General features: G+C 34.7%; 1 non-coding gene across 1 annotated transcript; it reads right to left on the bottom strand.

Moving 5' to 3' along the window:
• Positions 1 to 2,085: 2,085 nt before the first annotated feature.
• On the bottom strand, positions 2,086 to 2,192 carry LOC131169844 (small nucleolar RNA R71). Its single transcript, XR_009140773.1, has one exon. It is a non-coding gene; the product is annotated as a small nucleolar RNA R71 (small nucleolar RNA).
• Between the last annotated feature and the right edge of the window lie 69,897 nt (positions 2,193 to 72,089).

The raw sequence follows: 72,089 nt of genomic DNA, 5'->3' as shown, positions 1-72,089 counted from the left end.
AAAGATAAGACTACATCGTTTTAGTGGTTAAAAATGGCAATGAAGTCAAATTTATGAGCTGGATACTCTGTTAGAACCAGTTTCAATTTTTGGCCCATAACTTAGGTTATAGACCTCCGATTTTGGCAAATGAGTACTCGTTAGAAAGATAAGAAGTAGGGCTATAACTTTCTAGAAGAAGTCAAAGACAGAATCGGAAGGAAAGTGGCTAAAATTTGGCCACGATTGCAGGTAGAGAATCTGTCTTTTTGAATTTAAAATATTTTCCAAGTTTGGTTCTTATCTGTGGATTAGGTTTTTTATTATAAAGCTCATCTTTGGTAGCAGCGGAGAGACACTCTTTAATACCTTCAACACCTTCATTCTCCATTCACATTCATAGTTTTAGATTTCTTCATTATTTTTTTTCTTTTGTAAGCCATGAATATGAGCGGCTAAGTTTCTAAATTTAGTTCAAGGGATTCTAGTTCTTATGCATGATTTGTGAGATCAGGTTCTTAATTTAAATTATGCCATTTTGAATATCTATTGTTTCTCGATTTCATTGTTTTTCATCTATTGAATGATTTGCTAAAAAGGCCTATTAGTTAATTGTTTGATGTGATTAATTGCTAGTTCATCTTCATAACCTGTAATTATTGTGTAAGATTGAATGTGAGTAGCCATTAAGTTTTATTGATTATGATCTAAGTTTTCAATAATAACCTAAAGAAACAATAGGGTGAATTAAATGATTTATGCTTTATAAATCGTTGTTCAAGCTTAACTATTTCCTGTTCTTAAAGCAGTTATTAAATTGATGAGATTGCTTAATACCAATTCAGTTAATAATTAAAGTCAACAAGAGTGCCGGGCTCGAATTGACGAGTATAGGGAAGTTAGGGGTTTTACCTCGCTGTTTGATAAATCTACGTCAAGTATTCAATAAGAGATAATTGTATTTCTTTTGTCTATGATCGAATCATGCATTGGAATACAAATTACCTTGGACTGAAGTTTATTTAAACTAAGAGTTTTATACCCAAATTTAGTTCTTTAATTTCTGAACTTGATTTCTTCTTATTTAGTGTTAAAACAACCCCCCTCCCCCACCTTTGTTTCTTTTTCTATTACACACTTGCACGAAATTTAGCAACTCAGTCTCTAGGGTTCAACCTAGATTACTACTTATTGCATTCACTCAGAAAATATTTCATTACTAGTAATTTAAGTTAATATTTGGTAGAATCGGCAATCAACAAAATTTTGGTGCTGTTGCCGGGGACTAAAAGTTTATTGGATTTCGTGTTTTTAGTGTTAGGATATTCTGTTATTACCTCTGTTTGTGAAGTGTTGTTGTTTTTAGGTTTTCGGCGAAAATTACGATGTTACTATTCATCATCAGAATTTTGGTTGAACTAAGAGGGCGTTCTATATATGTTTTGGAGGAATCGACATTCTGAACAAAACCAATAAATCTAAAGGATTTTTTTGCCCCATCCTATTGAGGCCACATTCCATCGTTTTCTAGGGTTTTGAGGCATTTTTCTGTTTTTTTAGTTTGATTTTTTTATTTATGATAAGAACTTCTTAATCTGGTGAGTTGCTCTTTGATCTAGAAGTAGAAAAAATAGCTAAACAGTTGAGAAAATTGGCTAAGTAAGCTAAGCAGATTCTTGTACATCTGAAGGAGTCCAATCTCCAAGGGAATTAAGTTCGGATTCAGAATCTAAAAATGAAACCATAGCTGCTAGGACTTTGAAAGAGTTGGATGCTCCTGATCTAAACCAACAGCTTTTGTGTATTCAATTCCCTGCTTTAAATGTTACTTTTGAGTTAAAGTCTGGACTAATCCATTTGTTGCCTAAGTTTCATGGTCTTTCAGGTGAGGATCCACATAAGCATTTAAAGGAATTTCATATTGTGTGTTCCAGCATGAAACCTCAAGGAGTTTCAGAGGACCAGATTAAGCTTCGAGCTTTCCCTTTCTCACTGGAAGGCACAGCTAAGGATTGGTTGTATTACCTTCCTTCTGGATCTGTCAACTCATGGAATGAAATGAAGCTGATATTTTTGGAGAAGTATTTTCCTGCTTCCAATGCTGCTAACATAAGAAAAGAAATTTGTAGCACCCGGCAGTACAATAGAGAGAGTTTGTATGAGTATTGGGAGCGATTTAAGAAGCTGTGTGCAAGTTGTCCCCATCATCAAATAAGTAAGCAGCTTTTAATTTAGTATTTCTATGAGGGACTTCTACCAATGGACCGCAGTATGATAGATGCATCTAGTGGAGGAGCTTTGGTTGATAAGACAACAAAAGAAGCAAGGAGGCTGATTACTAACATGGCAGCAAACTCTCAATAGTTTGGAATGAGAATGGATCACACACCTAAGAAGGTTAATGAGGTAAGTACATCTAACCTTGAGAAACAGATTTCTGATTTAACTTTTTTGGTGAGGCAATTGGCTATAGGGAACATGCAAACAGTTAAGGTATGTGGAATTTATTCAGGTTTGGGTCATGCTACTGACATGTGTCCTACATTACAAGAGGAATCAATGCAACGTGCTAATGCAGTAGGAAATTATGGACAACCACAATGCACGTATGACCTCTTTTCTATTACTTATAATATGGGATGGCGAGATCATCCCAATTTGAGTTACAGGAATCAACTAGTACAAAACTGATATCAGCAGCAAAGACCACAAGTGAATCAACCACCTCCACCTCCCTCAAATCAAAGTATGTCACTTGATGAAATTGTTAAGGCTTTGGCTAGCAATACATAATAGTTTCAACAGGAGATCAGAAATAGCATTCAAAACATAGAGAAGCAAATTGGTCAGTTAGCTTCGTCTGTGAGTAAGCTTGAAGCTCAAGGTTCTGGAAAGCTTCCATCATAAACAATTATGAATCCTAGAGAAAATGCAAGTGCTATAGTGTTGCGGAGTGGGAAAGAAGTTGATAATTAGACTCCACATGAGTCAATGAAAAAGAAGAAGCAAGGAGCAAAAGAGTTTGAAGTTCCTGAAGTTGAGGTAAATATTGAACTTGAACTGAATAAGGCTAATAATTCTGTTCTCCCTCCATTCCCTAGCAGGTTGGCCAAGACTAAGAGAGAAGAACAAAAGAAAGAGATTTTAGAGACTTTCAGAAAGGTAGAGGTTAGTATACCTTTACTTGATGCAATCAAACAAGTCCCCAGGCATGCTAAATTCCTTAAGGAATTATGCACTATAAGGCGCAAGTTGAGGAATAATAAGAAGATCAGTGTTGGAGAAAATATGTCAGCATTAATTCAGCAGAAATTACCTCCTAAGTGTAAGGATCCAAGTTCCCTGCAAAATAGGTGATTTTAGCTTTGAACGTGCAATGGCAGATTTAGGAGCATCTATTAATATTATGTCATATTCAGTTTTTCAAACTTTAAATTTGGGTCCATTGAAAGAAACCAGTGTCATTATTCAGTTAGCTGATTGTTCTAATGCTTACCCATTGGGAGTAGTTGAGGATGTTTTGGTGTAAGTTGGAGAGTTTATTTTTCCTGCAAATTTCTACATTTTGGATATGGAAGATAGTGCTCCCTCATCAAACTCAGCTTTGATTTTGTTCGGAAGACTTTTCCTAAAAACTACTAGGACAAAAATTAATGTGGATGATGGTATCTTAACTATGGAGTTTGATGGAGAGACTGTCAAATTTAATATCTTTGATGCCATGAAGTATCCTGCTGATGATCATTTTGTCTTTTCTATTGATGTTGTTGATACATTTGTGCAGGTTGTTTTTTAGTTAAGTATGGAGGATGAGTTAGAAAGAAAATTACAATTGCATGAATTAGAAGAAATTCGACTTGAGGCTTATGAGAATTCTAGGATCTATAAAGAAAATACCAAGGCATTCCATGACAAACTAATTCCAAGGAAGCAGTTTGTGATTGGGTAAAAAGTTTTATTGCATAATTCCATATTGAAGCTGATGCCAGGTAAGTTGCGTTCTCGTTAGATTGGCCCCTTTATTGTTACTAATGTGTTTCCTTATGGTGCAGTTGAAATTCAAAGTTTAGGAACTAACAAGGTATTCAAGGTCAACGGTCATAGACTCAAGCTATTTTATGAGGGGTTTCAGGAGCATTCATTGGAGGAGCTCAAATTGAGTAACCCAATTTATTTGGATTAAGGAGCTTTGCCATGTCGAGCTAATGACGTTAAACAAAGGCGCTACTTGGGAGGCAACCCATGGGTGGTTTGTTAGCTACAATCAGATTTGTTTTCTTTCCCTTATCTTATTTTATTTTCTAGGATTTTTTTTTTCTTTTGCATTTGGGCTTTACATTGGGGACAATGTAAGTTTTAAGTGTGGGGGAAGGTTTTGAAAGGTTTTCATATTTTCAATGGTTTACAGAGTTCTTATACTATAAAAAAAATTAATGAAGTTTGAGAGATACATAACATGATTGAATCAATGAACTTGCATATTCAGGCTTGTAATTAACTTGAGTTTTGATTTTGATTAGTTGATAAGCTAAAATTGGTGGATGATGAAATACTTCTTGTGTGAGTTTTTTTTAGCCTTGATTTAAATTAACTTCTTATATGTCAATCTTAATTTTTTTGTGAGTGATTTGTTACTCTAGAACTTACTTTTAATCCAATTGAGGTCACATGATTATATGCACATGTAAAAATGATAAAGGCAAATTAGCATTTAATCATTTTTACTTTAAAAAGCCAACCTTATGTATTGACTTTAGTGAGCCCCTTTGAGCTTAAATTATACCTTTTCTTTATTAAAACTTGGAATATGAACCTAAACCTTATTCTTTTTATCTTTTTTATAACCTGAGAACTAATAAAGTATTTGAAATGCAATAAATTGGGTTTTGACAATATTGTATGGGGTGAAATATGTGAGTTGTTATTGGTTTTTTGAAAAAAAAAAAATTTTTGGGATTCTTTGGACTTTATTGACATATATGTGAAGGGAAAGAATAGAAGACATAAAGATTGTTTCAATATTCTATTATTTCTTTCTTTAGCTTCATTTATCCTTATTTCTAGACCTTTACCTTAGCCCCATTACAACCATATTTAAAGACCTTTTGATTTATGTTATGCATATGAAATAAGTGACGGAGATTGGATGAATAAGCAAGCATATGGTAGTTTCATTCCATGAATTGAATTTTAGTGCATGTTTTAAACCCTCCGAAACACTTGAGTGATTTGAGTGTCATGTGAGTGCACCATTTTTAGTGAGCTACTTTTTGAAAGATAATTTTTGTTAATTTCAGCTTGAGTTTGTTAAGATACTTTCGATTCATGATATGTTATGCATCTTGATTTCTTATCATTTGTTTTATAGAGTATAAATTCTGTGTTTCATTGGAATTTTTAGATTAGTTTAGCTTGGTGTTGCTCGAGGACGTGCAAAAATCTAAGTATGGGAGAATTTTGATAAGTGCATAATTAATATTTTTACTCCCATCACATTTAGTGTTTCTAGTGTATTTTTATGCCTAATTCAGTTGATTAAAGTATAATTATCAATTAGGCATATTTTTAAAAAGTTATTGGAATAATTCTATTAAATTGAGAATTTTCAGCATTTGCATTAATTTGATATTTGCTATATTTTTTAAGTATTTCTAAAGTTGTGGATCTCCAAATCTAATGTTGTTTAATTCATTGAAAAGCTAAGTCAGAATACTACAAATGACAAAGAGGGACCAAAGCCCAAATCAGTCTCCAAGGTTGTCAAAATTAGCTATGAGTCTATTACAAAAGCCCACACTTGGCGTGTTATGACCAGTTTTGGGATTTATTTTATATCTGGAGATCTACATGTCCAAATGAAGCAAACCTAGGCGCAATTGAACCTTAAGAACCACCTCTACAATTTCTATGAAGGGTTAAAGACAAGACTACATCGTTTTGGTGGTTAAAAACGGCAGTGAAGTCAAATTTATGGGCTGGATACTCTGTCAGAATTAGTTTCGGTTTTTGGCTCATAACTTGGGCTGTAGACCTCCGATTTGGGAAAATGAGTACTCGTTGGAAAGCTAAGAAGTAGGACTACAACTTTCCCGAAGAAGTTAGAGACAGAATCGAAAGGAAAGTGGCTGAAAGTTGGCCATGATTGCAAAATAGAGAATCTATCTTTTTGAATTTCAAAAATTTTCCAAGTTTGGTTCATATCTGTGGATTAGGTTTTTTATTATAAAGCTCATCTTTGACAGCAGTGGAGAGACACCCTTCAATACCTTCGACACCTTCAACACCTTCATTCTCCATTCACGTTCATAGTTTTAGATTTCTTCATTATTTTTTTTTTTTTGTAAGCCATGAACATGAGCGGCTAAGTTTCTAAATTCAGTTCAAGGGATTCTAGCTTTTATGCATGATTTGTGAGACTAGGTTCTTAATTTAAATTATGCTTTTTTGAATATCTATTGTTTCTCGATTTCATTGTTTTTTATCTATTGAATGATTTGCTAAAAAGGCCTATTAGTTAATTATTTGATGTGATTAATTGCTAGTTCATATTCATAACCCATAATTGTTGTATAAGATTGAATGTGAGTAACCATTAGGTTTTATTGATTATGATCCAAGTTTTTGATAATAACCTAAGGAAACAATAGGGTGAATTAAATAATTTATGCCTTATAAATCGTTGTTCAAGCTTAACTACTTTCTGTTCTTAAAGCAGTTATTAAATTGATGAGGATTGCTTAATACCAATTCAGGTAATAATTAGAGTCAATAAGAGTGCTGGGCTCGAATTAATGAGTATAGGGAAGTTAGGAGTTTTACCTCATTATTTGGTAAATCTATGTTAAGTATTCAATAAGAGATAATTGTATTTCTTTTGTCTATGATCGAGTCATAAATTAGAATGTGAATTACCTTAAACTGAAGTTTGTTTAAATTGAGAGTTTTATACCTAAATTTAGTTCTTTAATTTCTGAACTTGATTGCTTTTGATTTAGTGTTACAACCCCTGCCCCCACCTTTATTTCTTTTTCTGTTACACACTTGCATGAAATTTAGTAACTTAGTCTCTAGGGTTCGACCTGGATTACCACTTATTACATTCATTCAGAAAATATTTCATTACTGGCAATTTCAGTTAATTTTTGGTGGAATCGGCAACCATCACTGATCCAGTTTTCCAATAGCACTAAATTACTCCCGGAACTTTGATTCAATTATTTGAGCTGGTTCTCTATTCTTTGCTATGATTTTCATATTACCGTTAGCTTCGCAATAATCCTTAGGCTTGGGGTGTTATAAGGTCCAACACGAAATCAGGGTAGCAACTAAGTTCACAGTCACTTCTCAGTTCAGTCGCCCATCACTGTGGCTTCGGCTCATTTAACCCATTATACTTTATTTTCTTCAGTTTCATTTCACCTTCATATAGTTGCTCTTAATTTTTGTCTATGGCTTTTCTAGATAACTTAATTATGGTTCTAAACCCCATGACTATCCGGACCGATACTAGTCACCGAAATAGTAAAATGTACGGAACTCATGAATATAAGGGTGTTACAAGTGACAGTTGGGGGTGAGAGAATAGATTTTCTCTCTAATTTCATATCAGCCATTACAGCAAGGAAATTGATAAGGAAGGGTTGTGAATCTTACTTAGCTAGTGTGGTTAATACTAAGAAGGCAGGGCCTAGTATTTGTGACATACCCACATTGTGTGACTTTTCGAATGGATTTCCTGAGGAATTGCCTAGTTTGCCACTAGAGAGAGAGGTGGAATTCACCATTGATGTGATGCTTGGTACAGCACCAATATCCATTGCTTTTTATGTAACACCCCGTTTGCATAGCTTGGTAGATTTTACTATTCCGGTGACCGGTGTCGGTCCGGACAATTAAGGAGATTAGATTCACATTTAAGACAACTTGAGAATCCATAAACACAAATAATTAGTAATGTTTAATTAGTTAACTATAAATAAGAAAAACAGAACATAAGAAGTTAAACGAGCCGAGAGTCACAGCGATGAGTGACCTTCTCGGGAACGACTGCGAAGTCGTTTTAAACTCAAATTTCGAACCGTAAAAAGTGACGCTGCGGTCCTTAGGACCCTTATGGACACAGTGGAAAAGAGAAAATCACAAAAAAGAACTGTTAAGCTAGTCAAATAATTAGGTCAGGGAGCCGGAAGAAATATTGGATTATTTGCAAACCGGGATGAACCGGCGAGGGGCAATTTGGTCAATTGACCCCGAGAGCTGACTCCTGACCTAACTGTCAAATAAAATCGGAGAAAAGAAAATTTCGGAATCGAGAATTAAATTAAAGAAATAATAGAAAAAAATAATAATAAATAGAAAAAAAAAAGAAAAGGAAAGAGGTTGGAAAAGTCAAAGGGATGACATCATGTATGATGTCATAAAGATTTAATTTAATTATTTTATTAATTAGGGAAATTTGGTCTTCAAAAAGGGATAAGACTAAGGAAAATAAAACAAAAAAAAAAATTAGATTTGCCTTCTTCTTCCTTCCAAGTTGCTGCCCACTTTCTTCCCTCTCATCTCCCATGAAAGCTCTTCCTTTAAGCTTACACTTAAGCTTAATTTGCTCCACTTAATCTTCATAAATCCCATAAAAACCTTGTTAGACCTTGCAAACTCAACCTAGGCACAAGAAAGAAAGAAGAAAGAAGGAGAGAAATTGGAGAATTGGCAAAATAGTTGAGGTTAGTATGCTAACTTACTATTTTTCCATTCAAATGCATGTTTAGGTAATTAAGTGAGCTAAGAACTTGATTTAAATGAAACAAATATGGGGGAAGAATTAAACTAAAATTTCGGGCAGCTTGAGAGGAGTGTGGTTTGCATGAATATGATGCAATTGAGTGAGTTTAGAAACCTTACTTAGTTAAATGATTAACATTAAAATCATTAGAAGTAGTTAAATGCAAGAGTTAGTGAGATTAGGGTTTCAATGCTAGGGTTTATGAACCAAAATTTAGAGAAATGCATAAATGGCATGTTTAACCTATTGTGAAATGAAATAATGGTCAATTATGACCAAATAAGTTGTGTGGGAATGGTAGGAAATTAAACCAAATTCGTAGGTCAATGCCAGCAGCATGACCAAACCCACTTTGAAGGACCAAACTCAAATTTTACAAGTCCAATTGATATGCCACAAATTGGGGATGAAAATAGACATAAAAGAGCACAATTTTCATTAAGGAACCCTGCCCAAAAACTGACCAAAACTGGGTGAACAAATTGACCAAAGTGAAATGAGAGCAGGCTGCCACTGCACTAAACTGACCAAATGAACAGTAACTGTTCATTTGGTCATAACTCGAGTTAGGAAGGTCAAATTGACCTGAAATTTTACCAAAAATTAGATAAGGTATAGATCTAAAACTGTTATGAAGAACACCACCCCAAATTATGCCACTAACCCATTCAAATTATTGAGCAAAGTTGAGTTACCAAACCTGCAACTCTGTAGAATTTATATTGAGCAGTAATGTTTGAAGGGTTATAACTCTCTCTACAAAACTCGGATTTAGGTGATTCTTGAACCGATGGAAACATAAGACATAGTAGAACATTTCATATGAAGAAAGTTAGACCAAATTATGGACTTAACTTGATCAAATTACTGAACAAAATTGGATCAAAATCTGCCAGAACCCAAAATCTCAGCATGAACAGTGCACGTGAACAGTAATCTTATTTTGGCTATAACTTGAGCTACAAAACTCCAATTGGGGTGATCCAAAAATGAGAATACACTTAAGACAATAAGGAACATTTTCTATGAAGGAAGTTTTGCCAAATTCCAACAGTAGATTGACCAATGGAATAGTGCAACTTAGAACTCCAAAACCGAAAATTGGCAATTTTGCCAAAATGACCTAAGCTTTGAGAAAACGACCAAAACCAACAAGTTTAATGACCAAAATGTGGTATGTGGGTGAAGTTGGAGTTCCCATACCTATTAAGCCTTAGAAAGTCAACTATTTGACTTGAATAGTACAGTGAATAGTAACCCGAAACACAAAGTTTCAAGAACGTCGAATTTAGCACGTTAGAACTAGGTAAAAGCGAAGTTAAATTTATTTTTGGATTTATGTTAAATTATGGTACTGAAACACTATAAAATTGTGTGTTTCAGTGGAAAAGAATACCGGGACAGAACCTGAGGAGTCGAGTCAAGGCAAATAGGCGACTCATTTGAGGTCTGTGCACAACACTACTATGCCTTAAAATTTATTGATAAAGTGAATGAAATATGCATTTTTACTCTTGCTTTGAATTGTTGAAAGTTTATTGTGATCTTATTCAGGATGTTTGATTTAAATTGTGAAAGTTATTGTGTATATTTAAAATGGCAATGTTTAGCAAATTATTAAGATAAGTTTTGAAACCACAGTGTCATGACCATATATTTGAACACCTCACTAGCACGACTAGTGGGGGTAATTAGTTTCGAATTTTGATTCCTTCTCTGAAGAAGTGTTGAGGTGTGCCAGTAGAAGAGGATGTGAATGGATATCCATATATTTGAGCTAGCTAGCCTTGTGATGTGATTTCTCTTTAGCCTTTGGCTATCGAGATTCATGTGATTTCTCTTTAGCCTCTGGCTATTGAGATTCTATTTGTTTCGAATGGCATGATCTAACTGTGGGTTTTATGAAATGTGTTTTGATACTTTGAAATGAACTTGGTTCGTATTAAAATCTCATGATTTATGTTTTGTGTTTAATGCGCATGTTTAGCCAAAATTTTGAATAAATGTGATTTAAGTTTTGCATAAAGATTATTTCAGTATGTTGTGTACCACTGAGTCCTAGTACTCAGCGATAGCTTCTATTGCTGTCGCAGATACAGAGCATAGAGGAGCAGCAGACTGAGCTGTTGAGGTGTGAGGAACCATCGGCTTGAAGTCTTCGGGTATAATTTATACCCTAACTGTAAATATTCCTTTGATGTATATACTGCACTTAAATGTATGGACATGTGAAGATGGGTTTTGAACAGCTTGTACAAAATCTATGTAAAATTTGTAATAAATTTTAGTTTGGATTTTCTTAATGTAAATTTTTGTATGATGAATGTATAAAATTGATTGACTATACATTGAGGACTATTGAATTTTGACTTGAGAAATTTATTGAAATGATTGTGAAATTGATTGAGTTTGATTGTGAAACCGAAGTAGTGGTTGAGAAAAACTTTTAGAAGTGCTTTTTACAGGTATTTAAAGAACGGTTTTCTCAAAATACAGAGGAAACTCTGTCAAAAGTTTTATAGAATTTGCGGAAAACTAAAATGGACCAAATATATATTAACTAGTTTTAATTTTAACTAAATGTTTTAAATGCCTTTAGATAATGCTCACCACTTAACAAAAGTAAGAAAATTAATTTAAAATCCTTTGTAGGGCACTTAATGAGTTATCGGTAGGTGAAGTTCGGTAATTCATTAGGTATTCTACGGGATCATGTTATGCCTTACAGAGGGGTAAGGTGTGACATTTTATAGGATGGCACCCACTGAGTTGAAGGAGTTGAAAATACAGTTGCAGGAGTTGCTTGATAAAGGGTTTATATGCCCTAATTTGTTACCCCGGGGAGCACCGGTGTTATTTATGAAGAAGAAGGATGGGATACTCAGATTATGTATTAATTATAGACAAATAAATAAGGTGACTATGAAGAATAAATATCCCTTACCCAGGATAGATGATTTGTTTGATTGGCTGAAGGGAGCAAGCATCTTTTCTAAGATTGATCTTAGATCTAAGTATTATCAGGTGAAAGTAAAGGAGTTTATGTGCCTATGATAGCCTTCAGAATCCACTATGGGCATTATGAGTTCCTAGGGATGCCATTTGGGCTAACTAATACACCAGCGGCTTTTATGGATCTTATGAACCGCATCTTCCATTCTTACTTGGATCGATTTGTAGTGGTCTTCATTGATGACATTTTGGTGTATTCTAAGAACCGGGAGGATCATGATGAACATCTAAGGATTGTACTGCAGACATTGAGGGAGAAAAAGCTATATGCCAAGTTGTCCAAGTGTGAGTTCTGGTTGAATGAGATCCCTTTCCTTAGGCATATAGTGTCAACTGATGGGATTAGGGTTAATCCCAAAAAGATAAAAAGCCATCATGGAGTGGAAGCTACCTAAGAATGCGATAGAAGTTAAAAGCTTCTTAGGGTTGGCAAGTTACTACAGGAGATTTGTGAAGGGGTTCTCACTCATTGCAACTCCATTGACCAGATTATTATATAAGAATGTCAAGTTTGAATGGAATGATAAATGTTAAGCAAGCTTTAAGAAGTTAAAGGTAATGCTTATAGAAGCACCCATTCTTACACAACTAGTTTCGAGAAAAGACTTTGTGATTTATAGTGATGCCTCATACAATGGACTAGGGTGTGTGCTAATGTAAGAAGGAAAAGTAGTTACTTATGCTTTCAGGTAACTTAAGCAACATGAAAAAAATTACCCAACTCACGATTTAGAACTTGCAGCAATTGTGTTTGCATTAAAGATATGGAGGCATTATCTATATGGGGAAAAGTGTTCTATACATATCACAAAAGTCTCAAATACTTACCAACTCAGAAGGACCTCAATTTGAGGCAACGAAGATGGATTGAATTCTTGAAAGATTATGATTGCATAATTAATTACTACCCTGGGAAGGCAAATCTAATAATTGATGCTTTAAACAAGAAATCTCTGGCAGCTTTGAGAGCCATGAATGCTCGCCTGACTTTAGCACCAGATGGAACTGTTGCAGCTAAGTTGAAAGTAAAGCCAAGTTTATTGCAACAAATTGAAGAAGCTCAAAAGCTGGATGAGAAATTAGTAACTATTGTTAGGCAAACCCAAGAAGGGAAGGAGAGTGAGTATGAGATCAGAAGAGATGGTCACTTATATTATAAAGGGAGGATATATGTTCCAAATGATGAAGAACTTAAGAGGAGCATTCTTAAAGAGGCACATAGAAGCTTTTATGCCATACATCCAGGAAGCACCAGGATATACATAGACTTGAAGACTCATTATTGGTGGCTTGGTATAAAGAAAGATATTGCCAATTATGTGACAAAATGCCTGACATGTCAATAAGTCAAGGCCGAATATCAAGTTCTATCGGGTTTGTTATAACCAATCACAATAGACTTTATCATTGGTCTACCTCTTACACGGAAGAAGCGTGATGTAGTGTGAGTGATAGTTGACAAGTTAACCAAGTCTGCTTACTTTTTACCTATCAGAACTTACTACTCATTAGAGAAGTTAGTAGGGCTATACATAAATGAGATAGTTCGATTACATGGAGTGCCTGCATCCATTATATCTGATAAAGACCTGAGGTTCACATCGAGGTTTCGAAAAAAGTTACATGAAGCCTTAAATACCAAGTTGAATTTTAGCACAGCTTTCGACTCGCAAATGGGTGGTCAGCCAGAAAGAGTGATCCAAGTAATTGAGGATATGTTTAAAAGTTGCATTATTGATTTTGGAGGGAGCTGGGATAGGTACCTCCCATTGATGGAATTTGCATACAATAATAGTTACCAATCAAGCATAAAGATGGCACCATATGAGGCTTTGTATGAAAGAAAATGTAGAATGCCTCTATGTTGGATTGAGCTTAGTGAAGATAAGTTAATAGGACCAGACTTAGTAAGACAAACTGAGAAAGTAAAGGTCATCAAGGATAATTTAAAAGCCACCTTAGATAGATAAAAGTCTTTTTCAGATTTAAAGAGGAAAGATATTAACTACGAGGTTAGCAATAAAGTCTTCTTGAAGGTGTCACTGTAACGCCCTCACTTTAGGTAGTTCGTACATTCTACTGTTCCGACGACTAACATCAGTTCGGACAGTCAGGATGTTTGGAACTACACTCAAACTAGAGTGAGGAGGCATAAATTGACTGAATAAAGACTAAGAAAAATTAAAGAAAAATAAAAGAAATGAAATACAATTAGGTTAAATGAGCCGGAATCGCAGCGATGGGTGATCGTACGGGGAAGTAACGGCAAAGGCAGTTACCAACCCCAGACCCATGAAGAATCCCGAGAGATAATTTTCAGTACTTAATTTAAGGGTGACTAAGGTAAAAATGACATTAAAAATGTCAAAGAATATTCAGGGGAATTTATTTATCGATGCAAACCAAAAATGACCGATAAGCACAACGGAGGGTATTTTGGTCATTTTAACCCTATAGTTAAAATTTGACCTAAATGTCAATTTAAAATAAAATAGATTAAAAATACCAAAAATAAATTTAAATGATAAATTTTGAAAAAAAAAAAAGAAAATCATAAAAGAAAAGAAAAGAGATAAAAAAAATTATTACTTTATATTTATGATGTCATATGACATCATTTAAAATTTGTAGCCAATGGAAATTCAACAAACAAACAAGAGGAGATAATTATGTATTTAAAAAGACTTAAAATGAAATAAAAATAACGCTTCTTCGTCTTCTACACTCCATGGCCATAGCTTCCTTAACCAAATCCACCATTTTTCTTTTCTTTTAAGCTTATTTTCTTAAGCTTTTCTCACCTTAAAACCCTAATTGGCCTTCACTAAAATTTCTCTCCAAATCATAAGGAAGTCATTGATAGTAAAAAGAAGGGGTAGAAGTGAAGTTGTCAAGTCACTAAGTGAGGTTAGTGCACTAATCCATATCTCTCCCTTTATTAAACATAAAAAGCATATTTAGCTAAGTATAAATTTCATGAAGTTAAAAAGAAAACCTTGAGGAAGGAAACCCTTGAATTTTAGCAGCCCTAGATGAAGTATGAAATAAATGGTTTTGTTGGTTTTAAATTGGTTAGGGAAGTGGATTAACAATGTTAAAAGTGTTAGAATCTATTTACATAAGTGTATGTGTGATTTGGGAAATTTTGAAATTAGGTTTTGATCTTGAATTGGGGGTTTTGTGATTTAGCTTGTAATTGATGTTGTTGAGACTATTGTTGCCTAATTGAAGTACTATGAATGACAAATTGTAGTTTGGGAGTAAGGAGGAATGAATATAAGGAGTGCATGTTCTTTGTAGGAAATTCAGACCTATGAGTCTAGTGTCTTGTTTGAGCTATAACTGAAATTGTGTAACTCCAATTGGTATGAGGCCAATTGAAGGTGAAATTAGACTCAAAATACCCCATTTTTTCTGAAGAAACCATGTCTAAATTCTATCCAAATCTTGACCAATTTACTGTCCAAATCCGGATATCTATACACTGAACTTAGAAAAATGACCAAATAAATAGTACATGTTCATTTGGCCATAACTCCCTCTAGATAGGTCCAAATAACCTGAATTTTATATCGTTGGAAAGCTTAAACATAGAACTACGACTTTCATTGAAGACACCCAGCCCAAAAATGCTCCTAACCAAATGAAATTGCTGGCCCAAGTGAGGTCACCAAACTGACCAGAACCATTCTACCTAGAATTTTCTGGACTAAAGCTCACCCGACCAATTTTAGCAAAATGGCCATAACTTGGCCTATAAAAATCCAAATCCAAATACAATGAAACCAGTGGCTCAATTTTCACAAGACATAGATCTACAACATTGATGATTCGACCAAAACCCAAAAACCTAGGGAACTATGTCAATTGACTAGGTTAAGTCAGTGTGTGAATTCTGGAAATTTCCTAAGAGACCATTTGAGCCCAAAACACTCATTTAGCCATATCTCCCACTAGAAAACTCCAATTAGGTTGAACCATACTGATCTGGAACCCTAAGAAATAGGGATCCAACTTTGTTTTAGACATGGTCTTCAAACTATGAACATAAGAACCCTAAAATGGAGATCAAAGTTACTGACCTGAACTTGGACCCTGAAGACACAGGGTGCCTGAGTCTAGGCCAGTGATTTGGCCATAACTAATTCTACAAAATTTGGAAAATTATAATTAAAATTTCTAAGGGACCATAAGACGTAGGGTAATAACTTTTATGAAGAACATTAGGCCTAAAAATGATTGTAACATATCCAATTAATTAAATCAAGACAAACTCCAGAATCTGCCTAATTCTTGACCCAGAAAGAGACAGTGAACCAGTTATGGTTATTTGACCATAACTTGAGTTCTAAAACTTCAAATGACATGATTCAAAAGGAAAAACAAAGACAAGACATAGAGGAACAACTTCCATGAAGGAAGTGTAGCCAAATAAGGGCCACATCTTGGCCAATTTGCTAGGTGAATCTAAGATACTAAACCTGGACCTTGAGAAAGGTTCCTAATATGAATTGGCATATGAGATGAAATAAATTACAATAACTTGCTAAGCATGAAAATGACATGAATCAATAAAACTATGAGTATTAAATGACATTATTTTGTCCAGAGTACACCTAGACTCATTTATATAGCTTGGATATATTGGTATACCAATTAGGGACTACAGATTGCAGTACTGCCCATAGGGATAATCATTAACAGACAACATATGTCTAAGATGATTGTTCTACTAGCTTTATGCCTGTTCGATGGCTATAGTGCCAATTTTCATTATTACTGGCTTATGCCTACCTGCTGGTATTGTGCCTGACATGACCGTTGTATACTAGGTAGACATACGGATATCTAACTAGTATACTCCCATATATCCAGTCTTTATAGTCTATCATAGGTTACTTGGGCATAGTTATGAGAAATTAAATTTTAAATTCAAACAAGTACATGAGAGAACCATTAATATAAATTATATAAGACCGAATATAAATTACATGAATAAAAAGATCCCGATTAATTTAATTGCTTCCAAAATTTGATAAATAAGTAAAAAGACTGTAAATTCATATAATTGTATGTTACTTTATAAGGTTATACTTAAAATAATTATTTTAAATTGTTTAGTTATTTTTCCTTATTTATGCACCACTAAGCATTATGTTTAGTGCGTTGGTTTTTCCATTGCATAGATACAGGAGACCCACAGTAGCAGCAGTAGAGCCTAGACAGGACTTGAGCAGATCTGCTATAGTGTAGATTATCACCTCATCAGTCATTTTGGTAGGGCTCATGTATAGTTAGATTTTACATTTTGGTATTGTATGTAAATAAACACTGTAAATCATTGGATTGTATATAAATTGTAAATTATTGTGTATAAAATTTATATGAATGAAATGAAATAGGTTTTCTAAAAAAGATTTTATGAGCAATGGTATGATATGATGTATGAGAAATTGCTATGAGATGATATATGAACTGAATATAAATTATTTTTAATAGGTAAATAAGGAAACCCGCCATGCACTAATAAAACAGAGAAGACTTTGTCTGGGTCTCTAAAAAAATAAGATGTGATAAAAAAAATTTTCTACACGTAAGATAATATGATTAAATAGAAAGTAAAATAATATTGCACCCGACAAGATAGGATAGGGTGCTCCGACACCGAATATAACACACCTTGCTCAGCTACACTTTAGATGGGTGAGGGGTGTTACAGTCACCATGGAAGAAAGTGCTCAGATTTGGGAAGAAGGTGAGCCCTAGTTTTATTGGTCCATACGAGATTATCGAACGTGTAGGTCTGATAGACTATAGGCTAGCATTACTACCAGAGCTGGATAAGATTCACAATATATTTCATGTCTCAATGTTAAGGAGATATAGATCAGATCTCTCACATATCTTATCGGCGGAGACCATTGATATACAACCTGATTTGACATATGACGAGGAACCAGTACAGATTTTAGTATGAGAAATCAAGAAACTGAGAAATAAAAGAATTCCATTGCTAAAAGTGCTTTGGAGAAACCACAAAGTGGAGGAAACGATGTGGGAGAGCGAAGAGATTATGAGACAACAACATCCACAGTTATTTGAACTAGGTAAATTTCAAGGATGAAATTTATATTAAGAGGGGAAGAATTGTAATGCCCTCACTTTAGGTAGTTTCATACATTCTATTGTTGGGGTGACTAACGTCTGTTTGGACGGCTGAAATTTCTAAAACCACCCTTAAATTAAAGTAAGGAGTTATAATTTAATTTAATAAAGATCAAGTAAGGTTGAAGGAAAATAACAGAAACGGATTAGAAATCAATTAAATGTGCACAAGTCCCGGCGATGAGTAACTCCCTTAGGAAGTGGCTAAAAATCAGTATTTTGAATCCGTTTACTACATCAATTCGTGCATAACCTTGTAAAACTCTTAATTAAGACTTAATTAAGGTATAATTATAAATTAATAAGTCAAAAAAATCAAAAGAAGTAAAAGTGTTCACATAAATGGTAAACTAGGTGGGTGTGCACTTATTTCTTTTTATAGCTAGGAAGTTGGCCACTAAGAGTTAGAGGACTAAAGTGAGTTAATCAATAAGTTAAGGGCCAAATAAAAGATTAAAGGACTAACTTGAATTGATTACAAAATTGAGGGGAAAGATTATAAATCAGAGAAAACATCATATGGACCTATGAGTAAAGGATGATGGACCATTGGGTAAAAACCAAGAAGGTTCTACATAAATCATCCCTTAAACTAGCCGGCCATCTTTATTCAACCTTCTCCTCTTCTCTTTTCATGATTCCAACAGCCATTTCTCTCAAATTTTAAGAGAAAATTTCCAGCTAAAACCCTAGATCCTGCCAATTTTTACAAGCCAAGCAAAGGGAGCAAGAAAAACTAGCAAATTAAGCTTGAAGAATCTAATTTCTTTGAGTGTTCTAATCTGGTAGAAGGTTCGAGAGAAGGGGATAACAGCTGGTTTTCCCTTAAGGTTAGTGGTATATCTTTCCTCTTTTACCATATTAAGATAGAGATTTCTTAAACTTAATAAACAAGAAGCATTAGGGACTTGTAAGTGAGCTGAAAATCTGAAACTGTTAGTGGGGCAGCAAGATCAGTCAATTTTAAAAATTCATAACTTGAGCTAGGAAAGTTGAATTTCGGTAATCTTTATGTCTATGAAAACCTTGATGAATGCTCTAAAACTTTGTAATTTTGTGCTAGACCTAATTCCCTAGTTAAAATGGTGTTTGAGAGCAAAACTTTTCACTGCTCAAATCTGGAGAACTGACCTGATGGTTTCCAAAAATAGGACACCCAACTTTGAAATTTCATAACTTGTGCTTTAGAACTTGAAATAGTGTGATTCTTAAACCATTGGAAGCTAAATGAATACCCTAAAACTTTATAGTTATGACCAAAAATTGATTTTGTTGGCTGCATGATGAATTCTTGCATTTCCTGTTATTGTTCTGACTATGACTAGAGTCTGGAATAATTTGCATATTTTTATTCATAACTTGACTTATAGTCCTAATTTTGAAATTATTCAAATTGAAGATTGAAATGGACATATGAAAGTTCAATTCTGGATAAGATGCCATGAAACCCTTATTGCTAGAATTTTTGGTGGAATTTTAACTTTGCTGCCATGTTTACCTGAATTGACTGAAAATTTTAATTATGTGTGTGGTTGTTCTTTTGGGGCAGCCACTTTGGTGAATTACATTGGTATTGAATGAATGTTTTTTGGTTGGTTCTAATTTCAGGATTAAAGAGCTTTTGATGGAAAATACAAAGGTATTTTCTGGGGGTCCGAAAACAAAGGAAACTAGTTTATTTTGGCATGTGAATTTTGCATGCCAAGTGTTTGATAAAATGCCTAAATAAACTTGTTATTATGTTAGGAAATTTACATGCATGCAATATGAAAATATGGTAATGGCAAAAGTTTTTGTGCATATAAGTATTATTGATTACATCATGTGAAAATAAAAATGATAATTACCTTATTAAGTCCGGATAAACCTAGACAGTTATATAGAGGCACCGAATGCCCATCGTTAAACTAGTAAGAGACACCGAGTGTTCAGTATCGAGAGCCCCATATCTAGAAAGTTATATAGAGGCACTGAGTGCCCATCATTAAACCGGTCAGAGACACCGAGTGATCAGTACTGGGAGTCCCATATCCAGTCCATACAGTTCTGTCATAGGTTACTATGAGCACATAATATATCTCAAAATGTGATTTAATTAAGAGAATGTACAAAAATACAATGAGAATCATGTTAAAGTTTGAACTTCAAAGATTTCATATAATCCTTGTATCATTTAATTGATTCAATATGTTTGTGTTTGGAAATGGTCATAAATTTGATATTTAGAATTTCTTTATTTTTTAACATTAATTTGTTTTTTTAAATCTCTTACAGTATGTATGCAAGTTTTGCTTTTATTTTGTTTTAATTATTAGTGCACCACTAAGCTGTGAAGCTTAGAGCATAGGTTTTTTCTCGTGCAGGTACAAAAGGTAAAGAGTAGGTAGACAGAGACAAGAGAGGAGAAAGTAGATCTGCAGGAAAGTCCGAAGTCACATCGTACTTGGACTTTGTGGCAGATGCACTGCCAACAATAGATGTATTTTTGTCACTCATTTTTGTATGCCCATTGTCATATACTAAAAACACATGATGTAAATTTATTTTAGATGACTGTAATTTAAGTATAAACATATTTTGTTGCATTTATAAGTTTATGTTTGAATATATGTTATGTTAATATTTGCATATGATGAAAGAATAAAGTTGAATACAAATATGTTGAGAATTGATTGTAAATATTGTTTACTTGGAAATTATAAATATTATTTCTAATAGGTAGGTATTAAAGGTTTAGGGGAAGCTCTTACAGTTTTTTCATTTGAAATTTATGATTAAAATTAAAAAGTAAACATTAAGAAAAAAAAATTATTCAAATACAAGTTTAGGTACTCTGTGCACGGAATGTGGCATTTCTTTGCCCGATTCACTATAGATCGGGTAAGGAGTAGGTAGACATAGACAAGAGAGGAGAGAGTGGATCTGTAAGAATGTCCAAAGTCACCTCATACTTGGACTTTGTGGTAGATGCACTATCAACAATAGATGTATTTTGTCTCTTATTTTTGTATGCCCATTGCCATGTATTAAAAACACATAATGTAAATTTGTTTTGGATGACTGTAATTTAAGTATAAACATATTTTGTTATATTTATAAATTTATGTCTGAATATATATATGTTAATATTTGCATATGATGAAGGAATGAAGTTGAATACAAATATATTGAGAATTGATTGTCAATATTGTTGATTTGGCAATTATAAATATTATTATTAACAGGTGGATATTAAAGGTTTAGGGGAAACTCTTGTAGTTTTTTCATTTAAAATTTATGATTAAAATTAAAAAGTAAACATTAAGAAAGAAAATTATTCAAATACAAGTTTAGGTGCTCCGTGCACAGAATGTGACATTCATTTGCTCAGTTCACTCTAGATTGGATAAGGGGTGTTACATGTCTAGTGTAATAATAAAGGCAAAAATATCATCAATTACTGCAACTGTTTGATTTAAATTTCTCACTTCATTGATAAAACTTATTGATTTCTCCTCATTTTCTTGAGGTTCATGTATATGAATTTCTTCAGGAATTATTTCTACAGGAATTTCATGATTGATAATATCTTGATCCTTTTCATTTGATTCTTCAATAGTGCTATTTGTTATTTTCTTCCTTCTAGGATTTTTATCTTTAGAACCTAATGGTCTACTACACTTTAGGTGTACTTTAGACTCATTAGCAATAGTACTAATAGATGGTCTTATGAAGACATTAATCTGAACTGGAATTTTTACAACTAATATATATGATTTGGTTATTCTTTTTGAATTGATAAATGTGTCTGGCATTTGATTTGTTATTCTTTGCAAATGAATAATATTTTTAACATCTTGTTCACATATAGCTGCACGAAGGTCAAGATGATATAATGATGGAGCCTTCCATCCAATTCTCTTTTTATTTTCTTCCTCTCTCCACCTAATTCTGGAAAAAAATTGTTCATCAAATTGACAGCTAGCAAAATAAGCTGTAAATAAATCTTCCCTGTCAGTGGTTCAAGGCAGCGAATAATGAAGGGTGATTCATACCCAATATATATGCCTAACCTTCTTTGTGGTAGTGCTATTGGCACATATACAATACATCCAAAAATTCTTAGATAAGAAATATTTGGTTCATGACCAAAAGCCAATTGTAATTAGGAGAATTTATGATTATTTGTTGGCTTAAGATGAACAAGTGTTGTTATATGAAGAATAGCATGACCCCAAATAGAAATGGGTAATTTTGTTCTCATAAGTAGTGGACTTGCTATCAACTGAAGATGTTTAATAAATGACTCTACTAGGCCAATTTGTGATGAACATAAGTTATAGGATGTTCAACAGTTATTCCAACTGATAAACAATATTCATTAAAAGCACAAGATAAGAACTCTACAGTATTATCAAGACAAATAGATTTAATTAGATAATTTAAGCTATAGGATGTTCAACAGTTATTCCAACTGATAAACAATATTCATTAAAAGCACAGGATAAGAACTCTACAGTATTATCAAGGTAAATAGATTTAATTAGATAATTTGAAAATCGTGCCCTTATTCAAATTATCTGTGCATGCAATTTCACAAATGTACTTATTTTTGTATAGTTCAAGTTAGAAGATAAAGTGGATAATTTTTCTAATATACATTTCTTACTTAAGATATTACCAATAATACAAAGATATTTGACATTCATTTCATTTAGTGTCTCAATATGGTATTAATTTTGACGGATATCTTTGAAACTTACTAAATTTCTTTGAAACTTGGAAGAAAACAACACATTATTTATAATGAGTTTTGTTCCCCCAAATGGAAATATGGTGGCTCTTCTAGAGCCATTAATTAAATTTTCATTACTAAATATTGTGTAAACATTTGCATTTTTTATAAGCAAATAAGAAAAGCATTTTAGATTTTTAAATATGGTATGTGTAGTTGCATTATCAATTAGAGTACTAATTCTCTTTTCAACTTTCTTTTAGAAAAGATAATGTTGTTTTGAGTATTGCGTCTATAGAACAAACACTTATTGTAAAGTTTATCAAGCTTGCATATCAAGGATGGTGCTTGAAAAGGGTCAATTCGTAAATAAAAAGATTATTTGTAGCAAGTTAGATTTGTCTTATATCACTACTAAGCACTATCAACGATTAATATACAAAATTTTAGTTGAGTATACAGTCAGAAGAATATTAGTTTATAGATGTTTAGTGATTTTAGAGTAGATAAAATTAGATTTCAAAAGTTAGCACTCATGCATCTACCAAAATTCTAAAGGAAAACTAGATGATGGAGGAAACATATTAAATATGAATTTAAAAAATTATTTATATCAATATGACAGTTGCTAATAAGTTTATGTTGTTCATCTACTATTTATTTTCTTGTCATATTTTTATATATTTCTTTTGCAAAGGAATTTTAAAAATCATTGGTAAAATTGTACCCCCGCAATTCCCATGGCAATTAGATTAAAAATATTGATATTGTTGATGGTTAAGGAAAATTATATGATATGGTACAAAGTGATATTTTTTTTATTTTATATGTGACACCCCTCACCCGTCTACAGTGTAACTGATCAAGACATGTTACATTCGGTGTCGGAGCACTCTAACTTATCTTTCTTTAATAATTTTGAACTCGTTATATTTTAAAATAATTCATATTTTATGGAGAAACTAATGGAGTTTCCCCTATTTTATTTACTTTTGACGTGATTCACTATTCACCTGCTTGAAATTTTCAATAATATTTTACAATAAAAATCTCATCATCAATTCTCATAATCATCTTATCATTTCATGCATCATCTATATATTTCAATTCCGTATTCAAATCCATACAATTTCATTCATATCCAATAGGATACATTCCCATTCATGCTCAACTTATATATGAAAATTTTCAATCTTCATTAATTTATATGATATACAATTTAATCACATATGAATTAATCGATTAATTAATTTACATCACATACCTGTTAATTACATTTTCATAATTTACATTACAATACTATAACAAAGCATTTTATACAACATACAAATTATGATCTATAAGGGCCCTATCTAAATGCATTGTTGAGAAGGTGACAACCTTGAACACTCTACAGATCAGAACTCCAAAATCTCTATTTAGTATTTGCTGGGCTTTACCTTCAGTACCTGCGCGAGAAACCAAATCCATCGCGCTAAGCATTGCTGCTTATTGGTGCAATAATATAACAAAGAAAATAATATGTACAAAATACATATGGAAATAAAATCTAATTTGCGTAATCAAGAATTATTTTCATTTTATATGGAATTCCTAATATTAATTATCTTTTGTCATATTATATTGTTCTTTAGAATTGCTTGTTTCTTAAATTTACTGTAGTGATATAGAATAAACAAAATATATTAGTATCTTATATTTCTATTCATGTTATTTCAGAAGATGCAATTGTAATTATTTATTTAAATGATATCTATTTTGCTAATCTTTTTATCCTTTCACTCAACATTTCCTAGGTATTTGGATATTTCATAGTAAATAAAATTTTAAAAATAATTATAGTTTCTTTTTATTCATTCATTTAATTCACATTATTCTTAACAAATTTCATTGCCCAAGTAACCTATGACAGGCTGACTAAACTGGATAACGGGTCGTTAACACTGGACACTGCGGTGCCTCAGGCCGTCATACCTTGGGACGCGGAACGTCAACCACGTATACAGTCAGTATAGCTAAAAAGCCATGATAACATATAATCGAGCATAAAAGCCATGAGTGCAAGCATAAAGCCTTTCGCAGTACTATTAAAATAATACCCTATTGGCATGCCCATTTATCCAATCTGACATACGTGTCTATACAATACATGGGCACATTAGTATCATTAAATGTTAATATATTGTGTTTTATGACTTTATTATTTCATGATAAATTTTAATTATAATTTATAACATTTCAATTCTATTCCTAACAGGAGTATAAATTTTTAAAATACATTTCTATATAAATTTTACCTTCATCATAATTCATATATTTATTCATTATATCATTTGTGTCGATCACAATTCACAATAATGGTTCTCATATACCATTGTACTCAAAGTACTTTTCCTTTCTACAATAATGAGAACTAATGTCTCATTCATATATTAACATGATTTATTTATTCATTCATTATATCATTCATATGATCACAATTTATAACAATTATTTCATTATATATTCCATTATATATATTTGGTGTAACATTCTAAATTTTATTTCCTAGTGGAAGTACAATATCAAGACTCATTTTCATCTAATGAATATATTCATGAATATCATTTATATAATTCACAATTTATCAATTAAATCATCTATTTTTCCTTTCTAATTCCTTATCTAATTTATTACATCATTTTACATGTCCATAGGTTCAACATTTTCATTTATATTGATTTCCAAACTACATTTCAAAATATATTAACAATGTCTCCTAAGTTCTATTTGTGATGAGAATACAAACCTCCTCTACACATTTACATAATTTAAACATTCATTAAATCATTTAAGTAAGGTACCTTTCATTCCATTAATTTTGGTTGTTACTATTCACTTGGCCATTCCTATACAAAAGTTGACTTTTTAATTCATAATAGATTTATTAAGCCAAAGTTCACCAAGATACCACATTTTACATTTTATTTTTGTTGGCATTGATTGTCAATACCATTTCAAAGCTTATTTTATGTTATTCAAAATTTTTAGATTTCATACCTTAAATTTACTGTTCTATTGGTCATTGTTACTGTCGACACCATATTTTGGCCGATCCCCGAAATCAATAAACTTTGAAACCGATCCCTAACATTGAGTCTCCCTTTGCCAAATAACCACATTTCCGATCTCTCCTCAAAAGGAATCTAATCAATACTAAGTTCCCGTATCATCTAAAGCCTCACCGATCTCCCAAACTAATTGTCAAATCCCCTGACCAGTCAATTACATTCCCGATCTCTCTTGTCAAACGAAATTGAACCAACACTAGATCTTTATGTCACCAGTTTTATTGCCGATCTCTTTTTTTTTTTTTTAAAAGTTTAGGAATAATCAAGGTTTCGATCCGATTTAATGATGATCCCGATCTTAAGTGTTCAAGTCAAATTTCCAATTTTAATCAAGTCCCGTTTAACGTTGGTTCTCATCCGATCTCATGCTTATTCTGTTTTCTGACCTCTTATACTTGGATTAAAAATCACTTTTAGTTATGGTTCTAATATGTTCAGATAAGTGCTTAGGCAATTCAGATACTTTCTGATCCTATCCATTCATTGAACAAAAAGGGCATCTCATTTCATTTCATATCAGAATTTATACAAGTCATTCGGCTTGATGATCACTCCCAGCCTGATTTACATTTTGTTCGCTCCCTCCCTCACCCTCAGCCTCCTCCTCACTATCCTCACCTTTGTCCTAGGGAGCCAGGTCGACCATCCAGGAGAAGTCCTCCTCGGGATAACGCTTCTTGAGCTCGGCCAAAAGATCCTTGTGAGCATTCACATAAGCGCCGGCCTCTCTTGTCACCATCTCTTCTTCTTTCGCTTTGAGCTCCTCAGTGAGGTGAGCAACTTCATCGGCTCGGAGCGCCTGAACTTCTTCAAGAACACGAGTTTGCTCGGCCAGAACATGAGCTTGCTCGGCCAGCTTATCCTTGTAAAACTTCATCCGCCCCTCAATTTCAGATATGTAGTTCTGAGCGGATGAGAGTTGGGATCAGAGGGAAGCCACTTCATGACCCATCTTCTCGACCTCCATACCCAGGTGGTGAGCCTTCTCCCGGATAAAGTGCTGGTTCACCAAGCACTCCACGTTCAGGCTCATAGATCGGGTCAGGATGTCATCAAGATTGTCTAGGGACAGCCTGTCCCGATCCTCCCGAAGGCAGATAGAAGCCCCCAGAACCTTAGCCAAACTCGGATTCTCCCAAACAGTTCGGTTCTTCTCCAAGGAATGGATCAGCACTTGAGCGCCGCGGGAGAGGGTCCTCACGGTAGGTTGGGAAGGGCCCATTTCCGCGCTCGAGGCAACTGGAAGGGGTGGTGGCGGCTCTTCTTGGCGAGGAGGAGATCGGATCACTTCTACGTCAGGGATCGGGTGCCCCGAGGGTTGAGATGAGCCCCCTTGCATTTCCTCGGCTTCATGATCAAGGCCCGAGCACTGGATTGCTTCATCTCCCGCACTTTCCGGGAGATCTCTCTCTTTCGCTTTCGGCTCTCCTTGGAAGCTTCGCCTCTTGCCATACCTGCACAAAGAAGAGGTCAGTGAGATCGTTAAGGCTCAAAGATCAGAGATATAGAAAGTACCGAGGCCGAGGTCAGAGAGCTGAAGCCCCCGATCTTGGCCAGTGAGCAGCTGCATAGTCCAATGATGCAGTTCGGCAGTCACTGCGTCTAAACAAGAGAACTTCTCTCTGGCCGCCTGATCTTTCAGCTCCATCACCATCAGGCCCTCTTCCCTATTCAAGGCGAGGTGTTTCAAAAGTAAGGGGCCCTGGTGTAGCCAGCTGCGAGGGAAACCCTCAAAGCCGTTTGGAATTTTGCTTCTCAGAATAAAGAAGCGGTTCTTCCAATTCTTCAGGGAGGAGGGCAGATCGGTAAAAAGCCCACAGTGGGGTTTCGCCTGGAAGAACCAATACTCGTCATCCTTTCGACGAGTTAGCCTATGCAGTTCGGCGAACACTTTAGCTGTAGGGCTGAGTCCCTTAGCTCAGCATAGGCCTCGGAAGGCTACTAGGATCTGCCACGAGTTCAGGTGAACTGGGCGATGCACACTTGGTGAAATTTGAAAACTTCTTTGAAGAAGTCGTCTAGAGGGAACCGCAGCCCGGCTTTTAACTGCTCTTCGTACACCATGATCATATCGTTCTCCTCAAAGAAGTGATCGGCTCGAAGATTGTCGTGACACTTAATGAGTTCGAATGAATTAGGATGAATGTTGTATTCTTGGCTGAACGACTGTAGGTCGATTTCTTGAAGAATGGATGGTAGCTCATCCATGGGGAGGCTTTCTCTCCCCAAAGAAAGGGGTTGCCTCGAAGGTGCCGCTTGACTATGGGCTGAAACGGAGGTCCTAGGAGGTTCAGGTCGCCCGCTTAGCCCGACCACCTCTACCTCATCGGACGACCATGAGACCTGAACGGAAGGGGGGCTTGCCGCTCTCTGACCCTCAACGCCGCTCATTTTCAAGGGAAATAGAAAATTTAAACTAAAGGAAGGATCAAAACCCTTACCGGAGCTTGATCGGTGTCGGAAAACTTGAAAAATCGAGAGGATTTTGGAATCGCTCGCGGGATGCTGAAAATGACATAAGAAAGCAACTGGCTGACCCGTCCCCTATTTATACCCGTCTGAGCATTTAATGCTCACAGTGTTCTAGGCGGTGCATCGGTTAACGGGATTCGCCACCCCTTTTCTGACACGTCTCACGAATATTCTAGAAATTTCATAACAAAAGAGATCGGCTAGTTACAGATCGAGGCGAATCGGTTAAGGGTTGTTCAGTTAGGAACCGGATCGGATAAACACATCAGAGATCGAAAAATAATGAATGTAATAATAATAAAAATGATAGTTGTCAAAATAAAATTTTATTTCCGAAAAGGTCGGATTACATCATTTGGGCGATCTCTAGAGATCGGCAGTACATTCCATCTAATAAAGGCCTATGTCAAAGCCCAGTCTCGTGGCTGAATCAAAAGAAGTGTTTGATCAGGAGACCGGCCATTGACGTCGGATAGATGTACAGCTCAGATGGGGTGATTATGACTCTCATGAGGATGGAGAGTTATCTCCACTGTCGTCGACCAGAACCAAGCTGTAGTCGGGACGCCCAATGTGGTGAGGAGCCAAATGAACTTTAAGGGGCAGTCACCGATGTTAAGGGGAATATTAGCAGTCTTCTCGCTCGAAATCGGTTAGCCGATTATATCGGTCGAACGACTCGAGATCAACTAGATCGAGGTCCTTGATCCAGATCGGTTAATTAGTCCGGTTCTCTCACTGTCATCAGATAGGGTTATCATGATTCTCCGGTCACTGGGATCGTAAACTTTCAGACGAAGGACAAAGAGGACGATCGGGAAAAGATCAAAAGTGGCCACCATAGCCGGAATTGTTGTCGGAGCAGCTAGAACAAGAAAAGTGAGAAGGAAAGAGGAGAAAATCAAGTGAGGAAGCGTTTCCTGTTGAAGGTATATATAGAGGATGGTCCGAGCATTTATTGCTAAGCAGAAAACGAAGCGGATGCCTCGGAAATCGAGGGAATAAATACTCTGACTGGGAAAAGACCGGACTATGAGAGGTCGGAAGAGGGGAGCACAGCATGAGGGATCGGAAAAGGAACATGTTGGAAAGATCAGAAGGGAGGGGAGATCGGAAAACAAAGAGAATAAGACGCCTGCTGCTGTCGTCATAATCAGAGCCGAGGTAGTTAAAGCGTCACAGAAGAAATCTCCACCGCACGCCCCAGAATCACCGGCATTACTGACATGTGCCAGAGTATGTCATGACAGTGCTGTACATCCCAATTTCCACCATTGATCTTACTTGTAAGGATGAGCCCGGAGCCCTTGGATCGAAATAGAAGACGACAAGACCAGCGCCTTTCACTCCCAGCCCTTGGATAGCCCTTGACAAGAAAATTTTGGGCCGTCAGATTGGAAGAGAGTAAGGACAAATATTCTGAAAGGGATCTCAGCCGTTCATTCTGATTCTCTTTAATTCCCGAGCCTCAGATCATGTCCTTTAAAAGCCTAACCTTCCATCTCCCTCAAAATAAATCCTGACCCTTCATGGAGAGCACCCGGTTCCTATAAATACCTGCATGAAAACTGTTCAAAAAAAAGAAAAAAAAAAGGGTGGTGACTATAGCGGAAAAACTCTGAAATTTAATTCAGTTCATTACTCTGCTATTCTTAAGCTTTCATAAGAAAAACTTTTGAAACCAGTTTTCTGAAGTGTTTTCTTGCAAAGGGGTTCTTGAATACTGAAACTCTCCATTTTTCAGTCCGTTCATTATCCTGTGACACTCTCACTTTCAGTTCTTAGTTATCTTTATTTCCACTCTCATTGTCCGAGCTCAAATTCATTCAAACTCGATTATTTTGACCTGACCGCATTTTAGAGAAGCATCCTTCATTTCAAGGCGAACCTTAGCTCTCAGGCTATCAGCCCGTAGTCTTATTACGTTTTGTGATTCTGTAGTTAGTTTAATAGATTCGGCTCCCTACAGGTGAGTGTTCATATCACTGCTTTATCAAGTGCTCGTTTTATTTTACGTATTTCCTTTATTTTTATGTTTGTAATTTTCACCAAGTTTATACTGTGTTAAAAAACATGAAGAAGGTCATTCTTGAGTTTATTTCTTTGTTAATCAGTCCATTCTTTTGTTAATCTTTGTTACTTCTAAATGCAAGAGTTCTAGTCCCGAGTAGCGTATAAGTGGTTGGATAAAATGTAGGTAACTGTATCTAGAGAGTCTCTTTAAAATAACAAAAGGTCTGAATAATAAGTCAGAAAAATAGTAAGGTCGAATCACTAGAATAACACAAAAGACGATTGGGCAAGACGTCACAAGGCTGAGTAAAACCGAACCTTAGATAAGCAAATGGGACAGATCGGGTATTGCTTGCCAAAAGGTGCTGTCAAGGCGACTACATAGGAGGTCAATAAAACTCGGTCTGTACCCCCTGTTCGGTCATGGGGTACCAATGAGTTAAAAGAAGCCTCATTCGGGTCCCTGGCATTGTTGGATGCCAGAACCCTTAGTTTTAGGCTCCTGTGATGTGTAGCTGTAATCAAATTTCGAAGAGGTCGGAAAAGTCCTTATCCGACTCCTATTAAAAATAAAAGAGATCGGAGAAGAATCGTCATCCGATTCTCACCTAAAATTTTAACAAATATTTAAAAGAGATCGGAGGAGAGTCCTTATCCGATTCTCACCTAAAATTTTAACAAATATTTAAAAGAGATCGGAGGAGAGTTCTTATCCGATTCTCAAGCCTAAAAATTTTAATAAATATCTAAAAGAGATCGGAGGAGAGTTCTTATCCGATTCTCAAGCCTAAAAATTTTAATAAATATCTAAAAGAGATCGGAGGAGAGTTCTTATCCGATTCTCAAGCCTAAAAATTTTAATAAATATCTAAAAGAGATCGGAGGAGAGTTCTTATCCGATTCTCAAACCTAAAAATTTAATAAATATCTAAAGAGATCGGAGGAGAGTTCTTATCCGATTCTCAAACCCAAAATTTTCATAAATATTTAAAAGAGATCGGAGGAGAGTTCTTATCCGATCTTCAATCGAAATTTTAATTTAAAAGAGATCGGAGAAGAGTTCTTATCCGATTCTCAAATCGAATTCTAAAAATGACCCCTTAAACAAAACTGATATGCAACAGTAACTCACTAAGGGTCGACTCATTTATTTATGTATCTGGGTAACCCGAATTGGTGAAAAATCAAATATTCCCTTTTACCAAGAGGATTAACATTTCCGTTCGAACCTCCTAACTATCAATTCTAGTTTATAAAGAGCTTGAAGATAAATCTGCTTACCCTCATTGAGGGACGAGGTGGGGTGCCTAACACCTTCCCCACCCGTTCACGGACCCCGAACCTAGAATCTCTGTTTTTGAAGTGGTTTTATTTTAATTTATTTTCGCAAATGGTTTTCTTTAATTTCCCTCAAAATTAAAGTGGCGACTCCTCACTCTTTCCCACTTCGGTGAGTGTTCGTCCAGGCGACCGCAAAACTCCTTGCGACAGTTACAGTAGAAATTTGACAACATTTTCTTCATCAAAGTTGTTCCTTTATGTGTCTTCTTTAATTTCTTTTTTGAATCACTCCATTTGGAGTTTTGTAGCTTAAGTTATGGTCAGTTTACCATAACTAGCTGGATTGGTCCTTACCCATATTTTCTGGGCAAATTTAGTTCTACTAGATTTTGTGTCCTAACTTGGACTAGCAATTTGAATTGGTTAGATTCAGAATTTGAGTTTGTGTTCCTCATGCAAGTTGTTCTAAATTGTCTAATCTTTCCATTGATATAAAATTCAGGTCAATTAGAAATTTTTACACTGAGTTATGGCCAAATGAACAAATTCATTTGGTCAATTTTCTAGGGCAGTATGTGTGTTACCCAGATTAGGTCAATTTTTAAAGCAACTTAGATTTGTTTTCTGGGTATGATTTCTTCATAAAAAATGTCTTAAGGTCTTAAATTTCATCTCCAATTGGCCTCACACCAACTGGAGCTTTCTAGCTCTACTTATGTTCATTTAAACACACTGGACTCATAGGTCTAGAATTCCCTGCACAAAAACAACACTTTCAATACCACCTTCCCACACTACTACCATCCACAAATCACATTCCATGCACTTCAATTAGTCCATAATTGGTCTCAACATCAATAATTTATCAACATATCATTAAATTCCTAATTTTTATGTCAAACCCTAGCTCCAATTCAAGATTTATACAACACATATCATATTAGGCATACTAATCAATTTCTAATTGATGTCTATACATCAAACAAATATGACACTAACCTCTTTGTGAGCAATTCCCAACTTTCAAAACTTCTTGATTTCCAAATCTTTTTGCTGTCCAAGTCTTGCTCTAGTGGTAAGGGTCAATTTTTGTGAAAACAATATGAGGTTTTATGGTGATTGGCCAGCTGGTTCAAGATGGGAGTGCAAATTTGTTTTTCAATTTTTGTCTCTTTTTATTTAATTTTTATCCCTTTTAATTAGTTTGTTAAGTTGTGATTGGGTGAAGAGTTTTTAATGACATCATAGTGATGTCATAAGTCCATTTTCTTTTCTTTTCTCCTCTACTCATTTTTAATTTAATTTTCATCACTTTTTATTCATATTTTATGCCATATAATTTATTTGCTTAACCGTACAAGTCGGTCAAAGATCATCTCTAAAGACGAAATGACCAAAATGCCCTTCGTTTTACTTAAGGAGCCAAAATCGTCTGTACCGATTGATAAAATTTCAGAAGTATTTTCTTGGCATTCTAATGCCATTGAAACCTCAATAACTCTTCTCAGGAGTCTCAAAATTATTTCAAAAATTTTTCCCTGGGTTTAGGGCTTCTAACTGTGAAAACAGTAATTTTCCGTTAAGATCACCCATCACCGGAGCACCGGCTTATTTAACTTTGTTATATTTCATTTCTACAATTTTTCCTTTATTTTTCTTACCATGATTTGATTTATTTATAACTCCTCACTCTAGTCTAAATATAGTTCTAGACATTTTAGCTGTCTAGTCATACATTGGTCACTAGAACAGTATAATGTATGGACTATCTAAAGTGAAGCCGAATCTGTTACAACAGATACGGGATGGGCAGAAGACTAATGAGAAATTAATGGCTGTTATGGGCAAAATCACTGAAGGAAAGGAAATTAAATATGAAGTGAAAGAAAATGGGTGCCTATACTATAAAGAAAGAGTGTGTGTTCCAGATGATAAAGAATTGAAAACCAGTATTCTGAGAGAAGCACATAACAGTGTTTATGCTATGCACCCAGGAAGCACAAAAATATACCATGACCTGAAACTCCGATACTGGTGGCCAGGTATGAAGAAGGACATAGTTGACTATGTAACTAGATGCTTGGCATGTCAGCAAGTCAAAGCAGAACATCAAGTTCCATCAGGTTTGTTACAGCCCATAAACATACCTGAATGGAAATGGGACCGAGTCACTATGGACTTTGTCAGTGGTCTACCTCTCACTCAGAAAAAACATGATGCAGTATGGGTGATTGTGGATAGGTTGACCAAATCAGCATATTTTCTGCCAGTCAGAACTGACTACTCACTGGAAAAGCTAGCAGAATTGTATATCAGTGAGATAGTTAGACTACATGGAATTCCGCTTTCCATTATATCTGATAGAGACCCGAGGTTTACATCTAGATTTTGGAATAAATTACAAGAGTCCTTGGGCACACAACTCTATTTTAGTATGGCTTTTCATCCTCAGACGGATGGACAGTCAAAAAGAATAATCCAGATAAATTCTGAAACTCATTGAGTTATTGTAAACAATAATTGAATTGATAATGATAATAATAACCGAACATATGTGATAGGTCATCGAGGATATGCTGAGAAGTTGTGTTATTAAGTTTGAAGGAAGCTGGGACAGATACCTTCCACTGGCAGAATTTGCATACAATAATAGCTATCAAGCTAGCATACAAATGGCACCTTATGAAGCACTGTATGGGAGAAAATACAGAACAACTGTATGTTGGACTGAATTGAGTGAAGATAAGCTAGTGGGGCCAGACCTGATAAAACAGACAGAGGAAAAGGTGAAACTGATAAAGGCCAATTTGAAAGTTGCCTCAGACAGACAGAAATCTTATGCTGACTTGAAAAGAAAAGACATTGAGTATGAAGTTGGTGAGAAGGAATTTTCTCAAAGTATCACAGTGGAAGAAAGTATTGAGATTCGGGAAAAAGGGAAAATTAAGCCCTAGGTTTATTGGCCCATATGAAGTTATTGAACGTGTGGGACCAGTAGCCTACCGATTAGCCTTACCACCTGAGCTGGACAAGATACATAATGTGACCTGACCTGACATATGAAGAAGAACCAATTAAAATCTTGGCACGAGAGGTAAAAGAGCTCAGAAACAAGACAATTCCACTAGTGAAAATCCTATGGAGACACCACAACACAGAAGAGGCAACATGGGAAAGCAAGGAGACAATGAGACAACAGTTCCCTCAACTCTTCACATCAGGTAAATTTCAAGGACGAAATTTTTATTTAAAGGGGAAGAGTTGTAACATCCCCATTGTACGTGTTCTGTACGTTCTGTTGCTCCTGTAGCCAAATATCAGTTCAAGTAAGTCAGGATGTCTGGAACTACACTTCGGTGATAGTGAACAGACATATAATGATGAAATAAATAAAAATAAAATACAAAAAATATCAAAGAAAAGTGAAAGAGAGAAAATGAAGCTAAGTTAAATGAGCCGGCACCGCAGTGATGAGTGACTGCACCGAGAAGGCCGTTGCCGACTCCAAAACCGCGGGGAACCCTCAAAATTTAATTTTGAGACATAAATAAAGGTTTATCGAAATGTAATTAACACTAAAAATATCAAAGAAAAATTAATAAATTTGTACAAAGAAAAATGAAAAATCGAGAAACAGACAAAAATCAATGTTATCGAAAAATTGGGAATAAAACCCAAAGTGGGGCACTTTTGGTCATTTAACACCAAGAGTTGCCTTTTGACCTCAATGTCCATTAAGAATAAATGATATTACACTTAGGAAATGTCATGAAAAATTAAAATAGGATACAATGTATAAATAGTAAAAGAATAGAGCTAAATGAGCAAATAAGGAAACTTTAACTAATTAAACATTAAAATGAACTTAGTGCTCCACTAACTTGAATATTGGGACACTAAAATAAGCTTTGGGATAGCAGATTACACTCATTATCATCTTCATCTTCAACCTTTAAAGCTTTGGCCAAATTGAACCTCCATGGAAGTCCACCATGGCCAAACTCCCTCCATCACCATGCACCATTGATCAAGCCATCCTTTCCACTTGATTCCTTCATTAAAGCTTGCCTACTCACCTTGGGGAAGATATTGGTAACAAGAAAAACAAGATTTGGTGAAGTTTTGATAAGCTTCAAAAGTGGTAAGTGTCCAAAACCTCTCCCTTGCTTTAGTAAACTTTGTGTTTAGGTTGAGGTGAGCAATTTGGTGAAGAGAAATGAAGAGAATAGTGAGAAATGAAATGGTCCATTTTCTGCAGGCATGAGTATGTGTTGTATTTGACTTTTTCCTACCTCTAATGAATGGAAATTAAGGTTGATTAACTCAAATGGAAGATGTAGTAAGTTAAAATCTAAGTATGTGCATGTAGTGCTTGAATTAAGGGTGTGAAATGGAACCTTAATGCTTTGAGTAAACTACCATGTTTGGCAGCCCATAATAGCATGAATTTGTGTGTGACTATGAAGTTTATTAATGAAATATGATAGTGTTAGATTGTGGGTAGCATGTGTAAGTGATATTGAAGTATGAGTATGTTGAAGTATATGTGTAATATTGACATTGAGATATGTTGAATTTTGGTGGAAGTGAATGTTGAACTTAATGGTGAATTGTGTGCATTGAGCACTTGAATGTTCTAACCAAAATTGTTTGCTGGAATTGTGTACAATATATATATATATATATATATATATATATATATGAAAGTATCATTAATTGAATATTGAAGTAATGAGGAGGAGAAGGAATATCAAATTGGAAGTGTGTGCTTTATGTAGATTGTGTATTGATGGCAGTACTTAAATTAGGTCATAAGTGTTAAACTGTAAACCCAATTTGTATGAGGCCAATGGGGGGTGAAACTAGACACTAAATAGGCCAACTTTCATATAGAAATGTTGCCAAAATTCTACCTAGAAACTGACCTTAAAAATGACTAAATCCGGAATAGCAACCTTGCAACCCAGATTTTTGACCATATGAACAGTAATCATTAGGATGACCATAACTCACTCAAAACAGGTCCAATTGACCTGAAATTTTTACCATGGATAGCTTAGATATAGAGCTACATTTCTTATGAAGACACCAAAGCCCAGAAATGACCAAAACCAAGTCAAATAGCTTGCATAAGTTCGGATACCAAAACTGCCAGAACTAAAAGTGACCTAAAATTGACCAAATTTTGCACTAAAGGTGCAATCTGTCCAGCTTTAGTAAACTGACCATATCTTTGTCTGTACAACTCAGAATGACCTGAAATTTTGCCCCGCGTGCAATAAGACATAGAGCTAGAATTTTGCTTCTTTGACCAGAAGCTAAAAACCAAGAGAAATAGGACTTTAAGCTAGATCAATCTAGCACACTAAAAATTGAGAATTTGACATTTACATACAATGATGCTTGAAGCACTTTGGCAATGAATGCCAACTTGTAAAAATAGTAAATTGCACTATATTGACAGCATATTGAATTACAATATGTGACATGTTGATGCTAGAAACCACTTATCCATAGTACCTAAAAAGGTCAATATATGCATTGACTTATGAATTACATAATAGTTAGTAAACTCTAAAAATTGAAGAATTAAACAATTAATTTATAATGTGCCCTAGTTTGCCTAGTTGACTAGTTTGGATAGGTTGGCATGCCAATAGGATTCTGATAGCTACTCTGTAAATGTCTTCATGCCATACTATATTTTTACAGCTTATTATGCCACACTGTGACTTTAATAGCCTATGGCTATACATATTGTGTATTTATTTTTGGCTTATTGCCAAATTGACTATATGGCTTTTTAGCCATGCTATTTGCACACTGGGAGACACTTTGTGACCGATGGTGTGATGGCCCGAGGTACTAGGTACCCAGTGCCAGTATATCCGTTTATCCAGTCTGGTCAGTATATAGGCTACACGGGTAGTAATTCAAGTACTATTAAATTCAAATAGCTAAATCTAGTCTTCTGACATACAGTACTACTAAAATTAGCAAATATTGAAATGTTAGCAAATAAAGGTAGAATTAATAATTGTAAAGAATACCGATGTCATAAACTCATTTACTTTATTTTAGTGTATATTTTTTTATATTTGGCACCACTAAGCAAAATTACTTAGCGCGTTGCTTTTGTAACGCGTAGGTATTGGAGACACAGCTGGGGAGGAGCCCAGCAGACCTACGACCGGGTGAGACATCAGATCTACACAAGAGTCCAGAGTCATCTGCACTGCATTGCATACATGGTAGGACTTAGGATATCTTGTATTTTATACTTTTGTTGTATTTTTGAAATTCGGCCTTGTATTTGGTAATGTTATGAAAGCCCTAAAGTTTGTAATATCTTTTACATATTAAATAACATGGAGATTTTCTGGATATATTTAAATTATTAGGGACTGTATTATGGAACTGTTTAATGACTGTAAAAGTCTATTGACTTTACTAAGAAATAGAGACTATGAAATATTTGAGATTTTGATATTATCATATTAAACTGTTTTCAACAGGTTTGGAAGGACAGTTTGTCCGAAATATAGATGGCACCTTGCTAAATTTTTATTACCAATCTTGAAACACTGATTTTATCAAAGTATAAAAATAGTATCAGCATGATATGAATATTACATAAAAGACTTCTTACAATCAAATTGAGCTCAAGAAATGAAATAATCACAGACTAGGTGTTCCGGCACGTCGTGTAGCACGCCTTGCTCGGCTATTCTGTAGACGAGTGAGGGCTGTTACATCTACAATGATTTATAGCCAAATGAACAAACACTGTTCATTTGGTCAATTTTCCAGGGCAGTATGTGTATTACCCAGATTAGGTCAATTTGTAGAGCAACTTAAGTTAGTTTTTTGGGCATGGTTTCCTCACCAAAAATGTGGGTTAAGGTCTTAAATTTCATCTCCAATTAGCCTCACACCAATTGGAGCTGTCTAGCTCTACTTATGTTCATTTAAACACACTGGACTCATAGGTCCAGAATTCTCTGCACAAAAACAACACTTCCAATACCACCTTTCCACACTGCTACCATCCACAAATCACATTCCATGCACTTCAACTGGTCTATAATTGGTCTTAACATCAACAATTTATCAATATATCATTAAATTCCTAATTTTTATATCAAACCCTAGCTCCAATTCAAGATTTACACAACACATATCACATTAAGCATACTAATTAATTTCTAATTTATGTCTGCACATCAAACACCATTTCTAAACCATTCAAATCCATTAAAACCCTCAAACTCTCACTTCCATAAGGCTGGCCAAAATTCCATGAAACCTAAGCATGCATATTTACTTCATTTTTCATCAATTTCTAACCTAACTTAACTTGAATTCATGCTTAAAAGGGAATAAAGGCAAGAAATATGGCACTAACCTCTTTGTGAGCAATTTCCAACTTTCAAAACTTCTTTATTTCTAATTCTTTTTGCCGTCCAAGTCTTGCTCTAGTGGTAAGGGTCAATTTTTGTGAGACAAGATGAGGTTTTATGGTGGTTTGGTGGGTGAACTCAAGCTTGTAAACAAGTATCAATGGGGTTTTCTCTCTTCTCTCTCTCTCTCTTCCTATGTTGGCCTGCTGGTTGAAGATGGGAGTGCATATTTGTTTTTTCAATTTTTGTCTCTTTTTATTTAATTTTTATCCCTTTTAATTAGTTTGTCAAGTTGTGATTGGGTGGAGAGTTTTTAATGACATCATAGTGATGTCATAAGTCCATTTTAATTCATTTTCTTTTCTTTTCTTTTCTCCTCTACTCATTTTTAATTTAATTTTCATCACTTTTTATTCATATTTTATGTCATATAATTTATTTACTTAACTGGACAATTCGATCAAAAATTATCTCTGAAGACGAAATGACCAAAATGCCATTCATTTTGCTTAAGGTGACAAATCATCTGTACCGATTGATAAAATTCCAGAAGTATTTTCTTGGCATTTTAATACCATCAAAACCTCAATGAATCTTCTTAGGAATTCTAAAAATTATTTCACGAATTTGTCCCCGGGTTTAGGGCTTCTAGCAGTGAAAACAGCAACTTCCCGTCAGGGTCACCCATCACCGAGGCACCGGCTCATTTAATTTTTTTGTATTTTATTTTTACAATTTTTCCTTAATTTTTCTTATCATGATTTGATTTATTTATGACTCCTCACTCTAGTCTAAATATAGTTCCAGACATTCTAGCTGTCCAGTCATACATTGGTCACTGGAACAGTAAAACGTACGGACTATCTAACAGTAGAACAGTCATACATTATAGGTATTTATGACATTAAAATAGATTATCATTTTAGGATTAGTTGTTGGGGACAATTCAATGGTTTATAATAATTTGGGTTTAGTTTTATATTATTATTTTTCACTATTTTGCTAAAAAAAATATAAATTCTTACAAAATATCATGTTCGGAGGAATTTGTTGATTTTATGGTCCAATTAGATCCAAATATCATTAAATCATCTAGTGAACTAATTCAATTTCAAAAATCAAACTATAGTCCTATGTTAATTAATAAGATCATCAGGACACATGATTTTAATCTTACAAGGCAAGGAAATTAAGATATTCAAATTGAGTGACTAATTAAATGTCATAAAATCTAGGTTTCATTATTTATGATCACATGATAGAATAATAAGTTTATATTTAAAATGTATTACCACGGTTTGTTTAAACTTCAAATCTGATTCCTTTCAATAAGCTTACAATTTTGCACACATGTAATAAACCAAAACAAACTTATTTTTATATCAAAATTGTATAGAGAAGTTTTCTCAACATCTCGAATTTTTAAAAAACTCAGTTTTTTTCTCCACAATTTCATTTTTAGTATAATTCCTCCCAATCTCAAAATCCTCTTCTTCGTGTTTTTATGTAATAGAACATTATAATAACAATTATTAAGATATATCATTGTGTGAAAGACTTATTTAAATAAAGTTTTATTAATGCACACACACTCACCTATTGCAGTTGAATATGCTATATCAATAGGCTTGATGTCACTCTTTTTACCAACATTCTTTGAATCCACTAACTTGGTAGGCATTTTAATACTCTTTGTTGTTTTGTTTAACATTAAACCTATACTAGTTGATTCTTTGCAAATCACTTTATTAATGGGTCAGCATTAGATTTTTGTTTATCAATTCTTGGGTAAATAATATTATCTCTACACATAAAAGTTGTTTCACTTGCTTAGATTCTATAGCATTTTAGCGATAAATCTTTTCAATAATGTAAGATATTTATTTCAACCTCATTATTTCAGTCAAAGAAAAACCTTAAATCAAGTCATTTTCTTTTTCATTGAATTACTTTATGGCTCTGAGTCTAACATTCTATTTTAAAGCTTAACTTGATTTCTGATGAAAATGGCATATATTATTTCCCGTCAGTATTCAACGGAGCATACATTATTTCCCGCAAGTATTCAATGAAGACTCCTTTTTTGCAATAAAGGTATGACCATAAAATTGTGTTTCTTGATTTTCTTGTTCCTATCCTCTTTTGGTGATGGCATTTTCTTCATTTTTTTATCAAGGAGGTGTTAATTAATTGATCAAGGATAAATTAAAATTTTGTTTACCCATTTGGTGGCTGGAGGCTAACTATTCGATATTGACATTAAGCAGCTATTAGATGCCGAACTATCAACAACCACAAATCTTTTATTTTCCCCACTAGTTTAAAGTTGCAAGGTGGCTGAATTTCTTTGTTGAAAATGATTTTTAGAAAAGTGAAAATGTCAATAGTAGTTTATTTCTTTTCCATGTTAATTGAGGGATTAAATTAACCATTTTAAGATAATTTGAATTTTCAAGAAACTAATTGAAGGAATGAAAACTCATCTTTGGATAGATTTAGAAAGTGATTTTTTTGGTTTTAATTTGGCTGCAGGTCCTCATTTTTGAAGTGGGTTTATAACAGAAATTATGCCTGTTAATAATGTACTTACAACACTATCTTTTATAATATCAAGTTCCTCACTATCTTTTATAATATCAAGTGTAACAGTATAGGAAAAAAATTTAAATTTCTCCTTGCATTAACAAAACTTATTGATTTCTCCTCATTTTCTTAAGGTTCGGGTATACAAATATCTTCAGGAATTATTTATATAGGAATTTCATTTGATTCTTCAATGGTGCTATTTGTTGTTTTCTTCCTTCTATGATTTTTATCTTTAAAACTCAATGGTCTATGATGCTTCAGGTGTACTTTTGAGTCATTAGCAATAGACTAATCGATGGTCCTATGGGGACATTAATCCAAACTAGAATATTTGTAGATGGTATATGTGATTTGGTTATTCCTTTTGAATCTGCAAATGTGTCTAGCATTTGATTTGTTATTCTTTGTAAATAAATAATCTTTTGAACTTCTTGTTCACATATGGTTACACGAGTATCAAGATGATGTAATAATGAAGCCTTCCATTCAATTTCTCTTTTAATTTCCTTCCTCTCGCCCCCAAATTCTGAACCTAACTTTGAAAAAAATTGTTTCATCGAATTGACGGTCAGAAAAATGAGTTGTAAATAAATCTCCTGTCAATGGTTCAAGGTAGCGAATAATGGAGGTGATTCATACCCAACATATATGCCTAACCTTCTCTGAGGACTCATCTTGGTGCGTTGTGGTGGTGCTACTGGCACATATACAACATATTCAAAAATTATTAGATGAGAAATATTTAGTTCATAACCAAAAGCCAATTGTAATAAGAAGAATTTATGATAATTTGTTGGCCTAAGATGAGCAAGTGCTGATGCATGAAGAATAGCAGTACCCTAAACAGAAATGGGTCATTTTGTTTTCATAAGTAGTGGTCTTGCTATCAACTGGAGACATTTAATAAATGACTCTATTAGGCCATTTTGTGTATGAACATAAGCTACAGGATGTTTAACAGTTGTTCCAATTGATAAACAATATTCATTAAAAGCTCAGGATGAGAACTTCGCAGCATTATCAAGGTGAATAGATTTAATTAGATAATCTGGAAATTGTGCCCTTAATTGAATTATCTGTGTAAGCAATTTTGCAAATGCCAAGTCGTAAGTTGATAATATATACACGTGTCCATCTTGAAAATGCATCTATTAGGACCATAAAATATTTGAACTGTCCATTAAGTGGGTGTATAGGTCCACATATATCCCCATGGATACATTCTAAAAATGCAAGAGATTCAATTCCAACCTTTGTTGATGACAGTTTAATAATCAATTTTCCTTGATAACAAGCAGCACAAGAAAGGTCATTAGTTATAAGAATCTTTTGGTTCTTTAAAGGATGGCCATATGAATTTAAATTATTCTTCTCATTATTACAGATCCAGGATGGCCCAATCGATTATGCCAAAGTATAAAAATGTTTGGATTATTAAAACTCTAGTTTTTAATAGAATGTGTTTCAATTGTACTTATTTTTGTACAGTACAAGCCAAAAGACATAATGGGTAGTTTTTTTAATACATATTTCTTACCTAAGATATTTGTAGTGATACAAAGATATTTGATATTCATTTCATTTAGTGTCTAAATATGGTATCCATTTCGATGGATATCTTTGAAACTTAAAAAATTTCTTTGAAACTTGGAAGAAAAAAATGCATTATCTATAATGAGTTTTATTCCCTCAGGTGGAAATATGGTGGCTATTCTGGAGCTTTCAATTAAATTTCTACTACTAAAAGCACTCACTTAGGACTTATGACACTTAGCTTGAACTCTTTTAAGACAAGTCAGCTAGAAGAATCTCACAATAATCTATGGATCAAAATGAGTATTATATTAGCATGGGGCCTTAGCAAGCCAATTAGGAACACATAACAAACATCTCATATAGCCAAGCATCACAAGCATAACAAGCAAATCAAACAACAAAGCAAGAACATTCAATGAACAAGCTACTTCTTTCATTCATATAGCATAATCAATACAAGGAGATAAGTGTAACATCCTCACTTTAGCTAGTCCGTACAGTCTACTGTTTCGGTGACCAATGTCAGTCCGGACAGTTAGAATGCTTGAAATTATAATTAAACTAAAGTGAGGAGTTATAAAGAAACAAAATAATGCTCATAAAAATCAAGGAAAAATTTAAAGGAAAGAAATACACTAAGGTTAAACGAGCCGAAACCCCAGGGATGAGTAACCCGAAAGGGAAGTGATGGTGAAGGCCGTTAGCAACCCGAGACCAGGGGAAAACTTCATGAAATAATTTTTGGGACGTCAAGGAAGGATTATTGGTTCTAATGACAATAAAATGTTAAGAAAACACAAGAAAAATTTAATCAATCGGTACACACAATTTTGGCTCGTTAAGCCAAACGGAGGGCATTTTGGTCATTTCATTTTCAGAGATTATTTTTGAGCAATTTGTCCATTTATTTAAGTGAATTACATGACATAAAATATAAACAAATATTGATGAAAATTATTTAAAAATGAATATGCAATGAAAGAAAAGAAAATGAAAATTATGGGATTTATTACTTCATGCTTATATAAGCATGAGGTAATTAAAAATGCTATGGCCAATCAAATTAAAGCAAGACAATTATAATACATTAAAAATAGAAAAAAGAGGGCAGAAAATCTGGAACAAACCAGCAGCCTCTCCCTTCTTCAAAACGTCACTTAAGCTCTCCTCCCTCACTCCTCCATTAACAAGCTCACAAACCTTCATTTTCCCTAGCTTTCTTTCAACAAAAACCCTAAGTGTCAACATAAAACTTTGATATTTCAGCTTAGTGAAGCTTTTGGGAGTAAAAGAAGAGTTCTTACAAGCTTGAGAATAGCTCCATTAAAGGTTAATGACTTAAACTTGTTTTTCTCTTTAAATTCATGTTAAAGGAGTATGATTGAGTGTAAAATTACAAAAAAATTTAATAAATAACATGTGTATGCCCATCCCAAATTTTTGGCAGCCTTGGATGTGGTAATGTTTTGATGATTTCATGGAACTAGAAATGGTAGTATGGCTGCCTTAACATTGGTCTCTTAAGTGAAATGGTGAAATGTAAGTTAAATGCATAATTTGAGATGTTAGGGTTAGGGTTTCGGTATGAAATGGAGCCTTTGATCATGTAATGGTGAAAGTAAGTTTTAATGGTCAATTAGTGACCATTTGGTTATGTGTAAACAAGAAATGAAGCGGTTTGTATAGTGAGAATTGAGGTTAGTGTGGCTGCCCTTGGTGACCTGCAGGACTGGGCATGAGTCCAGTAAGTTTGGGCAGCAATAACTGGAGTTGTAGAGGTTCAATTGGTGCAAGGCCAATTGGACATGAAACTAGACACATAATGGCACAACTTTGGTGAGAAACTATGCTCAGAAAACCAAACCAAGTTGACCTAAAGATTGCCCTAATCCAGGTGACCTGCATTCTGCCGAGGCAAAATGACCAAATGAACAGTGTTTAGTCATTTGGCCATAACTCAGTGTAGAGAGGTCCAATTGACCTGAAATTTCACCAGAAACAAGCTGAGATATAGACCTACAACTTTCATGAAGAAACCTAACCCAAATTATGACCATAACATATTCCAAAAGTGACCTGCAGTCACTACTCAAAATACTATAGATTTAGTCAGTCCAGAAAATCTAGAAAATTTATAATCCGGGCAGTTGTGGTTTTGAAGGAACGGAAGCGTGAAAAACACAAGTTTATACCATTGAATTCAAAATTTTTCACTTAGGGTCACATGCATCATGCAAGATTTATTTTTATCTATTTGATTTCAATGATAAACAACATATTAAAACTCTTTTAATATGTTTTTGGATCTGTATTTGCTATTTAAGATTTTAAAATTAATCAGATTAATTTTAGAACCCTAGATTAAATCAAGAACGATTACACTAACCTCTTGATGCACTGCAGCGTGTCTGCGCCTTTGAGATTTGTCTTGAGGACACCAGATGTTGTCCCTCTAGCTTGTCCACACCAAGAACACCTATGGCAGCCCTTGAATAGCTTCTAAAGCCTTTTCTATTAATTAGAAATTCAAGTTCTGCATTTTAAGAGATTAGAGATATAAACAGGACACTAGAAACAATTTCTAGTGTTCTTAATTCAAGAGATTGATATCTAATCTCTTTGAATTGATGAGAGATGAAGAAGAATAGAGGGAGGGCTGCAAAATGGCGTGACCAAGGAGTGTGGCTGCTGGTTGTATTTTATTTTCTCATAACAACACTTAAATAGCTAGGTTAACACATTAAACCCTTGCCACATGTCACCCTTTGATTAGCTCTAGGTTTAAGTGACCCAATCACATTGTGCCAAGTGTCAAACCTATATGTAATCTTGATTTTAATCATCTTACATGATTAAAAAACATTTGGCAAGCTTATGTGTTATGCCATGTGTCACCATCTCATGGGGCCACGTGTCACATTGCAAAATGACCAAAATGCCCCTGTGTCTTAATTTTGAGTTCTTAACCCAAAATAATTATTTTTCTTCTTCTAATTAATTTATATCAAATATAAATTAATTAATTAATCTCTATTAATTAATTTCTCATTAATTAAATTCATATTTAAACACTTTAAATATAAATTTAACTTATATTATACATCCAATAATCTAGATTTGGTTTCAAGTCATGCTAGGGACTTTGCAAACTAATTGCAAACCAAACCTATTTAATTAATCAATTAAATTTTTTAATTAATTAATTAAATCATATTTAATTAGGTGATAACTTGTGTATGTGTGTGACTTACTAGGCTCATCACTAATTGGCAATAAGACATGATATCAACTCTTAATATCATCAGAACTCTTTCTTACCATAAATGATTTCTCTAAATCATTTTATGAACCTCATAGACCATGGTTAACACCTAGCATAGCATGCTATGGCCACCCAATTAGTAATAAGGTTTACCCTAAATGAACCTATAATCATAGGTTACCATGCACTAGAATCTCTCTGTTACAAAATCCCAACTCAAGCTGGAGTCATGGTTTATGTCAAACTCCATTTGCTATGAATATTATTTTCTCTTTTAATTCCAGTTCTTGATTAAAAAGATTTTTCTCATCAGAAACTCTTTTCTGAATAAATCTATCTATCCTGGCCAGGAACTTGAAACATCAAGAACAATTAAATGAACATAGGATTTTATCTCTATTTACTTAGAGGAACAGATTCCATCTTGATCAACACCTACCTCCATATATAACTAGTAGGAGCCAACACATGCCCATATACCCATACACAGTACAAGTATGAAAGCAGTATCAAACTCAAACTACCTATATACAATATAACTGTGCTATCTCAGGTCTAAAGATTATATGCACTGATATGATTTATGACAAAACATTAACAAGAGTAAACTCCATGTGCTTGTCATAAGTGTCACTAGTTCGGCCTACTTATCATTTATAAGTGCCTATCATGTTTGTTATATGGCATGAGACTCACCATTCCATCTTATTTATATCTCATATAAATAACTTGGGAACAAACATGAATACAATCTTTCTGGATAAGTCATGTCCTTATTATGAAGTATCCTCGATTGTGAACCTATTTATGATACTTCGTGCTAGAAATATTGTCACTCATATTCTTAACCACTTAAGAATAATATTTCTAACAAAATATCAATGGACCTTTTCTATTACACATAAATATATTATGTAAACGGAAAAGTGAAAATGCCTTTTATTAATAAAAATATGTATAAGATACATACTAAATGATATGCTCTAGGGCATACTGCTAACAATCTCCCGCTAGCACTAGAGCCATTCATTACAATATCTTAGACCTATCTTCTCAAGATGTCGGTCTAACTAAGTCTGTGACATAGGCTTAGTGAATGGATCAGCTGGATTTTTCAGCTGATGCTATTTTCTTCATGGCTACATCGCCTCGCCCAACTATTTCTCTGATAATGTGGTAGCGCCTTTCTATGTGTTTGGATTTCTGGTGAGACCTTGGTTCCTTAGCCTGTATGACTGCTCCATTATTGTCACAAAGGTAGTGGAACCGCCGACTCAATGGAAGGAACTACTATAAGTTCTGTCATGAACTTCTTTATCCAAACGACTTCCTTTGCGAGATCCGATGCGAGAATATACTCGACCTCAGAGTGGAATCTGCAATGCTCGCTTGGAACTCTTCCAATTGACTGCACCTCCATTACAAATGAACACATATCCAGAGGTAAACTTTCTATCATCGATATCTGATTGGAAATCAGAATCAGCATAACCATCCAATTGTAAGTGTGCACCTCCATAAATCAAGAATAAATCCTTAGTTCTTCTCAAGTACTTAAGAATATTCTTGACAGCTATCCAGTGTTCTAAACCTGGATTGGATTGATACCTGCTAGTCAAACTAACAGCATATGCGATATCCGGCCTAGTACACAACATTGCATATATTAAACTTCCAATAGCCGAAGCATATGGAATCCTAGCCATCTTATCTCTTTCTTCAGGTGTCTTTGGAGACATCTCTTTAGAAAGATGGATACCATGTCTCACTGGTAACAATCCTCTCTTGGAATCAAGCATGTTAAACATCTTTAACACCTTTTCCAAGTATAGACTTTTGGATAAACCAATTATTCTTTTCGCTCTATCTCTATAGATGCGAATTCCAAGAATATAGGTTGCCTCCCCTAAGTCTTTCATGGAGAATATATTTGACAACCATACTTTTATAGTCGTCAACATACCTGTGTCATTACCCATCAACAGTATGTCATCCACATATGAGACAAGGAAAGTGATAGCACTGTCACTAACCTTCTTATATACACATGGCTCATCCTCATTTTTGATAAAACCAAAGGATTTAATGGCTTCATCAAAACGGATGTTCCAACTCCTCGAAGCTTGTTTCAACCCATAAATGGATCGCTTTAGCTTGCATACCTTGGAACCATCTTGGGATTCAAATCCCTTAGGTTGTTCCATGAAAATGTTTTCTTCGATGTATCCATTGAGAAAAGCTGTTTTGACATCCATCTGCCAAATCTCATAATCATAGTATGCAGCTGTTGCTAATAAAATCCTAATTGATTTAAGCATGGCAACAGGCGAGAAAGTCTCCTCATAGCCGATTCCTTGCCTTTGGCGAAACCCTTTCGCTACTAGCCTTGCCTTATGGGTCTCTACCTTTCCATCAGAACCAATTTTCTTCTTGAAAACCCATTTGTTCCCTATAGGTATAATACCTTCAGGTGGGTCAACAAGATCCCAAACTTGATTCTTATACATGGAATCAATCTCTAATTGCATAGCATAAATCCATTTTGAAGTGTCTATATGAGATATAGCTACTTCAGAGGAAAGTGGATCATCACACTGATCTACTTCTTCATGAGTAGACAACTATTGTTATTCTGAATGAAGAAAACCATATCTCAGTGGGTGAGATACCCCGGTTGTTCTACGAGGAACAAATTGTAGATGTTTCATCAACGGGTATTGGTTGACTAGATGGATCTATATCCATCGATCTCATTGGTTGGTCAGAATTCTCCAATTCTAACTCTATTTGCCTTCCTTTGCCTCCTTCTTGAACAAACTGTTGTTCAAGAAATGTGGCATCTCTACTTATCACAACCTTTTGTGAAGTAGGCAAATAAAAATAATATCCAAAACTATCTTTTGGATATCCAACAAATCGACCTTTTTCTGATCTGGTTTCCAATTTATTAGTGTTCAGCTTTTTGATATAAGCTGGACAACCCCAAATCTTAACATGCTTAAGACTTGGTTTTCTTCCATGCCATATCTCATAAGGTGTGGAAGAAACTGATTTTGATGGAATCCTATTCAGAATATACAAAGCTGATTCTAATGCAAATCCCCAAAAGAAGATTGGCATATCAGTATAGCTCATCATACTACTTACCATATCCAATAGGGTACGATTTCTCCTTTCAGATACACCATTTAGCTGTGGCGCTCCTGGAGGAGTCACCTGAGAAACAATGCCATGCTCTCTCAAGTATTCATCAAATTCAGTACTCAAATATTCACCTCCACGATCTGATCGAAGAGCTTTAATATTCTTTCCTGTTTGATTTTCTACTTCAAATTTAAATTCTTTGAACTTTTCAAAAGATTCATGTTTGTATTTCATCAAATACAAATACCCAAACCTTGATTTATCATCAGTAAAGGTAATAAAATAATGAAAACCCCCTCTAGTCATTTCTTTAAATGGATCACATACATCACTATGTATTAGCTCCAAAATATTTTCAGCTCTTAGCCCTTGTCCAACAAAGGGTGATCTAGTAATTTTACTCAAGGCAAGATTCACAAGTTGGAGTAGGCAGAGCCCAATGAGGATAGAATCCCCATTTTCTCCAATTTTGTAATCCTATCTTACGCTGAATATGACATAATCTTAAGTGCCAAATATATTTTGAACTTGAGTTGGTTTTCACCATGGCATTGCATTCTTTTAGATCACTTGCATTCAATTTGTGTTTGTCATTATTCTCCCAATAATAAAGACCATCATTCATATAACTAACCAACATATTTATTTCCAAAATAAATATTGCAAACATCATCAATGAATCAAATTCATAGCCATTTCTAGTCAAACTAGATATAGAAATGATGTTCTTAAAAGCATCAGTACATATAAAATATTATCCAAACACAAAACATGTCCAAACATGTAAAAAGATTTAGATCCTATGGCTAAAGCTTCAAAAGTTGAGCCATTGCCAATACGGACTCTAATATATTGAGAACGCAAGTCGCCATCGCTTGCTAGTTCCCGCATATCATTAGAAATGTGAAACCGCACCGATATCTAAAACCCAAGTCAGATGAACTATGAGTATCATCAGAATCTAAATAACAAGATATGGACATACCTTCCGAAGGTGTATCCTTCTTGTCCTTCAGAGAAGCAAGATACTCTGGGCAGTTCCTTTTCCAGTGCCCATCCTTTTGGCAGTGGAAACACTTTCCTTTGCCTCCATCAGCTTTAGTCTTCCTTTTCTGTTTAGCTATTTTCTTGGAAGGACCAAGAATCTGAGGTTTCTTTTTCTTATTACCCTTCTTCTTGTTGGACTTTCCAGCAGAAGAAGATGCAACCAAAGCTACCTCTTTCCCATTATTGCCTGGCATATTCTTTTGGGTAATAACTAGCATGTTAAGTAAACCAGCTAAAGTGCATTCCTGTTTAGTCATATGGAAATTTGTCACAAAATTCCCAAAAGACTCAGGAAGGGACTGAAGGATCAAATCCGTCTGTAGTTGGAAATCCATGTTGAAGTCAAGATGTTCCAACTGCTCAATCAGCCGAATCATCTTGTGGACATGATCCCCAACATTCTGTCCCTCAGACATCCTCATACGGAATAGCTGTCTAGATATCTCATACCTAGCATTCCTGTTGTGCTCACCATACAACTCTTGTAGGTGAAGGAGGATCTCACTCGCACTCTGCATGTTCTCATGTTACTTCTGTAACTCATTACTCATGGAAGCAAGCATGTAACACTTAGCTCTCATATCATGCTCCTTCCACTTGTCCAAAGTATCATGTTCCTCTTGTGTGGCCTCTGGAGGTAAGGGACCAGGAACATTTGAATCTAGAACATATCCTATATGTTCAAGGTTCAGGACAAGCTTCAAATTTCTTAGCCAATCAGACAGATTTGGTCCTGTCAACCTAATGCTTGCAAGGATATTGGATGGTGGTGGTTGTTTTGTGCTCATTTTTATCAGAAAATTAATTGCAGAAAATAACCAGATTTATTAGTAAATGTATGATGTAATTAACCAAAATGATTATGGTCTTTTAATCAAATTGGTCCTCCCACTAACTTAGCGAATCCTACACTTCCAAAGTAGGAAACGGAAATCCTAGTTGGATGGATTTCTAGTGGATGATTGAATTCTTATAATTCTATTGATCATCCTCAGGTACATCCATTATTGGAATTACAATAAACTATAAGTGAGCAACTCCTTGCCCATCACATCTCATGTGAGGTTCAATCCTTTACCTAGCCCCTAATGCTCAAAATCTCAGGTACATCCATTATTGACTTATCTTGCATTAGTTAAGTTGATCCCATTGAGCAGTAATTATGTAAATAATTTTAATGTCCTCAGGTACATCCAATATTGGCCACCAAACCATTTACATATTTACAACATCTCATGCTTAACAATTATTCTTAAGAAAATCTCTTAAATTAATTGCATCTCATGCAACTATTTAAAATTTCTTAAAATAATTGCCCCAATGGAGGGCCTATGTTATAATTACTTTAATTATAGCATATCCAACTTAATCATTTGTTTGGAAGATTTTATGGTCATTCTAATTACTATTAAGGTCTCACTTTGCACATTATCCATTTAGCATGCATATATCATATAATTGCATACATTCCCATACATCTCATGCGTTCATGGATAAGCAGTAAATATGGTATGATCATGGACTTTCTAAGGGATTCAATTCTGAGCCACCAAGAATTGAATCAGGGCATTCCTAGGTGCATTTCATTCATTCATTTTACAAGAGTTGCTGAAGGAGTACATAATCAACACTTGATCTTGAATTCCTCCCACTGGTCCCACCAATGCTCTTGACCTCCTTGAACTTCTTGCAATCCAATATTACATAGTAATCCTTGGCATACCAAGGCGAATTTACAAGAACTTAAATAAATGAAATTATAACCCGAAAATTATTACAAACTTAATAATACATGCCCAAAATAAATTAAAATAAATTAATTAATTTACAATCCCAAAGAAACATAAAAGAAATAAATCCAATCACATTGGTCTTTTATAGTCCATGATCATCCATCATGCATATCACTATTTAACAATTAAATAAAACATACATACTTAAATTAAATTGAATATCTCATATTCAACTTAAAAATCCAGATTTGAATATGATTCAAATAAATTTAAAAATTCAGATTTGAATCTCATTCAAACAAATTTAAAAATTCAGATTTGAATCACATTCAAACAACTTTAAAAATTCAGATTTGAATCACATTCAAACATTTTTTAAAATATCATATTTGAATCACATTCAAACATTTTTTAAAAAAATCAGATCTGAATTTTATTCAATCAATTTTAAAAAATCAGATTTAAATATGATTCAAACAACTTTAAAAATTCAGATTTGAATCACATTCAAACAACTTTTAAAATTCAGATTTGAATCACATTCAAATAATTTTTAAAATTCTGATTTGAATCATAATTTAATTGTGTGATTAAAAATCCTAATTAAACATTTTAATTAGTCATATGATGAACCTTTCATCATGCAACAATTGCAGAATTTAATAACAACCATGCGCACCATGATCTTCCCAAGCCATGCGCACCATGTTGGAGTTCATCAAGCATGCCGCCACACTTCTTGATCCAACCAGTAATGGATCAATCATCTCATGATCAAATCACACAATTAAATCATATAATAAACAATCTAAATGGCAAATATAGTGGCTCTGATACCAATTGAAGGAACGGAAGCGTGAAAAACACAAGTTTATACCATTGAATTCAAAAATTTTCACCTAGGGTCACATGCATCATGCAAGATTTATTTTTATCTATTTGATTTCAATGATAAACAACATATTAAAACTCTTTTAATATGTTTTTGGATCTGTATTTGCCATTTAAGATTTTAAAATAAATCAGATTAATTTTAGAACCCTAGATTAAATCAAGAACGATTACACTAACCTCTTGATGCACTGCAGCGTGTCTGCGCCTTTGAGATTCATCTTCAGGACACCAGATGTTGTCCCTCTAGCTTGTCCACACCAAGAACACCTATGGCAGCCCTTGAATAGCTTCTAAAGCCTTTTCTATTAATTAGAAATTCAAGGTCTGCCTTTTAAGAGATTAGAGATATAAACAGGACACTAGAAACAATTTCTAGTGTTCTTAATTCAAGAGATTGATATCTAATCTCTTTGAATTGATGAGAGATGAAGAAGAATAGAGGGAGGGCTGCAAAATGGCGTGACCACGGAGTGTGGCTGCTGGTTGTATTTTATTTTCTCATAACAACACTTAAATAGCTAGGTTAACACATTAAACCCTTGCCACATGTCACCCTTTGATTAGCTCTAGGTTTAAGTGACCCAATCACATTGTGCCAAGTGTCAAACCTATATGTAATCTTGATTTTAATCATCTTACATGATTAAAAAACATTTGGCAAGCTTATGTGTTATGCCATGTGTCACCATCTCATGGTGCCACGTGTCATACTGCAAAATGACCAAAATGCCCCTGTGTCTTAATTTTGAGTTCTTAAGCCAAAATAATTATTTTTCTTCTTCTAATTAATTTATATCAAATATAAATTAATTAATTAATCTCTATTAATTAATTTCTCATTAATTAAATTCATATTTAAACACTTTAAATATAAATTTAACTTATATTATACATCCAATAATCTAGATTTGGTTTCAAGTCATGCTAGGGACTTTGCAAACTAATTGCAAACCAAACCTATTTAATTAATCAATTAAACTCTTTAATTAATTAATTAAATCATATTTAATTAGGTGATAACTTGTGTATGTGTGTGACTTACTAGGCTCATCACTAATTGGCAATGAGACATGATATCAACTCTTAATATCATCAGAACTCTTTCTTACCATAAATGATTTCTCTAAATCATTTTATGAACCTCATAGACCATGGTTAACACCTAGCATAGCATGCCATGGCCACCCAATTAGTAATAAGGTTTACCTAAATGAACCTATAATCATATGTTACCATGCACTAGAATCTCTCACATACAAAATCCCAACTCAAGCCGAGTCATGGTTTATGTCAAACTCCATTTGCTATGAATATTATGTTCTCTTTTAATTCCAGTTCTTGATTAAAAGATTTTTCTCATCGAAACTCTTTCGAATAAATCTATCTGTCTCTGCCAGAACTTGAAACATCAAGAACAATTAAATGAACATAGGATTTTATCTCTATTTACTTAGAGGAACAAATTCCATCTTGATCAACACCTACCTCCATATATAACTAGTAGGAGCCAACACATGCCCATATACCCATACACAGAACAAGTATGAAAGCAGTATCAAACTCAAACTACCTATATACAAGATAACTGTGCTATCTCAGGTCTAAAGATTATATGCACTGATATGATTTATGACAAAACATTGACAAGAGTAAACTCCATGTGCTTGTCATCAGTGTCACTAGTTCGGCCTACTTATCATTTATAAGTGCCTATCATGTTTGTTATATGGCATGAAACTCACCATTCCATCTTATTTATATCTCATATAAATAACTTGGGAACAAACATGAATACAATCTTTCTGGATAAGTCATGTCCTTATTATGAAGTATCCTCGATTGTGAACCTATTTATGATACTTCGTGCTAGAAATATTGTCACTCATATTCTTAACCACTTAAGAATAATATTTCTAACAAAATATCAATGGACCTTTTCTATTACACATAAATATATTATGTAAATGGAAAAGTGGAAATGCCTTTTATTAATAAAAATATGTACAAGATACATACTAAATGATATGCTCTAGGGCATACTACTAATAGGTTTTTGGGCCATAACTTGAGCTACAAAACCCTAAATGGAGTGATTCAGAAAAGGAAATGTAACTAGACAAAATAAGGAACAACTTTCATGTTAACCAGTTTGCCAAATTCCCACTGCAAGAATAACTAATGGAACAGTAAACACAAAGCTTGAAATTTGAAAATTTTGAACAATTAACATTAAGCTTAGAAATGGTATTGGCAACCAATACCAAAAATTTTAGAATGCAAATGTGGTATGTTGGGAGTATTAAAACCAATGTACTTATTGTCCATGTAAAAGTCAACATTTTGTTGACTAATGAATTGAATAGTAACACCAAAACTTGAATTTCAAGAATTGTGAAACTTAAGAGTGTAATATGCCCTAGTACACTTAGCAAGATTGGTTTGGATAGGTTGGCATGCCAATAAGATTCTGTTAGCAGTACTGCATATGGCTTCATGCCATTTTGTGTTTTATGGCCTCACTTGCCATTCTGTGACATAATAGCCTTTGGCTATGTTGATTGAGTTGTTATACTTGGGTTTTATCCCTGATAATTATTACAGCTTAGTAGCTGTTCTGTTGCACACCGGGAGACACAATGTGACCGATGGTGTGATGGTCTGAGGTACTTAGTACCCAGTGCCAATTTGCTCGTTTATCCAGTCCAGTCAACTACTATGGGTTACTCGGGCAATGATAATAAATCTTACCAAATTTTAATCGAATATTACTGTAATAAATATCAGAAATTAAGTCTACTAAAAATGTAAACATACATTCTGCATATTTACTTTATTTTAGTTATTTTATTTTATATTGTCACCACTAAGTAGAATTGCTTAGCACGTCGCTTTTGCCACGCGCAGGTACTAGAGACATAGCTGGGGAGTCTAGCAGACCTCATACAGGGTGAGCTTTCAAATCTGCACACGAAGTCCAGAGTTACCTCACATTTGCAGTGCATTTGGTAGGACATTAAGCCACTTTTGGTATTTTAGTATTTCATATTTTGTAAACTTCTGTAATGTATATTATAAACTCATGTAATTATGTTTTTGATGTAATTATCTGTGAACTATGTTCAGTAATAAATGTGAGCATTTCTCATTGAATTGAATGTGATATGAAATGAATTGAATTTTGAGATACTGAAGTCATTTGAGAAATTATTGAGAATATATTGGTGGTTGACTGAGAATGATGTGATGATTTTATTGGAAGTATTTTTAACAGATTCAGAAGAACTGTTTTTCCAATTTACAGCTGGCACTCTGCCGGATTTTCTATAAAATTTGCTGAAAATTCAGCTTAATAAAAAACTATAAATAAATAAGTAAAAAGGGTAAATTGAATTGAAATATGATTTGGTGCTCCGGCACACTGTGTGGCATATCTTGCTCGGCTACACTGTAGAAGGGTAAGGAGTGTCACATTTAGTGGTATCAAAGCATCGGTTTAGGCATTTCTGAGCCTAGATAGAGTGCATACCATTGCATTGCATTTGTAAGTGTTGAGGTGACACTGATGCAGATCTATTTATTTTCTTATTTTGATTAGGATATGGATCCCGCTTCTCAAAGAGCAGTTGATAAAGAGGTGGAGAGTCATGCTCCACCAAGGGCTGAATCTAGTGCCAGGGGAGAATCTGCTCCACCAGCAGCTGAGGCACTTGCCCAACCTCAGTTTGCACTATTTCAACAAATGACCTAGTTTTACCGGCAAATGATGGGAGCAATTCCACCACCACAACCACAACCACAACCTCCACCAGCACTACAGAAGTCCCATCTGGAGAAACTGCGAAAACATGGGGCTATGGATTTCTTTGGGAAGAAGGAGGATGATCCTATGATAGTGGAAAACTGGTTGGATAAAACAATCAGAGTGCTGAAATAGCTTAATTGTACCCCCGAGCAGAACCTGGAGGGTGCTGTGTCCCTACTTCAGGATGATGCATATCAGTGGTGGGACACAGTAACTAGTGAGGTGCAACCAGAACAAATTACCTGGGATTACTTCCTAACAGAGTTCAGGAAGAATTATGTTAGTAAGGTGTATTTAGAAGAGAGAAGAAGGGAATTTATCAGTCTGAGACAAAGGCAACTATCAGTGGTAGAGTATGAGCGAGAATTTGTCAGACTGAGCCGGTATGGGAGGGAGATAGTCCCTACAGAGGCAGAAAGGTGTAGAAAGTTTGAAGAAGGGCTCAATGACAATATCAAAGTCATGATAACAGCATTGGAGATCAAACTCTTTGCCAAATTAGTAGATGTTGCATCGAAAGTAGACAGAGTCCGAATAAATGAGCAAAATAGAAGGGAAAGACAGCAAAAGAGGGGTCCAGGTCAATCCAGTTCATTTTCTGCTCCCAGTAAGAAGAGTAAGGGTCCTCCTGCTCAGAGTTCGGGACAACCACAAGGTCGAGTCGGTCGGGGCCTGCACCACGCTTACACCTAGGAGAGGCCAGTCCACACCATCAGTGGGCAGCTCTCTAGGGACGGTGTTCAGGGGACCAGCCCCAGTATCTTCTGCCTGTCCATACTGCCAGAAGTGGCATAAGGGGGACCGTTGGCGAGTGACGGGTGCATGCTTACAGTGTGGATCTACAGAACATCATATCAAGAATTATCCGAAGAGGACTACTACAGCTGCTCCAACACAAGCTGACAGACCTGCTCCTGCACCACAACGGGGTAGGAAGCTCGGTAAATCTGAGGTAGCTGGTCCATCACTGAGGCCTGCATCCGAGTCAGCTGAGAGGCCAGAGGCCAGAGTACCTGCCAGGGCCTATGCCATCAGAGTTCAGGAGGAGCAAGATGCCCTAGACGTCATCAGGGATACATTTTCTCTCTACAACACTTCTGTGCATGCATTGGTGGATCCAGGATCCACTCATTCATACATCTGCATCAAACTACCCGTAGAGAGGGGAGTTCTAGTAGAGGAGAGTGATCAAGACATTCTGGTCACAAATCCACTGGGCCACAGTGTGGTAGTGAATAAAGTGTATAAAGGTTGCCCGTTGAGGATTCAGGGGTATGAATTCTCGGCAGACCTAATTAAATTGCCCTTCCACAAGTTTGACATGATTTTAGGAATGGACTGGTTATCACGTCATCAAGCAATAGTTGATTGCAAGTTGAAGAGGATTTATCTGAAAACTTCTGAGGGTAATGAGATTACTGTTGTGGGTGAAAGGACAGATTTCCTGTCCAGTGTTATCTCAGCCACAGTTGCAAGAAGATTGATGAGAAAAGGCTGTAAAGCTTACCTAGCACACGTGGTTGATACTAGGTAGGCTAAGCCGAATCTGTGTCATATACCCATAGTGAGAGACTTCCCAGATGTGTTTCCTGAAGAATTGCCTGGTTTACCACCATAAAGGGAAGTTGAGTTTGCTATTGAGGTAATGCCGGGTACAGCACCAATTTCTATTGCTCCTTATAGGATGGCACCCACTGAATTGAGAGAGTTGAAAATTCAATTACAAGAGTTACTTGATAAGGGGTTTATACGCCCCAGTGTGTCACCATGAAGAGCTCCGGTGCTATTTGTGAAGAAGAAGGATGGAACCTTGAGATTGTGTATTAATTACCGACAATTGAACAAAGTAACTGTGAAGAATAAATATCTGTTACCCAGAATTGATGATCTGTTTGATCAATTGAAAGGAGCCGGTGCATTTTCAAAAATTGATCTCATATTAGGGTATCATCAGTTGAGGGTAAAGGATGCAGATGTGTCAAAAAATGCATTCAGAACCCGGTATAGGCATTATGAATTTCTAGTGATGCCGTTTGGGTTAACAAATGCACCAGCAGCATTTATGGACCTTATGAACTGTATCTTTCATCCATATTTAGATCAGTTTGTAGTGGTCTTTATTGATGATATTCTGGTGTATTCCAAGACCAGGGAAGAACATGATGAACATTTGAGGATTGTTTTGCAAACCCTGCGAGAAAAGAAGCTGTATGCTAAGCTATCCAAGTGTGACTTCTGGATGAGTGAAATCTCTTTCCTTGGACACATAGTATCAGCAGAGGGGATTAGAGTGGATCCCAAAAAGATAGAAGCAGTGATGGAATGGAAGCCTCCCAGAAATACAACTGAGGTCAGAAGTTTCTTGGGGTTAGCTGGGTATTACAGAAGATTTGTGAAGGGGTTCTCTCTTATAGTTGCTCCAATGACCAAGTTGTTACACAAGAATGTGAAATTTGGCTGGAATGACAAGTGCCAAGCTAGTTTTGAGAGGCTGAAGGCTATGTTGACAGAAGCACCAGTGTTAACACAGCCAGTGTCGGGAAAAGACTTTGTGGTCTATAGTGATGCCTCGCATAATGGGCTAGGGTGTGTATTGATGCAAGAGGGGAAAGTGGTTGCCTATGCTTCCAGGAAGTTAAGGCCACATGAACAGAACTACCCTACTCATGACTTGGAGTTAGCAGCAATTATCTTCGCACTGAAGATATGGAGGCATTATTTATATGGTGAAAAATGCTACATCTATACAGACCATAAAAGTCTAAAATATTTGCCAACCCAGAAGGAGCTCAATCTTAGACAGAGGCGATGGATTGAGTTCCTAAAGGACTATGATTGTGTGATAGATTATCATCCCGGGAAGGCAAATGTAGTTGTTGATGCCTTAAGCAGAAAATCCATCATAGCTTTAAGATCACTAAATGCCCGTCTGTCCTTAGCTCAAGATGGAGCTATTTTGGCTGAGTTACAAGTGAGGCCATACCTGCTATAGCAGATACAAGATGGGCAAAAGGCCAATGATAAATTGATGGCTATTGTGGGTAAAATTCTAGAGGGAAAGGAAACTGATTATGAGATGAAAGCGGATGGGTGTCTGTACTACAGAGGAAGAGTGTGTGTACCAGATGATAGGGAACTGAAGACTAATATTCTGAAAGAAGCACACTAGTATTTATGCGATGCACCCGGGAAGCACAAAAATGTATATGATTTGAAGCCTCATTATTGGTGGCCTGGTATGAAAAAGGATATAGCTGACTATGTTACTAAGTGTTTAACATGTCAGCAAGTTAAAGCAGAACATCAAGTTCCATCAGGATTGCTACAGTCTATAAGCATAACTGAATGGAAATGGGACCGAGTCACTATGGATTTTGTTAGTGGTCTACCTCTCACCCAGAAGAAGCATGATGCAGTATGGGTGATAGTGGACAGATTGACAAAGTCAGCACATTTTCTGCCAGTTAGGACTGACTACTCACTGGAGAAGCTAGTAGAGTTGTATATCAGTGAGGTAGTTAGACTGCATGGAATCCCACTTTCCATCATATCTGACCGAGACCCCAAGGTTTACATCAAGATTTTGGAAAAAGTTACAAGAAGCCTTGGGCACACAACTCCATTTTAGCATGGCTTTTCATCCTCAGACGGATGGACAGTCAGAATGAGTAATGCAGGTAAACCTAGAACCTAATTGAATTTTCACAATTTTACAAATTGATGAAATGATAATAATAATAATGTGAATTATGTGATAGATCCTGGAGGATATGCTGAGGAGTTGTGTCATTGAGTTTGAGGGGAGTTGGGATAGATATCTCCCACTACCAGAATTTGCATATAACAATAGCTACCAAGCTAGCATTCAAATGGCCCCATATGAAGCACTATATGGGAGGAAGTGTAGAACCCCCGTATGTTGGACTGAATTGGGCGAAGATAAGCAGGTAGGACCAGACCTGGTGAAACAAACTGAGGAAAAAGTAAAGATAATTAAAGCTAACTTGAAGGTTGCCTCAGATAGACAGAAATCTTATGCCGACTTGAAAAGAAAAAAGATAGAGTATGCAATTGGTGACCAAGTATTTCTCAAAATCTCACCGTGGAAGAAAGTACTGCGGTTTGGAAGAAAGGGTAATTTAAGCCCTAGGTTCATTGGCCCATATGAAGTCATTGAACGTGTGGGACTAGTGGCCTATCGGCTAGCTTTACCACCAGAACTGGATAAGATCCATAATGTATTCCATGTTTTTATGTTAAGAAGATATCGCTCAGACCCTTCACATGTCATCTCCATGAAAGAGATTGAAATCCAACCAGACTTGACATATACAGAAGAACCTATACAAATCCTAGCTCGGGAAATGAAGGAACTGAGAAATAAACAAATTCCACTGGTGAAAGTGCTTTGGAGGCACCACAATACTGAAGAGGCAACTTAGGAAAGTGAAGAGACGATGAGGTAACAGTTCCCTCAACTGTTTGCATCAGGTAAATTTCGAGGACGAAATTTTTATTAGAGGGGAAGAGTTGTAACATCCTCACTTTAGCTAGTCCGTACAGTCTACTGTTCCGGTGACCAATGTCAGTTCGGGCAGCTAGAATATTTGAAATTATAATTAGACTAAAGTGGGGAGTTATAAAGAAACCAAATAATGCTCATAAAAATCAAGGAAAAATTTATAGGAAAGAAATACACTAAGGTTAAACGAGCCGAAAACCCAGGGATGAGTAACCCGAAAGGGAAGTGACGGTGAAGGCCGTTAGCAACCCGAGACCTAGGGAAAACTTCATGAAATAATTTTTGGGACCTTAGGGAAGGATTATTGGGGTTCCAATGACAATAAAATGTTAAGAAAACATAAGGAAAATTTAATCAATCGGTACACACAATTTTGGCTCGTTAAGCCAAACGGAGGGCATTTTGGTCATTTCGTCTTCAAAGATGATTTTTGACCAATTTGTCCATTTATGTAAGTGAATTATATGACATAAAATATAAACAAATATTGATGAAAAATTATTTAAAAATGAATAGGCAATGAAAGAAAAGAAAATGAAAATTATGGGATTTATTACTTCATGCTTATGTAAGCATGAGGTAATTAAAAATGCTATGGCCAATCAAATTAAAGCAAGACAATTATAATACATTAAAAATAGAAAAAAGAGGGCAGAAAATCTAGAATAAATCAGCAGCCTCTCCCTTCTTCAAAACGTCACTTATGCTCTCCTCCCTCACTCCTCCATTAACAAGCTCCCAAACCTTCATTTTCCCTAGCTTTCTTTCAACAAAAACCCTAAGTGTCAACATAAAACTTTGATATTTCAGCTTGGTGAAGCTTTTGGGAGTAAAATGAAGAGTAAAAGAAGATTTCTTACAAGCTTGAGATTAGCTCCATTAAAGGTTAGTGACTAAAACTTGTTTTTCTCTTTAAATTCATGTTAAAGGAGTATGATTGAGTGCGAAATTACAAAGAAATTTAATAAATAACATGTGTATGCCCATCCCACATTTTTGGCAGCCTTGGATGTGGTAATGTTTTGAGGATTTCATGGAACTAGAAATGGTAGTATGGCTGCCTTAAAATTAATCTCTTAAGTGAAATGGTGAAATGCAAGTTAAATGCATAATTTGAGATGTTAGGGTTAGGGTTTGGGTATGAAATGGAGCCTTTGATCATGTAATGGTGAAAGTAAGTTTTAATGGTCAATTAGTGACCATTTGGTTATGTGTAAACAAGAAATGAAGTGGTTTGTATAGTGAGAATTGAGGTTAGTGTGGCTGCCCTTGGTGACCTGCAGGACTGGGCATGAGTCCAGTAGGTTTGGGCAGCAATAACTGGAGTTGTAGAGGTTCAATTGGTGCAAGGCCAATTGGACATGAAACTAGACACATAATGGCATAACTTTGGTGAAGAAACTATGCTCAGAAAACCAAACCAAGTTGACCTAAAGATTGCCCTAATCCGGGTGACCTGCATTCTACCTAGGCAAAATGACCAAATAAATAGTGTTTAGTCATTTGGCCATAACTCAGTGTAGAGAGGTCCAATTGACTTGAAATTTTACCAAAAACAATATGAGATATAGACCTACAACTTTTATGAAGAAACCTAACCCAAATTATGACCATAACATATTCAAAAAGTGACCTGCAGTCACTGCTCAAAATATTATAGATTTAGTCAGTCCAGAAAATCTGGAAAATTTATAATCCGGCCAGTTGTGGTTTTTGGGCCATAACTTGAGCTACAAAACTCCAAGTGGAGTGATTCAAAAAAATAAATGTAACTAGATAAAATAAGGAATAACTTTCATTGACCATTTTGCCAAATTCCCACTGCAAGAATGACTAATGGAATAGTAAACATAAAGCTTGAAATCTAAAAATTTTGAACAATTAACATTAAGTTTATAAATGGTATTGGCAACTAATACCAATAATTTTAGAATGCAAAATGTGGTATGTTAGGAGTATTAAAACCAATATACCTATTGTCCATGTAAAAGTCAACATTTTGTTGACTAATGAATTAAATAGTAACACCAAAACTTGAATTTCAAGAATTATGAAACTTAAGAGTGTAATATGCCCTAGTACACCTAGTAAGATTGGTTTGGATAAGTTGGCATGCCAATAGGGTTCTGTTAGCAGTACTGCATATGGCTTCATGCCATTCTATGTTTTATGGCCTCACTTGCCATTCTGTGACATAATAGCCTTTGGCTATGTTGATTGAGTTGTTATACTTGGGTTTTATCCCTGATAATTATTACAGCTTAGTAGCTATTCTATTGCACACCTGGAGACACAATGTGACCGATTGTGTGATGGTCCAAGGTACTTAGTACCTAGTGCCAGTTTACCCGTTCATCCAGTCCAGTCAACTAGTATGGGTTACTCGGGCAATAATAATAAATCTTACCAAATTTTAATCGAATAATACTGCAATAAATATCAGAAATTAAGTCTACCAAAAATGTAAGCATACATTTTGCATATTTACTTTATTTTAGTTATTTTATTTTATATTGTCACCACTAAGCAGAATTGCTTAGCGCGTCGCTTTTGCCACGCGCAGGTACTGGAGACATAGCTGGGGAGTCTAGCAGACCTCATACAGGGTGAGCTTTCAGATCTGCACACGAAGTCCAGAGTCACCTCACATTTGCAGTGCATTTGGTAGGACATTAGGCCACTTTTGGTATTTTGGTATTTCGTATTTTGTAAACTTTTGTAATGTATATTATAAACTCATGTAATTATGTTTTTGATGTAATTATCTATGAACTATGTTTAGTAATAAATGTGAGCATTTCTCATTGAATTGAATGTGATATGAAATGAATTGAATTTTGAGATACTGAAGTCATTTGAGAAATTGTTGAGAATATATTGGTGGTTGACTGAGAATGATGTGATGATTTTATTGGAAGTGTTTTTAACAGATTCAGAAGAACTGTTTTTCTAATTTACAACTAGCACTCTGCCGGATTTTCTATAAAATTTATGAAAAATTCATATTAATAAAAAATTATAAATAAATAAGTAAAAAGGGTAAATTGAATTGAAATATGATTTGGTGCTCCGGCACACTCTGTGGCATATCTTGCTCGGCTACACTGTAGACGGGTAAGAGGTGTCACAATAAGCAATCCTCACATCACTTGTAGGTAGGGGGAAACCTAAAAGGAGTAAAAGGACAGGGACTCAATAACCAGTGACTAGCTGGGCCCAGCACTAGCCAACTAGTCACTCCCCTAAAGAGTATTAGGGACACAATTGGGTGTGGCAGGAGGAGATATCACTATGCTTGAGCTACCACACCTTAAAATTAGATAAATAGAAAATAAATATAATATATCCTCTTTAGTCCCTAAAATTTACATTTTACTACTCAAACTTTCTACCCTTTAACATTCTGTAACACCCCTATGTTTATTAGTTTTATACATTTCACTGTTTCGGTGATCAGTGTCGGTCCGGACAGTCAAGAGGCTTAGAATCATATTTAAGTCACCTAGAAAAGCTGTAAACAAAAATTAATAGAAATTATATGAAGGAAAAATGGAAAGAAGAAAAACAAAGCATAAAAGATTAAATGAGCCAAGGCCACAGTGATGGATGACCATACCGGGAAGTGACTGCGAGGTCAGTTGCTGTCCTGTTTTCGAGTGGGACCCTATGGCACCCTAGACCTAAGAATTATTGCAAAGATAGTGAGAATGTGGAAAAATGGAAAGAAGAAAAACAAAGCATAAAAGATTAAATGAGCCAAGGCCACAGTGATGGATGACCATACCGGGAAGTGACTGCGAGGTCAGTCGCTGTCCTGTTTTCGAGTGGGACCCTATGGCACCCTAGACCTAAGAATTATTGCAAAGATAGTGAGAATGTGAAAACCACATAAAAGAATAGAAAACTAGTTCGAAAAATTGAACCAGAGTTCTGGAAGCGATTAAATATTATTGGAAAAACGGATCAGACAGGTAAGGGGCAATTCAGTCAATTCACCCCTAGAGGTGACTACTGGCCTAAATGTCTATTAAAAAGTAAGATATTAAATTTATGAAAATATATTAGAAGTGAAGAGGTAATGGAAATAAAAGAAAAGAAAATGAAAATAAAAATATTATGACATCATCAAGCTTATGCAAGCATGGCACCATTAACAAATTTAAATTCTAATTATTTAATTATGTGATAAGCATATAAGGAGACAAATAAAAATTTAAAAAGAAAAAATTTAGTTTTCCTCTTTATCTTCTTGCCATCACTCTTCTCTCCCTCATCTCTCTCATTTTCTCTCAAATTCCACCATGAAAGCTTCCCTCAAGCTTTTATAAACCCTAAATTTAACCATAAATTTCATAGTCCCTTAATTAAAAATTTGTCTTTGGGTCAGATTGGAAGTAGAAGAAAGGAAAAATTTGTAAAGCTTAGAAAGATTGTAAAAACTTCAAAGAGGTAGGTGAAATTTCAAGACTTCTCTCTTCTTCCTTCTTGAAATTGAGTATAATTGTGATGCGTTAAGATGAGGAATTGAAAAATTATGCATGTGGGTGAGGGATAAAAATTCAGCCAGCATTGCTAGGGTTAGGGTTGGTGTTTTTTGGCCTAATTGAAATGTGAAATCTAGTGTGGGTGAAGTGATATGCATGTTTAATGTATTGAACTTGTATGAATTAAGGCAATTAGGAAACTAGGGTTATGGCCATTAGGGTTTTGGGGAAAAATTGGGAATTTGAGGAATTGATGCCAATTGATCTAATTGAGCTTAAATTAGTCAATTGGGGTGATTTGGAGTGTGAGTGAATGAGTAAAATTGGAATGGAATGGTGAATGCTAATGGGCTAATCTAGATAGCTTGACCATGATCAACTTAAATGGCCATAATTGAAATTCTATTACTCCAATTGGTGTGAGGCCAATTGGAAATGAAAATTAAAATCCAAATAAACAATTTTCATGTAGAAACCCAACCCTAAAACTGACCATAAGTGGGTGTAAAATTTGGTTGAATTCGGATTTCATACACTGCCACTATACAGAATTGACTATATGAATAGTACTTGTTTAAATCGTCATAACTTGGTGTAGAAAGGTCCAAATGACCTGATTTTTAACCATTAGAAAGTTATGACATAGTAGAATAACTTTCATGAAGAAACCAAACTCAAATTCTGACCAGAACCAAATCAAATTGCCATCCAAATTTGGTTCACTAAAACTGCTAGACCCTAAACTTACCCAAAAATCTGGACTTTAGTCAATCCGGCTAGTTATGGTTAAATGGCCATAACTTGATCTACAAAACTCCAAATGGAGTAATTCAAAAAGGGAAATAAACTAGACACACTAAGGAACAACTTTGATGAAGGAAAGTTAATCAAATTTCTACTGTAACATAGGCTAATAGAACAGTAAACCCAAGAGACAAAAATTGAAATTTTGAAATTTTACTTAGGGAGTTTGGAATTTAAATTGACAATCAATGCCAACATAATTGTAACTCAAAATGTGGCATGTGGGTCAATTTAGAATTAACATACCTATTAAATATGAAAAAAATCAACATTTTGACTTAAATAGTGAAATGAATAGTACCACCATAACTAAAAATGTAAAGGACCCAAATTTTATAAATCGTATTGAATATATTAAGTCTATAAAAATTTAATTGTTTGATTACTTACTAGAAGTAATTTGAATGAGTACTAAAACACTTTAAAATTTTGTATTTCAGTAGAAAGAGACATTGGAAAGGATCAAGAAAAAATGAGTCAAGGCCAAGAGGCAACTCATTTGAGGTTTGTGCACAACAACTAGTTTATTTTTGAATTTCAATTTGCATTTTGATTTGAATGAATTGTGAAATTACATTATTTAATTTATGACCTTATTTTTATCAAATATTTGAAATAATACAATTTATGTGTTGTTGGCCCAACTGTTGGGAAATTAGTTTGAATGTGAGTTGATGGCTATTTTGATGTTTGAAAATTTGTTAAAATGATTTGAAACCACAGCAATCGTGATTATTTGTTTGAATTCCTCACTAACTCGCTTAGTGGGATGAATTGGTTTTCAATTCCCTCTCTAGCTGAAGTGTTGAGGTGTGTGCCAGTTGAGGATGAATTGAATGAGTACTCATATATTGTGCTAGCTAGCCTTGGTATTTCTTATTAGCCTTTGGCTACTGAAATGAATTGGATATTTGGGTTATGATTAAGCTAAATGAATTGGATATTTGGGTCATGATTAAGCTATGTGACATTTCAAAAGAAATTGTTCGGTGATTTAATTTATTTTAAGAAATTTTCTGGCTTTAGAAAAAAAGTTTGATTTAATATGTGTTACTGTCTCAATTGATTTAATTTGAGCAATTATGATTTAAGTGCCGTTTAATTTATTAGTTTCTTAAAGTTGTGCACCTCTGAGTCTTTGGCTCAGCGATAGCTTTTTATTGCTGCCGTAGGTAGAGAGGTATATAAAGCAGCAGAGTAGGCTGCTTGCGACTTGAAGTGATAAGCATTTTGGATATTTACCGGGTATATAGATTATACCCTTGTATATTTTTATTTTGATATATATGTCACTGTATGTAGGTGCATTAGACTTGAGCAGTTGTATAATAAATTTTGTAATTTACGTTTGATTTGTTTAAATATTGTAATACAAATCTCTTATTTTATTTAATGAAATGCTTAGTTTATTTTGAAATATTTTTTTTTTATGAATTGCTTGAAATGGTGCTGAATTGAAATTGATTTGTGTTGACACTATTGGAGGTTGGGATTGAAATATTTCATATTAGAAGTGTTTTCATAGGTTTTTGAAGAACTGTTTTCCCAAATTATAGACAGCACTCTACCGAATTTTTTGTAAAAATTATCGAGTTTTTAAATTAATTAAAAATTTGATTATGACTTAACTTCAATTAAAGTTTTTTAATACCTGTTCAAAATTACCCACCACTTTAAAAAGAAATGAGAATTGGTTTAAAATCTCTTGTAGTATATTTAATGGGTTATCGGTAGGTGAAGTTCGGTAATTCATTAGGTATACTACGGGATTATATTATGCCTTACAGAGGGGTAAGGTGTGACACATTCTCCCTCACTCAAATGGTCAACGTTCTCATTGATTAATCTTATAACATTATTTCGGTCCTTTTGTACATATAGTTGTAGAATACACGATGAAGTACTGCCTCATTAAAATACCTTTACCAAGTAAAACCCAATGGGAAAAACCTTGGTGAAGGAAAAAGAGAGTAGTGTGTATTTACAAATGAGACTAAGCTTGGAAGAACTGTCCAATCTTCTGCTTGTGTGGATGGAGGTCTGTTTCCTTCTTCCAACTAGTCTCTTGAGCAATCAAACCCTTTCATTTGATGAGGTACTCCTTTTCTATAAGCAAATGAGAAAAGTATTTTTAATTTTGAATATGGAATGTATAGTTGCGCGATTAATCAGACACATATCTTAATCATTGATTTTTAATTCAAACAAAAACTTTGAACAATTCATATCCATATTATCTTACAAAGAAAAAATACAATATGAGAAATAAACAAAATAAGACTTTTTAAAAACATCATTACCAAAATAAAACATGACAATTATATTAATATGATATGACAAAAAGTACCTTAAATAAAAAAAGAAAAATAACATATCATGACAATATTAACTAAGATGATCAAATAAAAATAAAAACATTTAAATGACTTAATGGACAATCCCATCACTAATCAAATAATCAATTTTTTTCCCTAAAGGATGCTCATAAAAATTTGTTACATCCAGTTGTGTTATATCAATATCAACATCATCACTTTCTAAAATAAAATTGCTTCTTTCCTTTTTAGTGATGCATGACAAAGATCAATGAGATGTTTTAGCACATGAAAGGTAAGCGATTAGTGTCGTTTCACACCACACCAATAATATACTTCTTTTGAATTTTTATATTGTCCTGTTTCTTGCTTCTCATCATTCTTATTTCACTTCTAGTGAGATGTATTTTTCCACTTTTGGTGGTGAGATGTATTTTTATGATATGATGAATTAAGAATATGATCAATATGATTGAAATGTATATTTCTTCCTTAATCACGGCCATGACTGGGACCATGACCTCTTCCATATCTAGAATAATAAGCCGAAGCCTCATTCACTTCAGGGAACTTCTCTCGATATTGTTGATGCAGGAGATTTCAAGGCATAAAAGGTGAAGAATGTTTTTTTTCTAACATTTTATTATCAATAATAGTTTCTCCACATAATTTTAACTGAGAAGTTATTCTGAACATAATAGAATTATACTCACTAATTAATTTAAAATCTTGTAGCCTTAGGTGCATCCAATCATACCCTGCTTTTGGAAGAACAATGATTTTTAGGTGATAATAACTTTCTTTTTAGATTATTCTACAGAACAAGAGGATCCTTTAGTCAAATATTTAACTTTTAATCCTTCATGAAACTGATGGCGAAAGAAAATCATTGCTTTGGCACAGTCTTGTTTTGATGCTTGATTTTTGTCCTTGAAGGTGCCATTGCATCTAAGTGAATTTTAGTGCCTAAAATTCATGGGAAAAATTTTAACAACTGTCCCTAAACTTATCTAGTTGTAACATTATAGTCCCTCAACTTAAAAATATAATATAAAACCCCATCAACTTTTACATTTTGCAAAATAAAATCTCTCTAACCTTTAATTATCAGTTTTTTAGTTAGACACTGACTTAGACAGTTCCAGCATGGAGCTTAGTTAATGTTTCTTTTTTATCTCTCCAGCCATGTGTAAATTGAATCATTATTCTCTCTATAGACAGAATAATTTTGCACATGTAGAGAGAATAATTTTACACTTTGTATAAGAAAGGAGAGAGAAATAGTGACAAAATACCATGTGGGAGCTATTCACATTAGTTTCCAATTAAAAAATTAATAATTAAAAGTCAGAGAGATTTTACTATGTAAAATTTGAAAGTTTAGGGAGTTTTATGTTACATTTTAAAGTTAAAAGACTATAGTGTTACAATCATGTAAGTTCAAAGATAGTTGTTAAAATTTAGCTAAAATCCATGATAGATAATCCTTGCTCAACATATCAAGGGCCACAATTTCAAGTTTTGCAAGGTTTGCCATGGTGAAGAAAGAAGAAAAAACATTAAGTCTATTTCAAAACAAGTGCTTAGAATGGAAGAATCTCGTGTTGATAATGTATTATAAAAATAATAACAACAATAAAAGGTAAAAACATATATAGAAAGAATGGAGAGAATTTTCTTATATGGACAGAAGATGAGTTTAAAAATGATAGTCACAATAAGTCTAAGAAAACCCTATTTATAGGATATAAATTATATCCTAAGAGATATAATATTAAATGGTCTATTAAATGGACTTATAGAAAAGATAAATGGATTCATAAAAAATTCAAATGGATATCCATCATAAAGATGGATTTACAGCATAATTCAAGTTTTTTTTTTACCCAATTCAAGTTATAATTATTAATTTCAGCTTTTATATGTTAAAATTTCTGAAGCTACGTCATTTAAGTGCTCTAAACCTTAAACTCTCAGCAACTTTCTTTCTCATTTGGCCATCAAGTTATGCCGCCTCTGCCACCCTCTCCCCCTCCCCCTAGCTCCCTCTTGTCTCTTTCTCCCGATTCCCTCTATCACTATCCTCCCCATTGACCATCCTCAATGAGTCACTTCCCCCATCTCGCCTTTTCACATAATTCCCCACCCCCCCCCCTCTATCTCATTGTAGCATAAGTGATAAGAAAATATCATTGAATAACTCATTAGCTCTTCTTGCAAGTGAGTACTCAATAAGAGCAATATAATGCCAATGATATTAATTTCGTTCACTTTATTGAGTGATGGGAGTTTAATGTTGCTTAATTAAGTTGATTTAGTGTGTTAGTTCCCCAAAGAAGCTTGCTTACTTGCTTTCTTTAGTAGATTTTCCTTCTTAAAAGTTTTGATTTGGTTTTCTAGATAAGAGGAAGTAGAATTGATAATTTAAGAAAAAGAAAAGCTAATTAGTTCCTCTTATTTTGGATTTTGGATATCATGGTAATACTCAACTCAACTCAACTCAACTAAGCCTTTATCCCAAAAATTTGGGGTCGGCTATATGGATTCGCTTTTCCCACTCTGAATGATTTTGGGTTAAATCCTCAGAAATGTGTAATGCTTCTAAGTCATGCTGTACTACTCTCCTCCAAGTCAATTTTGGTCTACCCCTTTTTTTCTTTCTATCCTCTAGCCTAATATGCTCTACTTGTCTAACTGGAGCCTCCGTATGTCTACGCTTCACATGACCAAACCACCTCAATCTCCCTTCTCTCAACTTATCTTCAATTGGCACCACTCCTACCTTTTCTCTAATACTTTCATTACGGACTTTATCTAGTCTAGTATGGCCACTCATCCACCTTAACATTCTCATCTCTGCAACTCTTATCTTAGATACATACGACTCTTTCAGTGCCCAACACTCACTACCATATAGCATAGCCGGTCGTATGGATGTACGGTAAAATTTTACTTTTAATTTATTGGGAATCTTACGATCACATAAAACTCACGTGGCACGTCTCCACTTCAAACATCAGTCTTTAATCATA

The sequence above is a fragment of the Hevea brasiliensis genome, chromosome 1 (assembly GCF_030052815.1).
Source record: "Hevea brasiliensis isolate MT/VB/25A 57/8 chromosome 1, ASM3005281v1, whole genome shotgun sequence".
Classification (NCBI taxonomy): domain Eukaryota; kingdom Viridiplantae; phylum Streptophyta; class Magnoliopsida; order Malpighiales; family Euphorbiaceae; genus Hevea; species Hevea brasiliensis.
Note: the sequence above shows the minus strand (reverse complement) of the source record. Positions and strands in the feature narration are given on the sequence as shown.